The 72,089-nt window shown below is 33.3% G+C and overlaps 1 long non-coding RNA gene and 1 pseudogene across 1 annotated transcript; both read right to left on the bottom strand.

Moving 5' to 3' along the window:
* Positions 1-43,734: 43,734 nt before the first annotated feature.
* On the bottom strand, positions 43,735-47,120 carry LOC132726418 (uncharacterized; annotated as a pseudogene).
* Positions 47,121-58,280: 11,160 nt separating this feature from the next.
* On the bottom strand, positions 58,281-62,616 carry LOC132726410 (uncharacterized). Its single transcript, XR_009625191.1, has 2 exons — positions 62,479-62,616; positions 58,281-58,854 (listed from the first exon to the last, which is right to left on the bottom strand). It is a non-coding gene; the product is annotated as an uncharacterized LOC132726410 (long non-coding RNA).
* Between the last annotated feature and the right edge of the window lie 9,473 nt (positions 62,617-72,089).

The following is a 72,089-nucleotide window of genomic DNA, read 5'->3' as shown; positions in this document are numbered from 1 at the left end:
TACTGAACTTTTACACATGTTTAACGCCATTAATCGGCGAGTATTAGCACTTTTCAAATATATTTTTGTGGGGAAACTTTAATTCATTTTATACAGATTTTTTTTTTTAAATTTGATTGTGTAGAAAAAAGACACAGTCTCGAATCAGTCCCTAAAACCAAAGAGATATAAGCATCCTTATATAAGTCTTTGTTTAAGTTAGTACGAAGCAATGCGTGAAAATTTTCTTCCTCGAGGAAACAACGGGGTAGCACCAGGGTAACAATTTCTAAATACCTATTGAGATGGTAGTTATGAAAATAGGCTTTGTTAAATTATAGAACTTTTTATTGTCATCACTCTTTATTATTTATTAGACATGAAGAAGTCCACTTTTAGACCTTCATGTCATGGATAGATGAAATCTTCCACATTCACATCTCTAGTAGCTCTCCATATACATGTACATTGAGTAAGTAACCAAAATATATTTAACCTATCTTTAGTCTATGTCACCCTTTACCTTGTAGTTATGAAATGGTTTTGCTCAGATGTGAACTTGGAACAGTTCATTTAAGGTCTGAGAGATTGCTATTAGATATTTAATGTATTTGTACAAATGAGCTACCGGAGTGAGCAAATGGTCAGTCTATATAGATGTGACCTGGCTCTGTACTGGTTGCATCTTTTTGGGTCATTAGTCCTGTTAGTTTTGTAAACGTCTATAGTTATGCCTAGCATAAACTCTTACGGTAGATTCATATGTTTTTCCCATACATGTTAACATATAATAAGAAACCCTAAGAGTAGGGTAAATATTTACCCCAAGGGTTATAATTTATTTACCTTTAGCAGAGGACAATAAGATAATGCATTTACAAGTTTTGGGCATTATAGTTTCTAAGTAAAATATCTTTTGAATACAAGTTACTTCCTTATATTAGAGAAAAAAAAACTAAATAAATAATCCATTTTCACAGAAGTTCACCAGGCAAATTAAGACAGCCAAATATTTCTTTTGGTTAGGTTTTACATCACGCCAACACAATAAAGGACATATGGAGACTTTCAAGCTTTACTGGTGCATTATTTCATGCATAAAATACACAGACACTTCTTCTCTTGATTATTTTCTATTATTTTTATATTCAATTTATTTGCATACTAAGTTTATTGTTCTTATTTTCTAACAAGATCAGACGTGGGCAGCATGTTGACAAATAATAATTTTATTATAGGAAACAATTGTCAAATTGTACTAAGTTAGAATATGCAATCAAAATGTTGAGGTTTGTCAAGATCTCATTATCATATATTTCTTAAAACATTACGAAGAAAATACATTGACTATAGGTCGAACATAACTTGATTATATTCGCCGATAAAAGGCGTTAAACCTGTGTAATAATTCTGTACCATATAAGAAAAAAATCACATTTTCCGGCGAGACCGCGAAGCACAATTCACGTACATCGGCGTTACATCATAAAAACGGCTTGAATCTCATTTTATCAGTTTTTTTTCTTCAATTTTCTGTATCACAAGAAGTAAGGTTTATGTCACTTGCCTACCGAAAATCGAAATTGTACGGAATAATATGCATTGTTGTACTTAAAAGAGTCGACAAAAAAGCCAAAATCTCGCTCAAAACGGTGGTCAAGCCATCATTTTCACAAATGATCTTGAAAATTAAACAATTTCGTGGAAATAATCTTGATGAGGGATAAAGAATTATCTCTTGGCAGCCGTATGCAGCTTTTCCTTTTTTTTCATTTCGATAAAGTAAAAAATATATTCGCCAGTTTTCTTACCGCGTTGGAAATCCTGTTAGGATTTCCGCCATTTATTGCACAATTCTGCGTTACTTATTGCACAAATCGTGCGTTATTTTAACATTCCGGCGTTACTGGATATACACGGTGTAAATGATGCACAGCAGTATGCACTGATGACAAATATTTGTCCAGGAGATGAACTTGATCCCCCCTTCCTGAGTTAAATATACTAGGAGATAAGATATATCCTCCCAGGTATCCGATCATTACAGGATATACGTCTGCCCAACTGTCGCGAAAACTGTCTGCTCCAAGAGCTACGAAAATGTAGAAAATATAATAGGTATGTAAATCATACAGGGTGACTGTGAAACATGCAATTTTCCAACTCAAGTCTAACCGTGCTATAAGCTGGTTTGGGGACATTCAAGAAAATTGTTAAGTTACAGTGTAATGATATGTGCCAGACTTGTTTGCAGTCGGAAAGAAATTTGTTTGAATATTAACATAAATTTGAAAACTAGATTGTTTCTTATCATTTACTTACCCTTTAACAGTATAACCCCTTAAAATTATCAGTAGTTCATCATCCGCTGCCCGTACCGGAGTAAGCTTCAAAAGTGTAATAGTATGAAACAACATACCACTGAGAAACTTAGAGGGGCGCCGCTTTGGAACGGTCAGCAGCATAATTATATACTGTTTGGGAATTTAAACCAGTTAAAGGTGTACCAAACCTCACTTTTAGCCCTCCATGATCCTAAAAACGACAGTGTAAATAAAATGAATCCCCGCCATGCGAAATTCTAACATTTGTTATGGTTACAAAAGGTGAAATATGTAAAACACCGTGATGATCATGTAGAAACATATAGAAAAACCCAATGACCGTAACGAAGGTACTCAATGTATAAAAGGAAGACAAAAAGAAAATACCTACTGAGGCCCGATGAAGCAATGCAGAAGACGAACATTAAATACAATTCAGTCCCAAAGGGCTTTATAACTTACCATCATAGAGTCTCCCACTTACCACAGTCCGTCAGATATAATAAAAAGAGGAAATCGTAGCGTCCAACTTTAAAAGGGTTGAACACTAAGCATGCCGATGTTTTAAAATAGTAGTGTTATAACCTCTTTTAATAACACGTGAAATAATTATAGTTTAAACATTTTTTATTTCAAACAAGCATACACAATTACAAGTTACAAATACAACTTTACAACGCATGAAATGAATGAAAAAGGATCAAAATCGAAAGCTGATGCTTATATACATGTAGGTCTTATTCTGGTTTTTATTTCCTTAAAGTGAGTATATGTATACAGTATGTACACGGATATGCTTGAAAGTACGATGAGGAATTATTTAATACGAAACAAAATTATGAGTTCGTAGTTGGTAAGAAGAAGGTTTGAAAAATATATTATGTCAAAATGTCAACTTTCAGAAAAAGAGAGGAAAAGAAGAAGTAAAACAGCAGAGAAAAGAAAATATTTCCAGACGGCACTTACAGTATGGCATTGATAAAAGAAGAATATTGTTCTTACGGAAATCTCTTGCTTTTGCTGATGTAATCTTGAACAGCAAGAAAAATATTACAGTTAGTTTTTTCACTCATGTTACAGTCGCCTTATAGTAGTATGTGCAGCGTACTGTACTATAGTACAGTAGTTTGATAAGATGTTTATGCATTTTTCTCTTATTCCATTATAAAGTTGGCAAATGAAAAAGAAATGGTGTGTAGTTTCAGTAGTCTCTTATTCCATTATAAAGTGGGCAAATGAAAAAGAAATGGTTTGTAGTTTCAGTAAGACCACAGCTACAAAGTTCTGACTGAAAAAAAAAAAAATTTTCTGGCGAGATGGTGATTAAGTTAACTACATCCGGTGCGAAGCCGTGTGTGTAGAACTTGCAGTTTTTTTATTCCCGATGTAAAAATAATTTGGACATTTTAGCTTATGTTTCAATGTGCATTAAAAAGTTGATAGTGATGAAAAATTTCAAATTTCGGAGGAATGTTCATTCACTCCCGTATTACGGACGTCAAGAAGGCATTTTCATAAAGCGTTGTTCTTGTGCGTACAGTTTGGATGTCCTCAGCATTACGTAAGTTATATCTAGAAGTATTGCCTACGGATGGTGGTACTATACCGGAAAGATAATTTGATGTAAGATCGTGAGTCATCTTGTAAAAAGGTATAAGCTTGTGATTTTTTGTTCGAGTATGGAGAGTTTCCCAGGGTACTTCCTTTTGAAGTTCTTGGAGAGAAACAAGTTTTGTAGCCCCAGAAACGATTCGAGCTTCTTCGTTTTGGATTTTGTCTAGTTCTACTTTTTATATTGAAATATGAAAAACAAGATCAACAAGGAAAGGCGGCGTTCAATGAACGCAACCCCCATATGACCCAGCAACCAGAGCCAATGGCAAGGAGCCCAGGTGGACCCCAAACATAAAAAAGGACAGGGCAACGACACGTTAATCATTAAATGATAAATAATTTGTAACTGATTAGGAATTCAAAGAAAATAATAATAGGCCCACAAAGGGGAAGGGGACAGGAGACCGGGGGATGGGGGGGGGGGTTAATCAAAGAAATAAAAACTAGAGGCAATGGGGAAGATACTTACCGTAGACGAGAAAACAACAAGGGACACAAGCAAAAGTGTCACCAAAACAGTATGAGTCATATAATACGTCTGCACACTCTAATAAAGGTCTGATGAGTGTAAGGTATAGGGTTTCAATGGATTTTCTATCTAACTGAAATTTAAATGACTTATTATGTGAATTTTCTTCCAAGCTCGTTCTTATATAATATTGATATGTATCTGCCACGATCCGTCGTTTAAAAAGGTAACATCAAGATGTTTATGATAGGCGACTGACGATATCGAAGTGCTATTCATAGTTGTGGATGGAACGGTATTTGAGACTTTCGAGAAATGACCAAAGTTTCAGATTTTTTATGGAATGAAGGTTTCTAGCCAACGAGAAGCCCAAATATTTGATTGCAAAATTTTATCAGCTGATTATGGATAGTCTACGATGATATGATGACTTGTGCGGATGTTTTAAAATTCAAAGTTTTACCAGTTCACGTTAAATGTTGAATTTTGCTTAAGCCGATGCAAGGGGCGTGGACGGCAACTTGTACTTACCAGTACCGTCCATGAACAGGCTCAATCAAACCGAGTCTGCAACATTTTCAATTTTGCCGTGTTGGACTTTCATTGGGGGTTCTTCTTTCTCTCTATTGTATCGTCGCTGAACATAGATTGTTGACAATGTCGTTGATATATACCAAAAACAACGAGGGAACCAAGATGGAGTCTTGAGGAACCTCAGCATTGACAGTTGACCAATTTGACTTTGTACCAGGACGAAATACATATTGAGGATGATCTGAGAGGAAGTCAGAAATCCCTGTAAAAAGGCGGCCGTCCAACCCAGCAATTTGATACCTTTGTGCCAAACCTTATCTAAAACTTTTCTGATATCAAAGAAAATTGTCCTGATTTCTAACCCGTCATCTAGAGCTTTACAAAATGCATTATAAAGGGACGTAAGCTGATTGAAGGATGAGTCGCCTTGTGTAAACCCGGACTGTAAAAGTGGAAAGAAGGTTGTTATCCCAAAAGAAATTATATAAATGTTTAAAGATCTTGTAACACAATTTGTATGGTTTGATATCATAAATATAATGCTCAATTTAAGATTTATCAATTTTGTAAGTTCCAAAAAGCATTATTTATAAAGATATTACCGAATTTAACATTTCATGTAAATAAAGGGAGGTAATCAAAAATTATTTTCTATTACGTCTGTGTCAAATTTTTCAGTAAGAAATGAATGCATATATTTTAATGATTACATAATTATAATATGTACAAATATTTGCACTACATTCTTTACATATTCTTCGATGTTTGAAAATTGTTTTAAAGGCATAATTATATAAATATATATAATTTCACATAAGTGTGGTATGCAATCTCTTCTCACTTCCCCTCGGAGCGTGCACATCGCTGAGAAGGCACAGGGCATCGGCAGAAGATTTGAAGACTGGGGACGGCGAAAAAAGATCGGAACTTGTGCTGCGGACCAGCTGCCGGTGTCCTGACTAATGCCAAGGGGAGTGGCCCTACAAAGTAAGCCGAGACGACGAGGATGGTGTGCTAGGGTGCGTGAGCCCCTAGTACAGATAGACGGCTTGTAAGGCAGGCGTTTTGCTGGCACCAGCAGCCCTTTTAAGGCTACCCTTTCATATTGTCACAGGTTACTGTACATTTAGTTTCTCATTGACCGCCGTACAGAGACCTACTTTTGGCTCAAAATTCATATCTTTGGCTAATACTCCGTGGAAATTGCATGAAGGTAATTTGTCACCACTTTGTGCTTCAAAATTAACTCTTTAAGGGCATGACTGGTGACATGCCCGGGGTCCGTACTCGACAGCGAAAGCTGCATTTTGTGCCTCATTAAGCATTAACTACATACATACATGGTATGCAATCTCAATTACAACATACAGGATCTTTAAATACAACTTGTTCAAAAACCAAACCGACTCCGTGGTCGAGGGGTTAGAGTCGATGACTTCTAATCCAGTTACCTCTCTGGCGTGGGTTCGATCCCCGGGAGATGCTTTGGTAGTTTAGCGCGGAGGAAGGTAGTTTAGTACTGGTGTAACTCTCCAGGAACGATGGTTAGGAAACTACCCGCCTATATGACTGAAATACTGTTGGGTAAAGGCGTAAAATGAAACAAAACAAACGAAAAAAGTCTGGTAGATCTCTATCAAGATTGTTCAAATTATAGCCCTGGGGTCAAAATTGGCCCCTTCCCGGAGGTCATTGATTTTCACTATGTACATATAGTAAAAACTTAAAATATCTTCCAAGGTACAAGGCTAAGAGCTTTGATATTTGGTACATGATATCATCTATAGGGACTCTACCAAAGTTGTTCAAATTTTGCCTCTTGTGTCAAAATGAGCCCTTTCTCGGGGTCATAGGTTTTCCTTGTATGTTTATAGTAAAAACATAAAATATCATCTTCTCTTAATTGACAAATGCTATAAGTTAGATATTTTGCATGAAACATTGTGTAGTGAACCTCTACCACGATTGTTCAAATTATAGCCCTGTGGTCAAAATTGGCCCCGCCCCGAGGATCATTGATTTTCACTATATCCCGAAATAGTAAAAAAATCAGAAACTTTTCTTGTCTGAAGGTGTAAGTCTTAGAGCTATGATATTTGGTATATGAAATAATCTATAGTCTATACCAAAAGTGGTTAAACTTTGCCCTTGTGTCAAAATTGCCCTGCCCAAGGGGCGATAGTTTTCTTTATATGTTTATTATAAAAACTTGAAAAATCCTCTTCTTTGAATTGTCAAAGGCTAGCGGTTAGATATTTGGCATGAGACATTTTGAACCTCTAAGGAGATTGTTCAAATTATAGTAATGGGGTCAGAATTTGTCCCGCCGGGGGGGGGGGGAGGTCATTAATTTTCACAATGTTCATATAGTAAAAACAGAAACTAAAACAAAGTTGTCTGAATATGAGAAAGCTACAGCTTAGATATTTGACATTAAACATTGTTTGGTGGATTTGTATCAAGATTGTTTAAATTAAACCCTTGGGTCAAAATGTTGCACTGCCCAAGGGAACAGTGACCTACTTCTTGTCATTTGATGTATAATCATGAAATTATGACTATGTGTACAGTTTAAGTTGTTAAATTGAACTTTGACATCAGGTGACCTAGATTTTGGTGATGTGAACTTCGTTCTTGTCCTTTGTTGTACAGCTATGAAATTTAAACCATGTACACAGATTAAAATGTAAATTGAACTTTGATATAAGCAGACCAAGATTTTGACAAAATGTTTTACTGTGTTGTCCTTTGATGTACACTCTTGAAATTTAGGCAATTTGAAATATGACCTTCACCACCAAATTCACTAGACTCAACTGCATTGATAGATCCCTGCTCTGACCGTTTTTTGCATAACAATAGATTTCACCACACATATTGACATGTGCTCTTTTGTTAACAAATAGGTTGTAGTGAAATTGTTATTGTATCAACTTATCTGGATAGGTCAGAGATCTATGCATTATGGCAATGTTCAGTTGTATAGAAACAAAAAATACTGTTCCTACACTACTTTTTAGTGTTGTATTAATGCGGTGGCATAGCATTTTCACAATTTTTTTCATGCAGTCTTGTTTATTTCTGGTGAGTTCCTTGTTCTTTATACTCCCACCTGGCATACTTGCTTCACTGGAGCTAGCTAGGTGAACAAAATTATGATGCACTATCATCTTTAGACTTACCACTTTGGGTTAAAAAGGCAAATTTGGGCTAAAAATATTTTTTTCTGTTCTAATTTTGAGAGGGGGAGGAGGTTGGGATGTGAGATACCTTGAGATATTCCAGTCAATTTAGCCCCCATATGGTATTGTGATGGTCTAGGGTTTGTATCGGCCAGAATGCACATTTTTTCATCCTACGAAATTTTGTGCAAAATGAAGGGTCATGGTGGTATATAGCTGAAAAGTGTTCTCTAAACTCATGGAAAATTGTGGAGTTCAATATAGCAAGGATGTCACAGCCTTAACTGTTCAATAATTGGGGAAGTAGATATGTATAAAAGGTACTAGCCTCCCCGGCTTGAGCCCCATACAGGCTTCAAAGTTAATTTTGGGAACCAATATTGGGCCATGACTGAATGTTACTTCAAGACATTTCGATTTATCAGTCTGTCAATAATTTAAGGAGATATTTCAATAAAGTGGGAGACTATGTAATGTATAGAGCAGATCACATATTAGGAAAAAAAATTAAATTGTAAAGTTGGATTCCAACTACAACAGGTTATGTAATCATTACATAATATTGGATAATATTTCTTAAGATGTATACCATATATAATTTTCATGAATGCTTTTTTAAGAAATATTAAGGGTTTAGACTTTATCTTAGATTTAAGTTTATTTTAAAAGTCAATTATATTAAACTTGTATTGTTTTATAGACATTTCACCCTTATCATTCACTAGTTTGATGTTGATTACATGTATATTTGTATTTAACAACTTGTAGAACTTATTGATACATTATTTAACAGTACTTTAGCATGGGCTAAGACTCTTTATATACAATATATAGAGAATGGTTCTCATTTTACTCACACTGACCTTTAAACATACAAGTTTTAGATTTAACATTCATATAAATATGTTTATAAGTTTAGTTTCTAAGTAGTATTTTGATTCTTTTAGTTATTTTGTAAAACTTAGTCGTTATAATAATCTTTTGAAGAAAATGTTAATATTGTTTCATGTTTAAACTTTTTCATGAATCATTACATGTATCTATCTTTAGAATAGTTATGTAAAAAACTGATAAGCCTTAAGCATTTGTTAAGAAAATTCTGGTTGAAAGTATGTAGACCAATCAGATAAGTTGTTACATGCAGTGCTACCTATATGTAGATGCTAGCTCCTTCTGGGATTCAGATGTCCATATAATCAGGCATCAGCCATCTTGAATTATTAGATTTTCATTTTTGTTAGTTTAACTTTAAAACAAGGCTTGCTGCTATTAAATTTTTTTAGTTTAACATAATAGAATCATAAAAGTTTTTTTCATATTTTCGGTTATTAATTTATAACAACTTTCAACTGGTTTAAATCTTTTATTCAAATATATTTTTCTGATGATCATATTATTGGTTAAATTAGAACAGTTTCTATTAAAGTATATATTGTAAACTTGTTTAGTTTTAAGTAGCTTTTAGATAAGTGTAAATAAAAACTTAGTTCATGAAAAATTTGGTTTTATTTTCCTTTGCATTCAAAGGGTGGTGTCAGCCTGACATTTAGATTTACACTATTAAAGAATACTCCTGAACAAACTAAGAACAGAAAAAAGTAAATATTAGGTAATAGATAACTACATACATATGTATAGAAAACAGAAGGTTTTTTATTTTTTTCAGCACCACAACAATGGTGTCAGAAGTGGGATAGAGGCCTACTTCTGTTTTTAGAAACTTATTAATATATTGTTCATTACCACAACAGCGGTATGGCATTCAAACGGTTCTTGGTTCATACGATAGTGCTGATGAGGCATGGTATTCTGAGGGTCTTTGTTTTGAGTCTCAGTCACTCTGTGATATTTATAAATATTTCAAGCTTATTATTTGCTTGACATCATTTATTAATAATTGTGTCTTAAGTCAAAATTGTGAAATATTTAATTATTTAATTATTGTCTAATAATGTGATTTATATTTTATAAGACATTGTAACAGTACTAAAGTTGACCTCTTTTGGATGAGGGGGAGAAGTTTGCATAGACTTGTGGGCACAAAGGCTGGCGCCCTTAATCAATTGTCACAGCTCAGAACTGCTTAATATTGAGGAGAGAAGATGTGTAAGCGGACAGATAGCCAAGTCGGTAATCTGCTGCGGAACAATATTCCGGAGGTCCCTGGTTCAAGTCTCAGTTAGGCTGCACTTTTTTTCATTCTTTATCATTTCAAACCCAACAGATAGTAGAAATAAAACGACGTAGATCGACATTGGAGTTTCATACCAGCACCTATTCAGCAGGGGACTGTGATGGTTTAAAGGTCCATGTCCTATTTCCGATGTTCACTGTACCTGTTAGAAATTCAAGGTCGAATTTCAATAAAGCAAATGTTCACTATTTAGGGGTAATGATGTTTAAGTGGCCTGATAGCTCAGTTGGTTGAGCAGCGGAATGGTATTCCTATGGTTCCTGTTTCAAGTCCCGGTAAAGCATCAGGATTTTTTTTAAACTTGTGACATTAACATTTAAACATTTAAAGAAGGTATAAATATTACGTGCATTATGTTATTACATTTCAACTAAGTGCTTTGAACAAATTTTCTGATGCGCTCTTTTGGTAAATTCATATACTTAACAGATTACACATGATTCACAGATTTTTGGAGTCCCGTGCCACACTCCTCCCCACTTGGCACCAACGGAGGTGCTTGAGGTTGATAGATCTCCTTATTTTCCGTTTCTTTTCTCACAGTTTCGGACCCAAAATAAAAGTATATTCTTAATATTAGACTCTTATTCATTAAATTTCATAAGGCTTGTATGGAGTCCACTGTGGACACATCATAGATTTAATTGTCACCTAGTAACATATAGATCTAGCCCTAGTCCAGCTAATTAGACTTGTCAAAGAGACATCGAGATAATTTTGGACGGGCGATTTATGTTTTGACAATATCAAAAAGTTTGTTAAATCGGTCAAACTGTTCCCGCCGATTTAATTAGGCTAATCTAGCAATTGACTGCAATGTGTGTTCTTCTTTTGTGTAAAAATGTCATATTAATTTCGTTTGCTGCATTGTAAATGACTTGATGATTTGATCGTTGTTTTGCTAAAGTTTCTACTATTCATTTTATTTATGTTTACACCGGAAGCGGTGTTGACGAAATAAACGTCTATCTAAGAGATTCATGTGATAAAGCAAAGTTGTTTTTTTAGAAGTAATTAATTTCTTTAAATATTAGCGCGTGATATATTTAAAAAAATCATTTGTTCCAGGTCAAATGCATCTCTAACCCGTTTAAAATACATGCATGTCTAGCAATAATTTAATCAAACCGCTAAAATATCTAGCTAAAGTTGTTAAAAACTTTCATGATTATGACATTTTATTTAACATTTTGAAACCTTTTTATTTTGCGTGCATTCTAGCGTTTGAAGAAAGCGTTAATCGTTTAGCGGCGTTGATGCAAGCGTATTTGTTTTGCCTGCGTCTACGTATTTCGTTTGGTAAAGCGAGCGTGTAACTTTCGTTTGTATAGCGTGTAACGTGCGTGCGATTTTTCAAGCGCGTGCGTTTTGCGTGTAAACAAAAACGTTCACCCTACTGTATAATGGATAAACCTAGCTAGACTAGTTTATACCGTTTACTTGAAAGTTTATTTCATTATTTAATCAAAGGGGTCATACGATGCGCGCGCATCCTCAAAATTCTGATACCGTGAACATCTTTTTTTATTTTTGAACAAAAAAAAAACGAGTCATTTCAAACAAACAGAATAGATTGGAATTTAATTCGTTTACTTCTAGTTTCAATATTCTAAATGCCTTTACACAACTTTTCCCTTTCTCGACAGTATTTCGCGTTAAATGCGATTTGGATTCTGGATGCTGCATAAGCCCGGCTTTGAAATGTTACAGACATTGAGTAATTGTCGATTAAACTGAAGTCTCACACGACTGGAAGTTAGTTCATTGTAGAATCTACTTTTTATGCTCCCCGAAGGATTAGCATATAATCGCCGCTTTGACCGTCCGTCCGTCCGACTGTCTTTCCGTCCGCTATTCTTGCCTGGGACATAACTTTAAAGCAACATGAGATATCAACACGAAATTTAGTAGGTAGATAGAACTCCTTAAATGGAAGTGCAATGCAAATGAACCAATAGATATGTCTTGCCTAATTTTGGAGTTATTGCCCTTTGTTAATTTTTACAATTTGAACTTTGTCCGGAACATAACTCTAAAACTATAAGAGATATCAACATGAAACTTTGTAGGTAGATAGATCTCATGAAGAAAAACTGAGTGCAAAAGAACCATAACTCTGTCTTGCCTAATTTTGGAGTTTTTGCCCCTTGTTCATTTTTACACTTTGAATTTTGTCCAGGACATAACTCTAAAACTATAAAGAGATAACAATATGAATCTTTGTAAGATAGATCTCATTGAGTAGAAGTGCAGTGCAACAACATAATAGCTTTGCACTGCCTAATTTTTTATTTATTTCCCTTTGTTAATTATTTACACTTTGAACTTTGTCCGGGACATCAATCTGAAACCATTTGAGGTATCAATATAAAACTTTGTAGGTAGATTTATCTCAATAAATATAAGTGCAGTGCAAAAGAACTTTAACTCTACCTTGCTTAATCTTGGATTTATTGCCCTTTGTTCATGTTTACACTTTGAACTTTGTCTGTGACATAACTCTGACACTACAATAGGTATACTTTCCTGTGTCCAAACCTATTAAATCTTTGTGTTTTCTTTTGTACGAAAAAATCTTAAAATACACTATTTACAGAAAATAGAAATTTAGATACTGCGTACACTCTCATAAAATCAAACAAGAGCCGGTTGAACCGGGTGATGCTCCCCGACTAGGTTTTGGACACAGAAAAGTATATCTTTTGTAGTTTCAGAGTTATGTCCCAGACAAAGTTCAAAGTGCAATAATTCCAAAAATAGGCAAGGCAGAGTTACTGTTCTTCTACTCAATGAGATCTATCTACCGACTTGCGCGCGACACGTCGTCTCAATATGGTGATCATTTTTGTGAAATAGTTGTAAAATCTGACTTCAAATAACAAAGTTATTGGCCGGACACAATTTTGCTGCAAGGTCATGCTGTGACCTTGACCTTCAAAGTAGCGACCAAAATGTTGCGCGCGACACGTTGTCTCAATATGGTGATCATTTCTGTGAAAAAGTTGTAAAATCCGACTTCAAATAATGAAGTTATGGGTCGGACACGATTTTGCTGTAAGGTCATGCTGTGACCTTGACCTTCAAGGTAGCTACCAAATTGTTGCCCGCGACACTTTGTCTGAATATGGTGACCATTTCTGTGAAATAGTTGCAAAATCCAACTTCAAATAATAAAGTTATGGGCCGGACACGATTTTGCTGTAAGGTCATGCTGTGACCTTGACCTTCAAGGTAGCAACCCAGTTGTTGCCCGCGACACGTCGTCTCAATATGGTTATTATTTCTGTGAAATAGTTGTAAAATCCGACTTCAAATAACAAAGTTATGGGCCGGACACGAATTCGGGACGTACGGACGGACTGAAGGACAGACGGACGGACATCGCGACGACTATGTGCTCCCCCGAATTTTTTTCGGGAGCACAAAAACTGCGTACACTTTCTCTAAAGCAGTCTGTGCATTATGATTGGACAAAGTAGGTAGCATGGGCGAATAAAATCAAAGCACAGAAGGCGCTGGATTTGTTTGGGTCTCAGAATAGCAGAAACGCCAAGTTAAAGAGAGTATAATCTTTCATTTATGGTGATTATGGTTAGAAATAGATGTTGATCTTATATAGTGCCAGTATTTGCCAGTTTTAGTAAATTGGCTTTAAGGTTAATTGTAACACTGTTAATACGTCGCTGGTTGACCTAGCTTACACCAATCACATGGTTTTGATTGTGAACTTGTTTATGAACAAATGTGCTTAACAGCTAAATGTTTTGCTACAATAAAGAAGAAAGGTCCATATGAAGGAAGGATGGTGCAAATTGATATGCACGTGCTTACTTGTGGTTGTTAAGACAGCATTTTCTCATATCTATTGAATTTATCATTGAAGCATTACGGAATGAATGACATCAAATAGAAAGAATAGTTACCTATTGTCTCTCTAGCCACATAATTACTATCCCGTGAGAGCGGACGGACAGACGGATACGCGGACGGACGGTTAAATTACTATATGTCTGGAGGCATAAATATATTTTAATGAACTGAATGTATAATATTTTAAACATATACAAATATCTAATCATGCAGAAAGATATCCCAACATTGTTATTGTTAATTGCAACATATTTTACAACAAGCATTACAGAATATCAATCCAATATTGTCAGCAATGCTTTTACACAAGTTCAAGTTGCATGGCAATATATATACGTCTTAAGCATATACATATTAAAAGAGCATCTGAACAAGGGTATCAATGGTTAATTTACCCACTTAAAACATGTGTGTTAAGCGTCTTGCTATAATTCCTACAACATATTCTGTTTGCCATATAGGCTGTTTTTTAATAATATAGTATTTAAGCATATACATGTTAAAAAGCACATGAACAAGGTAATCAATGGTTACTTAATCCATTTAATTACATGTGTGTTAAACTCCTTGCTATAATTCCTATAACATATTCTGTTTGTCACATAGGCTTTATTTTTTTTAAATAATATAATATTCCTGTTTGCAGAAATAAACAAAATAGTGTTCAGACTAGTGTATTGTAATTTCAATTAGTCAAACACCATCTATTATAAGTTGAACAGTTTCTAGCATAAAGATGGCAAACTGGATATGAACATTATTTTCTGAAATATATGGATGATTAGGTTTAGCGAAACCATTTATTTATGGCAAATCGTATAGAAAACTACTGGTATGAGATCATTTAGTGTTATCATTATATAATAACATACAAAATAACACAGATGTGAAACTTATGTACAAATGTAAATGATATGTACTCATACCAACAACAGCTATAAGCTGAATTGTATCTTGTAAACTTTAGGTACATTTGACAAACTTAGTGATAGTCTGATAGATTATGTAAAATCAATATTCGTGCCCAACAGAAACAAATTTGTCATATTATACAAGAAAGTTTTACAAAAAAATCTTTGCAATGATAGAATGATTATTTATCAATAACATGAGCTCATGAATTATACTGGATTTTCAAATACAGTAACTGTTATCTAAATATATATATCAAATGCATCTAAACAATATCATTAATAATATGAAAATCTACAGGACAAGATATTCTATAACATATACTATACTAGCATGGTGACTTTATATGGGTACAAATTAAAATTTATAGTTTTTCAAAGATTTAATTTGGTTACTGTTGTTTTTTTTTTCTTCAAGCAATTGTAATTTATACATTTGTAATTTGCCCCATAATCAATATTTTCTTCATTAAACTTTTGTATACATTCTAGTCTGTATATAAATGTTATGATAGCATATATAATTATGGAACAGTCTTATGGAAATGGTGATCAAGGACATTCTCAGTTTTCATAAAGACATTTGGACAAAATTAAATCTCTTCAAATACAAGACATGCCCACGGAGAGAATGTTGAGCCTGCTTGTCTTAATTCAAATTTGAACATATAAGCTCAGATCAAGGAAACAGATGTATACATAGGTTGGATGTGCGCAACACATCCACTTTATACACAAGGCAAAATATCGACATTGAATCATTTTGGTGACCTTTACCTCTTCATGTTATTTGAAAATTCCTCCATGCAAGAAGAAGTTATCGCTTGGACATGTTCAGATGCATACACGCACACACAAATAGCCATTTGTCAAGCTCAGCGCAAGAGGGCTAAACGAATATCCTCTGACCACTGAGCATAATACTTCAAAGCAGTGCCAACAAACAAATTTTAATATTTTTATTTGACCATAGACCTCTATTTTGCGCAAGACAATTCAACTCATGGAGAACTTTGTGCTAAGTGTTTTTTTTAATCCATGTATGTAGAGAGAAGTTATACTCGTATACTCGAATGTTTAAATTTGTTATTTGACCTTTGCCACGGACTGTCACCTGAAATTTTCGTGCGGCACTCAACTTCACTATAAAGAATATTTGTCAAGTGTTATATCGAAATTCCTCAATTTATGTTGAGGTAACAATCCGGAAACAAGTTTAGCACTTAACCTAAAGTGTGACCTTGACCTTTGAGTGTGGACCTGGGCTTTGATTGCGATACACCGTCCCACAATGGGGAACAGTTGTATTAAATAATTGTGTAATCCTTCAAAGAATGAGCAATATATAGAACGGACAAATCTATACCGACAAACATGTTTAGATTGTTTTTTACCTTTGACATTTTTTGACCTTGAACTTTATTTTGGATGAGACAACTCAACTCAACATGGAGAACATTTGTGCTATGTTATATTAAAACCCATGCATATATTATAAATAGAAGTTATACTGGCAAATGAATGTTTTAATTTGTTATCTGACCATTGACCCTCTTGACTTTAACCACAGACTGTCACCTGAAATTTTTGTGCGGCACTCCATTTCACTGTAAAGAATATCCCGAGTCACATCAAAATTCTTCATTCATTTAAAGGCAACAATCCGGACACGAGTTAAGCACTGACCCTAAAATGTGACCTTGACCGTTGAGTGATGGATACACCACCCATCACGGGAAATATTTATATCAAATAATTTTGTAATCCTCCATACATATTTAAAAAGTTATACTTGCAAATAAAGTTTCAATTTGTTATTTGATCTTTGACCCCTAACTTTGACCTTGACATTAGTCACAGACACCTGAGCGCTTTTGCGTGACACTCTGCCTCACCATGGAGAACGTTTCCCCTTGTTTTATCAAAATCCCTTCATGCATATAGAAGTTACACTCTGGACACGAGTTTTGCGCTGACCTCCCAAGTAGGGCCTTGACCTTCGGGTAACGGACCTGGGTTTTGCGTGTGATACACCACTTCATCAAGTTGAACATTTGTATCAAATTAATCTGTAATCCTTCAAAGAATGTGCAAGATATAGACCGGACAAATCCGGACACAAGGACTAACGCATGGAAGCAGACACTGAAATATATGCTAAAGTGACGACTAAGTCGAGATCACCACAAGCGGGTACGACAAAAAGTTCTCTAAGTTTTGGTATGTTTTTTTAAACAAGTTAATATTAACACTGTTACTGGATAAATTTAGAGGTCACTGGTCTAACTTTTAAGTTATATGTCTTTATATATGAATTTTTTTATAATTTATTTGGCACATTTTATGAACATGTAACTCAAACATATGTCCATAAAATCTTATTTTAATCTGTGGATAAATATAGCAGTTTATTATTAGTCACAATGAAAGAAAAAACCCATGCAATTCCCTAAATATATGTATCTATTACACTTTTTCAGTTGACATATAGGTTGTTTAAATTCTTTAAAAACTAGGTCATAGAAATAAAACGAACAACGTTCTTTCCTCATTCTTAAGATTATTAAGATATCGCTGGATGTGAATTTTATGCCCTTCACATTAGCAAATGTCTAATTCAGGGGCAAATACATCAAAAACAAGAATGTTGACCCACAATGCTTTTCGATTATAAAAAGTTTCTTTAGTCACATTCTATCAATAGATATGATATCATAAAATCTAGTCCTTTAGTCCACAAGGTTAATATCCAGTGTGTCTTCAACACTTTTTCTACATTTTGTACCTCTAGTTTAAATGGTCCAAATGCAGTGCACGATTCTACTTCTTTATTTTCCAGTTTGTAGAAAAGATAAAGGAACATTTTATTATTTCTGCTGTCTTCAAATACGTCTCTGCTGTATTATCGTCCACTCCTACAGCTTCAATGTCACTAATTTTGGAAGCATTATATTTCTGAAAAAATATAGTAATTAGCATAAAAATCACAGTAGACAAAGCATGTTTATTAAGTCTTTAAAAAGCGGCTGAATTGTATATTCATCAAGAAATCATCAACTTTATAAGCATCAATTTATAATTATACAATTATACAGGTTTTAATTAGTACTTACTGTTGCAAATCATTTAAGAGGGTTTCCCAGAGTTGAAACATTTATGGACGAAAACTAGATTAAAGAGGATTGAACCACAATGGACTATTTTCTATGAATTTCTCAAATATATATATATAACAATAGAGGCTTGAGAGTTTAGTATTTACAATGTTTTGTTTGTTTGGATTTTTTACGGCAATTCAACAATAACGGCCTATCGTGCCGAATACATAATAGGCATAAAATGTTTGTAATGTTTGTAATAAATAAAATGAGTCTTAAATCCTTAAGTACAAGTTTATCTCTTTAATAATGCAATGATGTTTTTTGAATGGAATTGTATTAAAGAGGTCCTGGGAGTTTACAACGAATTAAATCTATTACGGGCCTGTGAAAAAATCATGAATATTAAAGAAGAAATGCTTGACAGTTAAAAATTTTCATTAAAAGTACACAGAAAGGGGCATGTCACGTGAGGGATAAGGTGGGTAATTTTTTATGTGTCCAATCGGCACCGAAGAAGAACTTTTGATCATGGGGTTTGACAGAAGATAGAGATGGTGACACTTAGAAAGGGTTTATATGTTAAGTATACTTTAAAAAGGCAATTGTCCCCAATTTGCTTTCCATCGATGATTGATTTGTTTAACCCGGGTCTAAATAACAACAGGAACAAAAAGTGGTTTCGAAATTTTTTAAATGAGTGTCTATTTTTTCTTTCCCTCGTATCCCCTAATGATTGGAAAAAATTTAAAATTTTAAGATTTTTTTAAGAAAATAAAAATGTAAAAGAATTTTTTTAATCATATATTGTAGTTTTTTTTCAATGGTTTTAATAAAGAAACGAGTCAAAAAAATATACAATTTATCAGGTATGTTTTCATTTTGAAATGCTAATCTATAGCTTTTGTTCTGCGGTAAATTTGATCTTATCTTTAACGTATGCAGATTTCTAAAAACTACTCTTTGAAAGTTAGGTGAATTTGAATTTTTTTTTTAATTTTTAAAGGGTTTAATTTTAAATTTGGGGGAAATAAAGCCCGAGGGGGAACTCCCCCCTCGTATTTAAAGGATATGTCTGTTTTAATTTTAAAAGTTTAAATTTAAAATTTTTAAAAGGGTTTAATTTCCTTTGGTTTAAAAAAATTTTTTCAGTATAATTGGGATTGAAAAAAATTTTAGCTGGTTTTTTGCTTAGTGAAATTTAGTTAATATTAAAGTATAGTTTTTTTTTGAGTAGATGAAGTGGGTTCCCCACGGGCTTCCGATTATAATTTTCTCGTGAGGTGAAAAAGGCCCCCCCCTAGCTAAAAAAAAACCCTGGGATGTATGGTATTAGCATTTGAAAATATTTTTTCTTGCAGACCAAAAAACAAGACCTGGTCTTTTTTTTGACGGATAATATTCTGTTTCTGGAAAATTTGTCCCCAATTTTCTTGATAAATTAAGTAATTTAAAGTTTTAGACATTTATTTTTTAATGTTTAAAATTTTGGGGTTATAAAAGAATTTTTTTTATCAATAAAATTTCCCAAAAATTAGCTTATAAAACTACGGGAATTTTTAAAACCAGATATGTAAAGTTAGGTCATTTGATGTTTCCCTAATCGAAAAAATAACACATTCTTTTTTGATTTTTTTGTTAAGTTGTTTTTAAATTGTTTCATCTTTTTGACGTGCAGTGGGAAAATGTCTTCATTAGAGAATGATCTATCCCGGTGAAAAGGCGCTAGCAATTTTTTATTTTTGGGCCAAAAATTTAACGAAGTTGTTTCCCTTTGGGGAACCCCTTGTTCTTTTTGGTGGTTCAGAAAAAGTTAACAAGCTATTTAAAGTGTCTATTTTTTAGAAACCCAAAAATGAAAAAGGGGAAAGTCTGTTTTTTAAGTTAAACATTTTTAAGATCTTTGGGATCCCATTTTTCCCCAGTAGTATGTAAGCCTTCTCAAGATCAAATCAAAGAAAACACCAGGTGTTGTTTATTTACAAAGGCTCCTCTAATAAAAGATTCAAGTCGTACAAGATGTTCGTTTGTACTTCGTTGTTTACGAAAACCTGACTGTAAAGTGATAATTCCATTAGATTTTAGATATCAAACTAAACGGTTATTTATCATTCTCTTGAATGTTTTGCAGAGGCAACTTGTTAGAGAAACTGGACGATAATTTATAGGGTCGGTAGTATCTTTTCCAGGTTTAGGGATAGGAATAACCAAGGTATTTTTCAAAGTGTTGGGAACTTTTCCAGATACCCAAATTTTGTTAAAAATTTCAAGAAGCAAGTCAAGAAATTGAGGTGGTAAATGTTTAAGGAACTAGAAGTTAATTTCGTCCGGGCCTGCAGCACTGTCTTTTGCAGTTTTGATCGAATACATTAAGTCATCAATGGAGAAAAGGGAATTATAGTCTTCATCGTTTGTTGAAGTAAAATTAATATGCTTTTTTCTCAGTTTTACATTATGTTGTTGAAATTCATTTGAATAATTGTTTAAAGAAGAGTTCTTTTTCAAAAGTTTTAGCCAAGTTTCTGCAATATCCGTTTTTGTTTTGGCATATTGGCCATCACCAGTTTTTTAAGTTAACAGTTGGACTATTTTTATACTTAACACCTAATTTTCGTACTGCATCCCAGACTTTCTTAATAGAAGTATTTGAATTAATATTTGAAACATATGATTGCCATTATTGGCGTTTAGATTGACGAACTGATCTTCTAGCTTTGGCTCTAAATATTCTGTAATTTTCAAGGTTTTCTGTTGTAGGGCGATGTTCATATTTTTTAAGTAAAGCTTTACGTATACGAACGGCTTTTTTTACATTTATCGTTAAACCATGTTTTTTTTAATTTTGTTACATTTATTTTTTTTTCTTTGTAAATGGAATAACTTTGCAAGCAATCGTATGTATTGTTGAACAGAACGTTTCAGCTATATCAGCAGAAGTGAAATTAAATTCAGTTTTGTTAGATAAATAGAACAGAGCCTAGTAAATGTTTCCCAATCTGCTTTCTTAAATAAAAAAGGTTGACGTCTTTCATCTGGTATAGAGTCATTTGATGTTAGTAACTAGAACTGCCACTATTATGGCGTGAATACCCCCGCATATCACTTTGTCAGAATCAACAGTTGCCATTTTGAGCTCAAGGACAACCTCCCTGCCAAATCTGAGGTAACTAAGCCAGTGCATTGCTAAGTTATGTTCTACATGCTTCAAATGTTGAAAATGTCAAAATCAATACATTGTGTACAGGACATTCTTTATAGCAATTGAGGAAGAAAGGTTTTTTTGTCAAGGTCCTCCCTTTGGACCTTGACCTTTGACCTGGTGACCTCAATAATAGGGCACACCTTATAGTCGCATGATTCAACATCTATGCCAAATATGAAGACAGTACAAAAGGAATGGTAAGTTAATGGTGGAACAAACTTTTTGAAGTCAAAGTCCCCTATGACCTTGACCTTTGATCAAGTGACCTCAAAATCAAAAGGGGTCATCTACTAATCATGATCAACATCCATGCCAAATATGAAGACTGTGGGTCAAAGGAATCTTAAGTTATTGGGCGGACAAGCTTTTTTAAGTCATGGCCCCTGTGACCTTGACCTTTGACCTCAAAAATCAATAGGGGTCATCTACTAATAATGACTAACCTCCATGCCAAATATGAAGACTTGTGGTCAAAGGAATCTTAAGTTATAGGGCGGACAATCTTATATAAGTCAAGCCCCTGTGACCTTGACCTTTGACCTGGTGACCTCAAAGTGAATAGGGGTCATCTACTAATCATGACTAACCTCATGCCAAATATGAAGACTGTGGGTCAAAGGAATCTTAAGTTATTGGCGGACAAGCTTTTTGAAGTCAAGGCCCCTGTGACCTTGACCTTTGACCCTGGTGACCTCAAAGTCAATAGGGGTCATCTACTAATCATGACTAAACTCAATGCCAAATATGAAGACTATGGGTCAAAGGAATCTTAAGTTATTGTGCGGACAAGCTTTTTGAAGTCAAGGCCCCTGTGACCTTGACCTTTTGACCTGGTGACCTCAAAATCAATAGGGGTCATCTCCTACTAATCATGACTAACCTCCATGCCAAATATGAAGACTATGGGTCAAAGGAATCTTAAGTTATTGGGCGGACAAGCTTTTTGAAGTCAAGGCCCATGTGACTTTGACCTTTGACCTGGTGACCTTAAAATTAATAGGGGTCAAATCTACTAATCAATGACTAACCGCCATGCCAAATATGAAGACTGTGGTTCAAAGGAATCTTAAGTTATTTGGTGGACAAGCTTTTTGAAGTCAAGGCCCTATGACCTTTGACCTGGTGACCTCAAAATCAATAGGGTCATCTACTAATCATGAAGTAACCTCCATGCCAAATATGACAACTGTAGGTAAAAGGAATCTTAAGTTATTGGGCGGACAAGCTTTTTGAAGTCAAGGCCCCTGCGACCTTGACCTTCGACCTAGTGACCTCAAAATCAAATAGGGGTCATCTACTAATCATTGAAACTAACCTGCATGCCAAATATGAAGACTAAGGGTCAAAGGAATCTTAAGTTATTGGGCGGACAAGAAAAAAACCGACGGACAGCCGGACGGAACGGACGGACAATGCTTGATTCCAGTATACCCTTCACCCTTTACAACTTTGTTGTGCGGGGTATAAACAATGGATAATGATCACTGCCGTACCTGTCATCCTAAAACTTTCCAATCCAAGACCAAGTATATAAAAGAGTGGCCTATCGAGAGGACTATCGAGAAGTCGATGCAAGAGAATTTACCTGTAGCTGGATGTAAATATGTAGGTGACCGGTTATTTAATAAACAAAACTGAAAGTTATCTATCAATTTTTCAGTAATATTACCTATGTTATTTGTAGATATACTGCACCACATAGGATTATGTGCATTAAAATCGCCTAAGAGAAGGAAAGGTGATGGTGATTGTCGAACAATACTCTCAAGTCATCACTTGTTACCGTTATATTTGGAGGAAGGTATAGAGAACAAATTGTTAGAGGTCGATGTTAGTTCACCTGCACAGCTATAGTTTGTAATCTTGTGTTAAGTTTTAGTTCTTTTTTGAGGAACGCAATTTGCGATAGCAATGCTTGTACCACCTGATGTTCTGGCGTTACTAGTGCATATATAGTTATTAAGTGTATAACCTTTTATAGAGATAGTATTATAAGACTATTCGTTGGCACTCGTTTACAATCTCTTGTAGAATAAATGCGCTTGACAATTGACACCTGCTGTGATTTTAACTCTTTAGCAATATCTGTCTCTATCATTCCTGCAAGGTCAGAACATTTGATAACGCCCTTTGGAGTTAAGAGACAGTTGCATCAATTTAAAAAAAGCTGGTACATTTCAGAATAATGTCTGCTTGTTGTTTCCGCTCTACCTCTATCAAGAGTCCATCATTGCGGTGTTTCTTGACACACTTAGGCGTACCGATTAAAGCTGAAAGTTGTTTTCCTATTATGAAGGGGCTAAGTTCAGTAAGTAATTTGGAGCTGTTTCATTTGATTATAAGAAAACGGGGTAAACTTCCATCAACAGAAATATTACAACTTGAATTATCCGGCGATATTTGTTTTTTGTTTGAGTATCCATAATTTAAATATGAAAATTCGTCTCCCGGGTTCCCCAGCCACCTCGGACTCCAATTTTGGGATGTGCAATGGAGACGGATATCAAGTATCAAGTCTCCGCACAACAAGGATACCAGAGAGATATACTCGTAAAGATTGCAAGTATTTACAATTTACACAATAAGCCTATTAGCCACCGACTGTATTTAAAATGCATATATGAAAGATTGTTTTAACATAACGGCACCCATCATTACAGTTTTAGTATAAATTAAATGTATTCTAAAATCACAACTAGGAATAAAAATTCAAAATCAGATCTTTTTAACAAGTTATGTACATTGAATTGTATTCATTTCGGGACCGTGTAAGATCAATGAAATCTTCAAGTATTTGAGAAATAAATATCCAAGGGCAAGGCTTGACCAGTCGATTGACCAAAAAGCCGGGCTCACTTGGTCACCCGTCTACCCTAAATCAGAGGCCAAAGCAGTGTGTTAGGAGTACTGGAGATTCCTGGGTATCCTTCAACTACCAGGATCCTCTTTCCTAGGTTACGGGACGCTGCCCACGGCAAACAGGCAGTCAGGGTGTTGGCCATATGTCCGTCATATAGGCGCACAAAATTGCACCCCCATAACGGACAAGTGCTACTCCTCCTCACCACGTAGAGGTACCCAAAAGAGGAGGTATCTACAATGAGTAATAATATTTGTTCTAGAGCACTTAATTATTATTTGTTATATACTATTCTATATGGTTACGGTTTAAGAGAAAACATGGTAAACACACTTTCAATATATAAAATATTGCATATTATGACATTTTTAAACAATACTTTTAATACAATTTGACAACTATTTGAATAATAAACAAGAGCTGTTACTGAAAAGTGATTTATGCCCACGAAAGGAAGCTTTGACATAAATCCAAAATGTATGCCAAAATACCGGTAACATACCCCCGGTCGCCTTTGATGAATACCGTTCCAAAAAGTTAACTAAAATTCGATTAGAAGTGTGGGAGATATAGTCTTAACAAATTTTACTAAAGGTAATCACCGCCAAGGGCCAATAACTGTTATGAATAATCATGCACAAAAACATGGCAAAATGCAAACAATTTTATAAATAGCCACTGAAATTTCCAAAGTGGATTTGGAGATGAAGGATGGACAAATTTAATTTACTGAAAAATTAAGATACTATGCAAAACTTCAAATGCAGGTATGGTGACAAACAAACCTGTGAAGTTTCACTAAAATCCCCCGGTGATTTTGGAGTATTTAAAATAATTAAAGGGCCATAATTCCAACAAAATCCATTGAAATAGAGAAAAATAGAATCCCTAAAGAAAGCCTAACACACAAAATTGTAAAATGTTGCAGATTGAGCCTGTTCATGAACGGTACTGGAAAGTGCAAGTTACCGTTCACGCCCCCTAGCACCGGCTTAAGCAGAATTCAACATTTAAACACAACAATGGTCGAATTTTGAATTTAGAAACACGCAGATGTGTTCATACGGTGGTTATCATGGAGTCTTCAATGTGACACAGTAGTGTCATTCCATGAAAAGCGGCGTATGGTCCCCAAGTAAAAGAATGCGTGTGCCCTAAACGAGAAAACAATGGGCGGAACTAAATAAAATGGAATTTTAAAAGGGGATCTGATGTTATGAAACCTGCATATCACAGACAAGACGTCAAAAGACAAATTAAAAAAGCAGGCAACATATCCTAAGGGTGATTATACAGTATTTAAGTAGGAATACTGGAGCCACCCAAGTTGAAAAAGGCCAAATACAAGAAACTAAAAATACCATCTAAAATGTATACACAACAATAATGTCGTGCTGAACGATCTTTACGGATCGAAAATATAACATCATTGATTAAATGTACGAATTTTTACAGCCGCCACACGGCACAAATAACACGGATGTGATAATGAAATAGAGAAAAATAGAATCCTAAAGAAAGCCCAACACGGCAAAACCACAAAGAGAACCACAAAAAGACTTGGTACTAATCATTCCTGTAAAATTTGGATGAAATTGCACCAATAGGTTTTAAAAAGTAGTCCAGAAAAGCTTTCGTTTATCTTAAGCCAGTCAATTTAGCCAACATATATGCTTAACATAGAACTAATTGCAACAGTTTTTTATTTTATATTCATATGAAGGCACAATAAGTGTACTTTTTCTCATAAAAAGTCCCAGCATGTTGCACTTTTTGGTTAAAAACAAGTTTTGATCAAGTGTAGTGTTAGAATAAACTTGCGAAGTCCTGGACTGTATGTTCCATTAAAAATACATATTATTCTTGAGAAATTAAACATATGTTTTACTTTAAACATAAAACTATGTTAAAGTGACAATTCTTAGTATTTGTATTCTCTAAATAGCTTTATAAAGTATCTTATTTTTAAACTTTTATAAAAAAAAACAAAATATAAAACATAACCCCACTTACTTTGTTTTAACAACGATCTATTTTTAAAAAAAGTTATTAGATAACAAACAGTTTTAGTTAATCTAGAAATGTTTCAAACTCATATTTACTACAGTAGATGGGTGAAAAGACAAGATTAATAAGAAATACACCCCTCATGAGTCTTAAATAATTCACTGAAAGTGAGTTTGTCCTCATGTACATGTTATCTCTAATTCTGTTATATTTTATCTATCAATGTATGTAAATCTGCCAACGTTTGGGAGTTGGAACATTCTAGTCCATGTTTTCGACAAGTACATTTTTTTCAAGTTTGCAGTAACAACGGATAATTTTAAGTAGTTGTTCAGGTGCACGGGGGCGTTTTAACTGGTACCATTCTTTCATGACAAATGCACCATCCATAATCCAGATGATCCAGCGATGTATCGCCGATCCTTACTTTATTCTGATAATACACTCTAAGGGAATGAAAATGTGCAGCTGATGTGGTTACTACAGTGGAAGTGTGTGTACCTGAACAAATGTAGAACTTGAAGCGACCTTATTTGCATATTTCTGGTATTTTAAAACATTAATATTTCCGACAAATTTTTCATCATACAAAGCGATCATCAAATGTTCACCAACACGCGTTATGTCAACCAGATTACCTGTTCTAAGGAAATCATTCCAATGCTTTCTAAACACTGGACTTTTGTTGAAAAGTTTCAGAATTCTTAACTTTCCTATTCAAAAAATACGAGACGTAGTGAAGCAGCCTGTGAAGTATGTAGCAGAGGAAGAAAAACACAGATGTCAGATCAAAACACTAACTTTGCCTTCCGAATGCCCATACTTTCCCTTTCTCGTTTTCTTTGAAACGGATCGGAATACTACATCATTTAAATCATTTCTGAAGTAGTGGCAATGTAACCTCAACAGATTAGTTTATTTTATGCTTTTCAGTGGATTACTGATTTATCCGTGAAAATCATATTTGATAATTTCACAGTGAAAATTATCAAAATATAATTTCACACTTTTCAATGACGTAACTACTTTTTTAAGATTTTCCCCATGTGGTACCTCAATTTTATTTTTGCTGAAAATTCTGACAATGTCAGGTCATTTAAAGAAAAAGCAAAGCTGAAATTGATAAATATTTTAAATGTCAGAAGTAATAAAAAGAAGAAAAGATACTTCTATTCATTCAAATTCCAATCACCAAATTTCGTCTCTAAAATTTTTGTTTCATTTTTACAGTCTGAAAAATACATTCCTTCCACATGCAAAACTGCTCTTGATGACATTTGGGCTTATTAAAGTATCCTACGAGCAATAACTGCCGTACGCTTTATGAAAAAATGAAAAGAAATGACAGCCATCAGCTCGAAGAATACGTAAACAACCCAGCGTTCCTAAACCAGGTTCCAATTTTTCCATTTTCCTAGCTGCTTTTTGAGTGTTTTCACATCTGTCAACTTATTTTTGTCTGTTACAATCCTCAAATAAGTTTTCTTTCTTTTAAAAAGGTGTATGACTAACAAATCCAAATGATATCCCTCTGAATCAAACACAATTATTTTCCTCCCGTGAAATACACAACTTTAAAAAATGGCTGCCGCTTACATCTAACAAAGCCAGGTCTAATATAAATTCGCAGTAAGTAGCAGAAATATGGATGGATGGTTGGACTTTTTCTCCTACAAAAATTGTTTGTTTTTATTATTAAAACAAGCGATCATTCATATTTTTTTAATAAAATGAATGATATTACCGTCATTTAACGTTGATTGTCGGACTTATTTTTCAGCTCAAGACTTCTTGTATTTTAATGAGAAATTCCGACTAAATGAGGCTCTCAATGGGGAAAACAAACTTCAATATTAACGAGCATAAAACAAAAAGAAAACTTGTTTGTTGTGTAAGATGTAATTTTATTTCATCTACGCCACTTGTGAGAATACTGTTTTTAAAGCCCACTCGATGAAATAAAATTTCATCTTACACGCAAACAAACAAATATCCTCTATAGCTTCTCCAGGCACATAGAAGTTATGTGTTTCTGCTAGACTGATGGCTGTTTGGACGATTAAAACATAAGCATCATCAATAGCATGGCAAACAGAAAAGACGCTCGAATAGTAATTATGTGTCAATTTGAACAGCCTCACACTGTACCTTTGTCTTTTTTCTCACTCAGTGTTACAACTTGCATTGATCTCTTGAAACTAAATCTTGCTGCAGTTTGCCCATTCATATCTCTCACTCTCGATTTGCCAAGTTCTTCAGCATTTTCAACATTAACGGATGGATCTGCTTTTACACCTGTTTTAATATTAATATATAATTGAATAGTATTCTTTCTGTCAGCAAGGTCAACAATGTTTTCATTTCTTTAAAATCTCGAACCAATCTTGAAATGCCTGTTTCTTCGTGCTGATCACTTGTTTGAAAAAGATGTGCCAGTAAATTCCTACATGGCATTGTTCATTTGTACACAAATCGGCAAAATAAAAATTTGACCTTTGATGTTCTGTCATTCCCCGTCCTCTGGTTAGTCCACCTGTTGATTTAAGTGACCTCATTAATACTTGTTCGATCACCAAATCTGTCGATAACCCTGACCAATAGCGATCGGATCTTAGAATGGTATGCAATCCTGCTATTAATGTTTCATATACATCCGGACTGGTATCCCTCAAACGAAGTATTGATTGTCAATAAATGTATGCACTCTTCTAATATATATATTATGACCGGATGCTGAAAAAAGGAAGCATCGTACGAAGAGTCATAAAATGCATATCGAATTTGCCTGTTGGTTCGGCTCTAATGAATTGATACCATAGTCATGTACACATACCACAGCCTAGCAGTACGACTTTCGCATAATTCTTGTTTTTCTGTTTCCATTACAGTTTGAAGATGATTCAAGCTTTCACATTCATTCAACGTTTCACACAATGCTTTATCTTTGTTAAACGTCTCATATACTCTAGCGTGGTCTTGCATTTCTTTATAGCTCAACATCTCTTTATAACACGGTGACATTTTTTCATTTTCAAAGTTATTTGAATGTTCAAATGTTTCAGCTCTTCTTGGACTGGTTTCAGAAGTGTCTGATTTCAAGTTAGATTCAATACCCTTTTCCAGCAGCAAAACTGTATATGCATTTATTTATCTACTAGCATGTGACCTCTGAAGGCACAGTGACAGCTTTACCAGACAGTATGTGCGTAACAGCATTTGGTGCATATATTGACTCGAGCACGTCCTGTAGGCCTGATCCGGTCATAATATAATCCTATACAGCCCAAAAATCTCTGTTATGGAACGCCCCTAAGCGCAAAACTATTTTCTTTAATGGGTTTGAAGGTCCTTGACAGTAGATGATATCAAGTGCTTTGTGATAAAGTGTCTGATCAAAGGTTAACACTTGTGTTTTTCTGTATTTTTGGGATTGTTCACAGACGAAATTAAGAGTTGATTAGATACACGTAGCAACGCTTGGACTTAGATCTATCATAGGCATATAAATTATTGTTGACTTCTTCGGAAATGATACACCAGGCTTTTCAAATGTCTGCATAAACCCTGACCAGTTTGGTCTTGTTTCTTTCAACGGCCAAACAAGCTTGCAAAGCATGTCCTATGACTCACTTTATTATTTTTCATTTGAATATCAGGTAGTTCCCAAAACCAGTAGGCCTCATCATGTGACTCTGATTTCACGAAATACTTAATGTCAACTCTTCCAAGTGTTGATATATTATTTATTGACACGTCTTTTCTAGGGACATCCACAGTCATTGCAGGTCGCGGAATGGAAGTGGCTATGATTTCTATTCCATGGAACGTATTATGTCCATCCAGAGTTGTTCTTAAATTGTGGTCTACATTGTCAGCAATAAACTGCAAAAAAGGCGAGCCTGTATCTTGGCATGGTATTTTTGTTAATAATTCAGCGGCATAATTTGCTTCGTAGTTCTGGACTTTATAGCATGAGCAACAAAACCCAAGGCTATTCAATGTATCTACCAAGAACCTAAATCTAAAATGGTGGTACAACTGAACACCAAGTCCAACTTGTAATGGAGCAAATAAATAGTTTGGTCGACAAGATTGTATTATACTTTGTCCAATTGATGCAATTTTTACACATTTTTTTTTTGAGGTAACCATTTTTCAAGGAAATGTTATAAACTGTCTGGTAAGTATTCAAGGTTTTTTTCTTGTTATGAAATTTTACTGAATAAAGGATAACTTTCGTTTTGATTAACTAAGTTATTGATATTAGTTTTGATTAATTTAGCAGAAGCATTAATTCTTTGTTGTTTCTTTTCATCATCAGATAATTCTCTTGATTTCTCATAAAAATTTGAACAATTGAATAAACACTGAGTCAGTATCATTCCTATCTCCAATGTTACTGCCAATAACCGCTTCTCTAAAGTGATCCATTATTTTCTTCTTCATATGTTTGATTGGATAGGACTTCTCTCCACATATACGGTCATTTTGTTCACTAAGTCTGTGACTTTTAAGCTTGCATTTTCACAACTTTCATTGATATCTATAAGTTGAAAGCATCTTACTGCTCATCATTTACTGGCCTTTCAGGAGATTTAATTTCCTTTGCTTACAGAGACTTTTGTACTAGATTAAATGCCCTAGTAGGCCAGTAAATGTAAAGAGACACCTAAAACTAATTGCAAAATATTTTTTATCAACACCTCACGAAAGATCTAAATCTTAAGTGCTTACCATAAAAAGTCCCGGAATTTTGGGTTTGCAATTAAAAAGATAAAAGCGGTTTTATGAAGCGATTTTTTCCGTTTTAAAACTTGCTTCGACTACGCTACCATACAAGTAGATTTCACGCGCATTGTTTGTGACGTCACGGAAAATTAGTATGGCGGCGCCCAAATTGAATTTAAAACGGCGGCCAACAACTTGCGTTTTGGAATTTTTGAGCCGTTTGAGGTTAAGTACAAGGTTTTACCTCAAAGTTTAGGTAGATTTAAATTAGCCCAATATTATTTCAGATGTTTAAATCACAAATCTTTCGGCGATAACGTTTAGACAATAAAGAAATCAGCGAATAGTTCATGCTTACGTCATTGTAATAAAATAATATTAATTATCAAAATACTTTGAAATTACATGCAAAAGTATTCACCCACACGAATACTTTTTACTTTTCTTTCATTTGCATTTTGTCATTTCTTTATTTATTTATATGAAACAAAAATATTACTTTGATTGTTGATGATTTTTTTGTTCTACGGATGCAAATACGGAACATAAATCTAACATTTGGTTTATTATTTTTGCTACTCTATTTCGATTTATTTTTCGCTTTCAATAAAGTTTTACCATTTTGGGAACACAAGAAAATTCAAATTGACTGTTTAGGAATTGCTATGTGTCATTGCCAAATATAATAATAATATAATAATAAAAAACTTGTTGTAAATTGCGAGATAATATAATTAACAAACTCATAGTCATGGAAAACATTGTCTTATTTTGAATCATGGCCGTTTTTTTTTCATCGCTTTTCTGAAGTCTATAAAAGCACAAAATAATTTTCTTCGGCTATTTATGACATGATTAATAAGACCATGAAGTACAAAAACATTGTCTGTTGTACCCATTCCTGTCCGAAACCCCGCTTGGGCCTCAATGTAAACTCCATAATTTTCAGCCCATGTACACAGACGATTATTGGTTTCCCTAGTAAATAGTTTACCTAAAGTGCTTAAAAGCGTAATCCTTCTATAGTTATTAACGTCATTTAATGAACCTTTCTTGTGTAATGGCACCACAAAACCCTCAGACCAACTATCTGGAAAATAACCCAACTCATAAATTCTATTGAACAGAGACAATATAAAAGGCATTAATGTATCTTTACCATGTATGAAAAATTCGTTCAAATATAAATCAGGACCTCCACTTTTATTTGAGTTTAATTGTTTAACTGATTTAATTAGCTCCTCTAAATTAAAAGGTACGTTCAACTCATCGAACATCAAATAAAACTCGTTATTTTCATAACGTTCCAAAAAATGTATAATATCTTCATCTGGCATAAAAATCTATCTTCAGTGTTATTAACAGATTTAAAATAGCGTTCAAAAACATTCATAGGTACATTTGAATTACTAACTCCAGATTTTTCCTTCAACATGTTCCAGTATAACTTAGCATTTTTCAACCTAGCATTGACTAACAAGTCTGTTTTTTGTTTATCATAATTAAATCAAGCTTTACGTATACAACATTTGTAATCAGAACGTTTTGAAACAAGATTTTGCCTGTTTATATCAGTTTTATCTAATCTATACATATTTAAGGCATCGTAAATTTTTTTTCTTTTATCATCACATTCAATGGTGTACCATTTGTTATTGAAATTTGGAAAAGTATTGTCCCTTGCATTATTTCCAATACTACATTTAAATAAAGGCGACGTAACTCCGTCAATAATACATCCCAACTGGTCGATACATTTATCGATATCTGAATTACAATTTGCAATATCAACATTCAATTGAAAATTATTCAACTGTTCTAATGTACTACTTTCAGTTAATCTAGATTTATACAATAACGTGTTTTCCTTTTTCCACACATATTTGGTGCTAACATTTTCATAGATTTTGTCATTTCCATCAGTATATGGAGTATAAGTAGGGACATTGAAAACAAAATTAAAATTGATAAGTGCATGATCAGACAATAAGTTAGGATCACTGATATTAAAATATTCAATATATTCAAATAAGTTCGTTGTACTACACACATAATCAACAAGTGAATTTCAATTTGAAGTAAATTTTCCAACATTTTTGTCATTACCAAAACAACCATTTAAAATTCTAATACCCGTTTGTTTGCATAAGTCTAAAAGCATAGTGCCATAATCATTTAAATGTCCCTTATCTTGTGATACTCGTGGTAAATAATTATCAATACAATATTCATCAGGTAATATATCAATATTAGAAAAATTATCATCTACAACAAAGCACTGTCAGATGTGCGTGAGTTCATATCACCACATAACACAATGTTTAAATTTCCCTCATACATTAAATCTAATTCAACAAGCTTATCTAAAAGTCTATCATATGTGTGTGTATCCATTAATGGAGCACTAGTACTATTTTTTGGGATAAAATATAAAAGACAAATCAATAAATCATCTTCAAGACCCAACTTATCTTTACTTATCTTTATACAGACTATATCGTCATTACTAGTAAACACCATCATGTCACTTGTGACTGTGTATTACGTACGTAAACCATTACACCACCAGACGACCTATGCGCATTTGGATGAATATCAGTTCTATTTACAGAAAAAAGTTCAAAATTCTCAACGTTATAGTTAAACATGCTATTTCCCCATGTTTCTGTAAGAAGCACCAAATCATTGGAACTGAACACTTGTTGTAACTCCGGAGAGTCTAATTTATTTGTTCGTTTTGAGATAAGAACCTGAATGTTCAACAGAGCACAACGTAGCTTCACCTTCTGGTTGTCGCATGCCTAGTGGTCTGTTTGCGCTTCCGTAGTTGAAACTCCGTTGTCGTTTACCTGCCTATTATCAAGGTCACTTGACTGTAACACAGGTGTAGTGTGTCTATTTTTAGACTTGGATTTTCCCACACGCGATGCACTAACACTTTGTTCTCGCCGGTTGTAAGGTTTTGATGATTTTGTGCGCTTATCAGCCCGTGGAGTTGATCGAACTGTCTTAGAAACTGACCGCCCACGCACTGGTGATTTAGCTGTGTTGACATGATTTTGTAATGTGTAAATTTCAGTGGATTTTACATGTGTTTCCTCTAAAAGAGATAAAGAGTCATTTTGATTATGCACATTATTACGTGTAGTAACACTATCGTTCAACGGTTTTAATAACAAAGTTTCACCACCATTTTGTATACTATTGTCGACATTATTTTGAGCAGCAGAATTCGAGACCAAAATATGGGACTGTGTACCATGATTGTCACATGCATTTTCAACATGCTCTTTTGTGACGATGCTAGGCTGAACAAAATGTGAAATATGATGCTCAGAGACAGGAGGGTTATAATCAACATTGGCTTGCGGGATAATAGTAGGGTGCATCTGTTGCGCAACACTAGGAAAAGCAGCCAACTGCTGCCTTATTATTTCACTGTTCGTAGTGGAATTTATAGCACTAGCATACGCAAATGGACTATGCACAAATGTAGGAATATGCTCAGATTGTGGAGTCGTACGATGAGTCATAGTTTGTGTGTTTATGGATGGATGGACACTCGACACTAAAGGGTGAACACTTGACATGAGGAGTGGAACACTTGACACGGTCTGAGGAGGAACACTGGGCACAATGTTCAATGGAGCGCTCGTCTGCTGATGTAAAGGGCCAGTAGATATCTTATTAACTTCCATAGGTATTGGACAAGAATTTGCACCATTTGAATATTGCGGGGGTGAGTGCAAATTACAATCTTTGGAATTGTAATTGGTTCTAGGTGTTGATGCTATACTATACTCCTCAATTTTAGTTAACGTACAAAGCATGTCAATATTTATGTAACGATTCCATTCCGGCAACTCGTCTTGCTCTAAACGACAGTCCATTATCAACTTGGCAGGGTATACTATTTGTACTTTAGACTGGGGGAATTCCCTTCTAAGATCCTTCAACTTTTGGTATAATCTAGCGCGTGCATTTTGGATTTCCTTCGGAAAGTCGACCGATCGACCGAAAAGCGCGTTTCTTTGAGCATATAGGTTTTACTCATTATTTGCTCAGTGTTGCAGAAATCTCTGAAGTTTACAATAATTGGACGGAGCTGAATGTTCTTACTATGATCTGGTTTACCGATCCTATGGGCACGTGCTATATAAATTTTCCTGGAGTCGATATCTAGATGGTTAGCTAAAAAGTCAGGTATAATCATGAAACAGTTCTCTTCCCTGGTCTCTGCGAATCCCCGGAAAATCAGATTGTTCCTACGAGATCTGGCATTTCCATCAATAGACCTATAGACTACCGATTTCAAGCATTCAGTTTGGGCATTTGTGATTTCGGTTACTTGTGCAATTTTTCTATTAGTGTCAGTAATGCATCTCTCGAAAACATTCTCGAAATTATCAAATCTATAACCAAGTTCCTTTTGATCATGTTATAGAACGAATATCGTCAAACATACAACCAAGTTTTTCATGTAAAGAAGTCTGCATAAACTCTTCTCGAGTCATTTCTTCATTTTGGCGCACTAATGGACCGAACCGGTTCTTTGTTCTTACCGAATAATCGTTATCTGTCATCATTGTTTATCAAATAATATACAGTTTGATAATCTGTATCCATTCACTAACTATATATCTATCAATATTTCAATATTTTAAGTCCACAAATTTTCTTTTAAACACAAAAATCATTTTTTTTCTAGAAGTAAACAGAGATTGAAAATTTTCATGTCCGCCATATTTAATACCCGGAAACCATTCAGTAAAATTCAAAATGACTGTTTAGGAATTTCTATGTGTCATTGCCAAATATAATAATAATATAATAATAATAAAACTTGTTGTAAATTGCGAGATAATTTAATTAACAAACTCATAGTCATGGAAAACATTGTCTTATTTTGAATCATGGCCGTTTTTTCATCTAGTTTAACTCAACAATCATTAAAACTTTAATAAAATAGCAATGAAATAATATCATTTTATATTTTTACTGGTATCTTATTGGTTTGATGTTTAATTCATAGGTCTACTTATTAATATATGACGCACGACGCGAAAAACCCGGTCTTCCCGTACTTCACTTTAGTGTTGTTATATTTTTCTGGTCCTTCGGGATCATTGATGCCAGCACTATTAAGTGTTGAGAATTGAGTACCGCTCAAGCCGATGCTAGGGGGCGTGACGGATGTTGCACGTATTCATTATCCCTCATGTACAGAATCAATCAAACCGAGTCTGCAATTATCTTGTAATTTTGTTGTGATTAATGCTTCTGATGGATCACTTTGTTTCCAGATTTTTTAATGACATTTCTTTTCGAAATTTGGTTTTTATCTCATTTTTGTAGAGATTTTCTTTCTGAAAATAAGATACGTAGTGATTGTCTTGACTAACACACGCTCGCAAGCCTCGCAAGCTTCACACCAAATATCTATTGCGCTCTTTTGACACCCCCAGGCGTAATAACTCATGGACGGACACCTGAACTGAACCAGAATCCTGGTTACTTCGAGACTTGAATCAACTGTTTCTCGCTTTCGGGTGTTATTCTGGCCATCACCGTACCCAGTGTGTCTGACTGGAACCGAATGTGCTGGGATTTTCTATCAAAAGAAAACGATAAATAACCGTATTGAGAACTGTTACAAACTTAATTCCTAACATTCCTCTATAAATTTATAAATTATTCTGTACAGTTTTAAAAATATTTTAGTTAGATGAATGGAACAGATGATTGGACAGCTCTGTCAACATGGTCACGTGACTGAATTTCACATACTGTTACTATCAGTTTGTAAAATAATAAAATTTAAGACCATCCTTACCTATAAATTTAATTTAATTATAGAAGGAATGATATAGAATTTATCTAATGTTAAAATCTTTTACTAGATTTGGCTTAAATATACTCTTTAAGGAACATGAATACGTTCTAATTATACGGTATGGACATTTTTGACTTCATGTTATTATAAAAATGTAAGTAAAGTAAATTAGAGTTACTGGTAAACGATTTATAGAAACAATACACCCTTACACTTTCATGTATCAGATATTTTCTCTTTCTATGGTACAGCAACTCCGACTTGAAAGTAAGGTACTATTACAAACCGTTTGACCATTATATCATTGTAAAAAGATTGCTATAAGCATACTGAGTATATCGACAAGGCAGGAGTCTAATTAACTTGATTCTGCAATGTCCAGATTACCATCGACAGCACAGCGGCAAGTCCACTTGTCCCTTTACCATCTGGACCTATCTTTTGACCTTCGTCATTCAGGAAGTTGAGTTTTTGTAGGATGTCATCCAGTCTGGATTTTACGCAGGGTTAAAAAGTATATTGGGCCGATCTGGTGAGAAAAAAAGAGGCAAACTGACATTCTAACTGAAGGGACAAACTTTTCTTCCGTGTCACGTGTGGCAACACTACGCCGTAAACATTCATTACCTATGAAATACCAAAAAAGAGATCCATAGTTAAACATAAATTAAAGTGACATTATGCCTATCCAAGTATAAATGGTGGGTTAAAGTTCAAAGTCAAAACAACTTGAGATTTTTCCATAATAGGTTTCAATTTTAAATTATAGATAATAGTCCCGGTGAATAATCAATAACACACATGAATCACAATAACTTCTATAGATATCCTTCGGAATATATCGTTAATGCTCCGTTGATAAAAAAAGTGGGGCAGGCCTTTTATATTTCAGGCAAATTATCATACTTTATCCTTGGCAATTTTCATAATCTACTATTGTTCAATGGCCATTATGATAGTCAATCTTTTTAAATATATAGTCAAATGAACTCAACCAGACAGATTGAGCGTAATGTACCTTGAAGATAGAGGTAAAAACAGCGCATTTGAGCCTTATTAAAGCAACGATCTTTATAATTACGGTAAAAAAATCACGATATTACCTGAATATGTAACATATGGTACTAGTTAATGCAATTCGATCAATATATGAAAATATAATTACGCTTCAAACCAAAAATATATAGTATTTATACAGAAATTCATGCTAGGACTTTAGAAAATGACATTTTAGCATGATTTGAGTAAATAACATCAATTTACTATTTTTGTCATTCGTTTGTCTAAGTATCCCTTTTATTAATTCTATAAAATATACTTTATAGATACACTTACTTCAAACTCCTCCTCCATCATATAAACTTTCCTTAAAATTCCGACGATAAAAAGCATTTCCGTGTTAACACGTGTTTACGCAAACAGACGTCATTAATATTCAAATCGCTGTAGTGCACTTTTATTGGCGTGTCATTAAGACCGTTTTTCTCGCGTCGTGCGTCATATGTTGATCAATATTTAAAAAATGTAATATCTCTAAACTATTTGATCTCAATCAAAATTAGTGATCTTTTCTTCCAGGTGGACACCAAGTTCCTGAGTCAATCAATGACAACGAAAGGGATACTAAGGGATAGGTTCTGCTTGGAAAAACATTCGCTTGAAGTAGAAATAAATCCAAACATTCGTGTTCATGTTTTACGTCTCAAATTTGTTTTTGACAAAACATTTATAGCAGATACATTTTCTTGAAAGAAAGATCTGTAACTCCCAAATTTCAAGTCTGGATGGTTATTTTGTGGAACTTTTGCTTGATAAAGTATATTGAATAGAAAAAGATCTTGTTTTCTAGAGCACTATCATGAAAAAAATATGGTTATCAGTGGGCAGATAACGTCGTCTGCCTTGTATTTTGACTTACCTTCGTTAATACAATGTACCATTGCCATCAGTGATGTAATGTTAATTCAAGGACGGACAGGAAAAGGCATTCTGAGGACATATAAAAAAGAAATATATGAACCACTTACATTCAGAAGTCCTGGTTGATCAGGAAAGAAAGGGAACAGAGAGATGCTTCTTAAAAGGTCTTTTTATTTACTAACATTTAGTGACTTAGTGTCCGAAATGACAAATACATGTTGCAACGAGGCCAAACATATGAAGACTACTTTGGTTATAATGTGGTAACAAGCATTAATGATGGTCATTGGTGTCTGGTTTATGTAACCATTTGACTAAAAATTATGTTAAATCAAGAAAGGATAAGTAAAAAGAAAATTACACGTTGTTGGTTGGTACTACGGACCACAACAGTAAGCAACATTGAATTTACCAGAGCACACTGTAGCCACCGCATCATTCCTGGGGAGACTGTCAAGTATTTTACCAGTACTATTACCTTCATTTACTCAATGAACTGTTACTTCTGTACCAGAACAGACATACAGTGGGAATAACCGTAGAAAGGATTTCATGATCAATCACAACGAAAGTGACATACACTGTCCTGGAAACCAACCGTGGCGCGGTGGCTGAACTGTGCTCTTGTGAATTCAATTTGCCTTGCATGTAATAAATTAATTTGGTAAATAAGTTAGTATACTCTGTGTATGCCATTGTTACTCAGTCAACCAAATAGAAATGAATATTGACATGTGTAAACATAAAACTGGTACTGTTTATATGAAATCAAATGTACATTATATCTTTATTTGCATTTTTGAAATTTTGTAATCTTTATTTGTATTTTTGATATTTTGTAAAAGGAGAAAATTAAGTTACCCCAATTTTGATAGACAGTGTATATACTTGTTATACTAGTAGTGTAAGTTTATTTGAGATTGTTGAGCGAGAGTATTAATATATATATTTTAAGTCTAAGCTTAGCAAGTTTGCTAGTAAAGCAAGGATGATGTAATCGTAGATTTATATAAACTATATATAAACACAATTAATGAACAAAGTTTTTTCTTTTTTTTTCTCAAGGAAACGTGCTGCATTTTAGATTAATAATATAAGGCTGACTTGGGCTATATATGCAAACAACGGCTTATAAACGGTAAAACCTGTCAAACATCTTTAATTATAACATTGAAATGTTCTATTAACTGATATAGGGCGGGGAGTGGATAAGGTCGTTGGCGTTAAACCAAAAACCTCTCACCAATGTATCTTTTAACTTTGAGCCATATAAGGGCCATATTCTTTCATGTGAGGCGACTATTCAGCTTGCTTGTTCTACTCAGGCGCTTATTTGTGCCTGATGTTATGCACGACGAGGTTCCTGTGGTCATCACCACATGGTTATATTAAAAATCGCCATATTACTTTTATAGTGCTGGTGAGACCTTAACCACAAGCAAAATATAATTCTCGATTCAATTAATTAATCCGTCAATTACTTATAACACTATCCTGCAAGAAATGCAGCCACTGTTTATCTCTTCGAGATTGTAAGAGACGACTAAATTAGTTCGAATTGCTGGAGTCTATGCACATCTCTAAACTCAAGTAGGTGAGGTGGCCTGGTGTTGCTTTAAGTTTTAACACCCTAGGTGAGCCAAATCATCTTTCCTATTTCGGCGCAAAATGGCCAAATTCGTGTGCCATAAAACAAAACAACCAAACAAAATATATTCTGCAACAATACCTGTAACCATGAGTAAATGAATGTCAGACGTTGCTTTGATAGCGCCAGCACGGCAGCAATCGCTCATCATCAGAGGCTCTTATGTTATAATTACATTTTTGAGAGTTATAAACATTCCTTTGAACCTTAAAATGGATTTAATTTGTCTTGTTTGATGAACCGACTGTCAAAATCTTATTTACTTTAATGATGCTATCAGGAATTATTCCTGGAATATATTTGTATTACTTTTGTAGTTTAATTAAAAAGTTAGTTATCATATGATACTCGCATTATCATATAAATAAAACATGGGTTTGAGGGTAATTGTAAAAATATCATCCCGAGGAAAATACTGTTACCCGAGGCGTAGCCGAGGGTAACAGTATTTTTACGAGGGATGACATTTTTTTTACTGTTTCTCACAAACCCATGTGTTATTTATTTATTACCCCGAACAAAAATACTGTGATGATCTGAAATTGTCAACTAAATCTAGCTGTAACAAAAAGAAACCAAGAGTAACAATAACTAACTTGTCCTTACCTTTTAAGTTTCAAGTGTACTTTAGGCTTACTTGAGAAGTTTTCTTTTTCTTTTATTCTTTAAGCAAGAGATGATACCAACAAATCATAAACATACAATAAGCTAGGTTTTATTTAGAAAACAAAACACTAACACATTTACACGGTTATGATCTGTGAAATCTGATCCTTCTGGTTCCAGAATATTCTTAGCATGTTTTTTGACAAAATAACGATGATATCCTATGTCTGTCCACCATATCTGTAACGTTTCAATTAAAATTAAAATTGTTAAATAATCCTTTGTTGCATGCTTAAATCGTCTGCATGTTCCAGTTTGACACATAATTATTTACATTGCAATTACTTCCGTTGAAAACGGATGTTTACTTTTTGACTATTCAACAAAAATATATTTTATACGCGAAAAGTACACCAGGGTGCAAACAACTAAATTTTATGAGTGTCACAGTTACTCCAGAGAAGAAAATTGATGTCCTATCAGGGTTTAACGTCGAAAATAAGAATGAATCGAGAAACAAATGATGGCCATTTTATTTCATTTAATTTAGAAAATAGACCACGTTACCAGATTTTATACTGGTAAAAAATACTGTTACCTATGTAACAGTACAAAATTCTTAGACACGTGGTACACTTGCATTAACAGTAAAAATAACTCCTAGAGGCCTATGGGAAATTAGCATTACGAAAAAAGTGAGGGGTAATTATATTGATTGACACTATAACTTTGTTATTTATTATTTGATAATGTAATGATATACTTAAAACAATTTTAAAATTTACAATAAATGTTGATATGTAAACCGACTTCCTGATTCCGTATATTTTTCATAAAATCGAAGGTGCTTTGTTTTATTGTGAGCTATATTGGTTGTGAAAATGCGGCAAAATGAATCCTGAAGTTTTTTACTTCTTGTCCCTCAAAGATTCAGAGAGATATAGAGGTTAAACTGCAATACCTGAAATTACAATAAAATCTTAATTTTATCATGAGGTATGTGATTTTACATGTATAAATTAATCTACTTAATGAAAATCAGACCTCGTAAAATAATTCATTTCATGAAATAAAGGCAGACGCTTTGATGCACAAAAGAATAAGACAAAAGTAAAGCAATATTAACTTACATTCCATTACTTGGAAGACATCTCCACTATTTTTTCTATTTCAGTCTGTATGCACACACCTGATGCAAATTGTCATCTTTAATATAAAACAAATATATAAAATTATTCCTTTTCAGAATTATTTTATCCTATATTTATACAAAAATGGATTGAAATAATAGTACAAATAATGCGCTTCTGTACCGAGTACGTAAATCAGATTCTTTTAAGATGAGAACTTTACACTAAACTAAACACTGAAGTTGAAACGTAGTATGCAGAAAATTTGACTTGTGAAATAAATTGCTATTAAGGTGTTTCATAAAAATTTTCATGGAACAACATTTGTTTGTTTCATTTTACGCCTTTTCCCAACAGTATTTCAGTCATATAGGCGGGTAGTTTCCTAACCATCGTTCCTGGAGAGTTACAACAGTACTAGACTACATTCCTCCGTGCTTAACTACCAAAGCATCTGCCGGGGATCGAACCCACGCCAGAGAGGAAACTGGATTAGAAGTCGTCGACTCTAACCCCTCGACCACGAAGGCGGTTCATAGAACAACGTGGAACTTAAGTTACTTGAAAACAAATAAAGTACTTTACTTGGGTAAAATGACTTTTTCCAGTTAAATTCAGTAATATCTTCTAAAGTTTTTCATTTTAATATTTATTCACATACAATGCAAATTCTTCACCTGAAATAAACAAAAGATTAAATATAGTCAATATTTTACATTTTGTTGATATTGCACGAGCTGATTTATATCCTATTTGCGCTTTAACAGAAAAAAAGTAGAAAAAAATGGAACAGGCCCTATGTTACTATTTAATTGCCTGAAATGTTTTACGATATAAATAAAGAATCCACACACCATTATTCGTTATAAATACTTTAAGTATTCTATTTTATCTAAAATGCCGTCTTACTTCGCATTTTAAAGACATATCCTGGAGTAAGATTCTACGCGGAGAATTTTTTCCTTTTTTGTACATATGTTCTATGGGTTACATAGAACAAAATCAGATTTAAAAAATAAGGGTCACCATGCTCGTTTTTTCACAATGTCGCTTTTTCAAGGGCCATTACTGTGTATGTCTTTAAAAAATGATATTCAGACAATTATAATCAATAATTGTAATAAAAGACAAGAAATATACATAAAAGTCATGATTTCTTCTTCAAATTATATCTATTGAGCATTTTAAAATACAACAAATATAAAAATCAGTACATTTTGGGTAAAATATGATGGAATTTATGTCTAAAAACTTTAACCGAAGGGTTGATAAACAGACAAAATTTTGACATTTGTGTCTGTAAAATAAATTCTTACGCAGAGAATTTGTCCATATTTCTAATTTAGTTAGCTAATTATGTATGATTACAGAAAATATAAAGAAATATATGCCTTACCATGCTCGTTTCTTAGTAAAATGGCAAGTTATTACCTCCCCTTAATAGTAAAATGTGGCTAAATGATCATATTTTATGATTTGTAGCAGTTATAAAGGGTACAGAAATGTAAAGTTTTAAAATAAGTAATACATTCTTAAGACTGCATAAAAATAGAAGTGGCTGTTATTTCATACTTGTCTTGGAAGAAAACAAAACAGTTTTATAACCTCCCTTTATATGTAAAAAATAGCCATTTTATAATGTATCTATTTTTCATAATTTTTCAACACCACGAGGACTAGATTTCCTTGTCTTACATGTTTTGTAAAAAAAAATTATTATTCTTCATATAAAATAAATAATTAAACATGATTTTTGTTTGTTTCAGTTATTATTACATCTTTCAATGAGATGTTCACAACTTGTATTCATGAGAGAAAAAACAATATGAAATATGATATAAAGCAATTTTTTCTATTCATTACATGCTTTTATACTTTTTTAAATAGTCAAATGCCATATAATATCAACAAATCATGATGTCACAAATGTTTTGGTAGAAAATAGTGAGTCAAAATTTTTAATTATAATTTACACTTCAACTTATGTTTGAAAATTCTGCTGAAATTCCTTTCAGCAATATACTTTTTTGTATATTTTCGTTTGGATGTACACAATTTTATGTACATAATTGAAAACACTTTTAATAATACGTCTAAGAGATGTGACTCTTGGTTTTCCATCTGATGACTTCTCTTTGAAAAGATGTGTTAGGCCCTCTAAACCATTGCGTTTTATTGCTAACTGTAAATGCTGTAAACAAAGACCACTACTAGCTATTCTATCCATTATTCCTTTTGAAACAACCTTGTCATTAATCAAACAGTCCATAGTTGACTTATTAGAGTCACAAGTCTGTTTTTATTTGTAAATATTAAATGAAGAAATAATTGTCTCACTATTTTCTACACAAACATTATCTCCAATGTTTGTTTGTAAAACTAATTGTTGCAGACTTTCAACATCAGCTAGTGCGATATGTGCTGAATATTGGACACTCATGAATTTGTTAACAAGATATTCTTGTTTGTAACAGTCAAGATCTGGATAAACTGATTTGAAAACAAACAATGTATCAACAGTCCCTATCACAATATCTTTGAAAGCATTGAGTAATTTGCAATTTTCAAATGCTCTGAGTAATCTAGCCTGAAATTATGACCTAAGAGAACACACTTGCCCCTGTGGTTTAACCATGAAAGAAACAATGTTAAAACATTATGTAGACTTTCACATTTAACAGATTTTCCTTGAAGACACATTATATTATTATGGACAGTCAAACCAGTAACTTCTGATGCTCCCTGAGAAATTGTCTGAGATGGCATAATATATTAATTATATTTTTCATTCCCACAAACAGATGCAATTTGTATAATATCACAAGTTTTGTGAAGAGATGTTGTTTCAATGTCACAGTATACTTTAACACAAATGTCTTCTTGAAGAATTTTACATGAGGAAGGCGGTTTAACGGCAGGAGGAATTTCAGTCACATCACAAATATTTGACATAGCAACACCTGACTGATAAGACGTTTCTTCTCTCACATCATTTGTGCACGTTTATTTTTGTTCTTTAACTTTTTGTCCAACTTCCTTTTTTTAAAGATTTTTGTATTTTCAAAAAATAATCTTTTTGCACGAGATTTGTCTCTTTTTGCTGCTAATTTGGCATAAAATCTACCAGGCGATACACCTGTTTTCAAATTCATTTTATTTATGTAAGAGTTTCCAGCATTTTTTTTTGAGCTACCGCACAACTTAAACGATTTTTCAAACTTCCAGATGCTGAATAATGGCAGCGTTTAGGTGCCTTTGATGAAAGCATGTTGTTGAAAGATTCAACTTCTTTAGTTGAAGCTCCAGGAGCAATTTTTTCTGCATTGAAAACAAAACTTTCAAAGACGTTATTCAGGTCTTTTCTTAATTCATCACCTGTTAGATCTTTTCCATAAGGAGTAGAACTGTGTCTGTATGTTTCTGGATTGTTATGGTAATTACACCAAGACTCACAGTTTGCATGATCTCCAAAGGCATGTGGTACAATCTGCTTTATGGCTGTTTGTAGACCAGATGGGTTTCCCTTGTTTTGACAAACTGCATAGGAGAAACATTTCTGAAACCATTGAATTAATTTGCTTGACAGGCACTTGTGTTTTTTTTAAGGCTGTATAAATTATTTCCAAGATGTATTTTGGTATGATTTATGTCCGACCATTTGGTGATGGGATGAGACACTGTTGTTTTAATTTAGCCATAGCTGTTGCATCGTCATCCATAATCATAACACCAACATGAACATTTTTTGATTCAACTTCCTGCACAAGGCTACACCCAACATCGGGTTCCATTGCTTTGGAGTTCCCATACCAGTTCTTAAAACAACTATGACTCGGAGGTACTTGTCCTTTACTTTCATAAAATATACATTTTCGGCAGCCCTTTGACCTTACATCATAGGCTACTATTTTACCAGTCTTGTTCCCGAATAAAGTACCTACACCAGACTTACTATCATAGCAACGGCTAGATCCACGTTTCTGCCAGTCCATGTCATATTTTAATACTTCAGATGGTATCTGATTGAAGTTTTCATCCCTGAAATTATTAAACATTTACAATATAAATATAATATGCAGTCTCATCAGGATCCATGTTGTTTGGTTACACAACATTCAACAGACATCCACACATACTAATATGGACCCATTTTGGTCGCAATCGCCTAAAGGTCCCTTATCTCATGACGCGCCTCATATTTTATATAAATATATTTTATGTTTTTGTTGAGTTCTACATCGCACCAACACTGTGAAATATATTTGGTCACTTTCCAGCTTTACTGGCGGAGGAAGACCACGGGCACAAGGGACCACCTGGATAGAACCATCGATACCTGGATAGCTTTGTCACATGAAAAATTCAAAGGCCCTGGCGGGATTCCAACCCACAGCGGTTTGGGGCAAATGGTTCTAAGTCAACAACTCTAAACACTTGGCCACGGAAGCCCATAATATTTTACGTAATAATGATTAAAATAGTCGGGGAATTATCATATGTGATGAAATAATCAAATTACAGACATCTAATTTGTCAAATTGAATGATGAGCTAAAACTAAAATGAAATCTGAATAAATCCACAATTTCTACATTATGTGAGATACAAAATGTAATATGTACCTGTCACAATCTTATTTTTTCTTTTTGTGTTTGAATTCAGAACTTCATTTCAGATTGTTATTTTAATTTTTTAAGTCTAATATTTATTCCAAATACTGAATAACATGATATATTCTAGGTAAGATGACATTATTATAAAACTGGCTAGACAAGTAATATAAGTATGTAGATATATATATATCAAAGTTTTTAAATATGTGTATACCTTTTATCATTTATCAGTTGAACTTCTTCCATTAATGCTTCCTCACATGTTTCCTTTGCTACATCATTGATATGACTTGCTAATTCATCTTCTCTTTCCTTCATAGAAGAAGAATGTAAACAAGGGATTTCCATTACTGACATGAAATTCTCAATCTGCCGAGCGCCAGTCCCACAGTGCATCATTCCTATAATGATAATCAGAACTGAGACATAGTGCTACAACAAAATTATAAATATTATTTTCATGGACAGGCAACATTATCATTGAAATACACGAAATTCAGTTACTGTAACTCTAAAATAATCGTTTATTCAATTTTACTTAGTTTCTAAACATATCTTTTATAGCCAATGCTGACAATAGACAAAAATTAAACATCATCTACAAAGCCATTACAAAGAATACTACATAATAAATAATACCAAAAATATAGATTCCAACACCAAGAGATGCTACATGTATGTATGTTAGATTTCTCAAACAAAAAGTTAGTCTACAAAAGCGTGATAAATGAAAAGGCATCTTGTTGCTTTTACAATGTAGTTAGTTAAAATATTTATTCATTAACTTGATAATACATTGAAAGGGTGGAGCACTGGAGCTTATTTGTACAAGATGTCAACTACCATATCTGCACCCTGGTTAAATAATAAAAACTTTAAGGAAATATTTAGAACATTTATATTAAGCATCACTTGACTCATAGATTAAAATAAACAACAAGATGCCATTTTTACTTAGGACAGAGTAATGTATAGTCTATATATATTAGTATAGATATACAGTATAGTACAGTGACAGAGGAAAATACATTCTAGTGCACGCATTCTAGTCTACAGTACCTGACATAAAATACTTACACAATTATCTTGAAAAATCAGAAAAAACACATTTTAAAATTGATTACAAGCTTTTTTACAAATTGAATAAAAAACCTAAATAATATTTATTTACACTAAAAACAATTAAGTCATACTCTAAACAGTTATGGTAGAGCCTGATAGCTCAGTCGGTAGAGCAATTACCTTATAAATGATAGATTTTGGGTTCGGTCCCTGATCTGGATTTAACTCAACGACACAACTTTGAGTGTTTTTTTCTTAATAATTTTTATCAATAGCCATAGGGCCTACTTTAATCATAAACATTTCTAGATTACAAATGGAAAATATTTTACCTAATGCTGCCTTTGTATTAATGTCGAAGATTTTTGGTCCTTTTTTGTTTACACGGCGACGTTTACTCGTCTCGACAGAATAAGAAACACCGCATATACAGTCTATATATAGCAGAGACCCATATCAATATCTCACTTCCCTTGAAATGTTACTTAGAATAAGGTTTTGACTGCACTCAGTGCACTTTAACTTGTCCGCTAAATATCCTAGTTCAACTATTCTACGACCTTCTCTCAAAGATGGCACATCGACACCAATTTCATCCACATTGTTGTCAACAGAACACTGAAATGATTCGTCCGAATCAGCGTTGACTTCTGTTACGCAGTCATTTTCACTCTCCGGTACATGCGACAAAACTTGATATTTCCGATACTTTCTGATCGTTTCTTTGAAATAAAGGAACCTGACTTACTCCACTTTCGCAAAGACATCTCAAACGGCGATTTATATTTGATTTTGACACTTTAGCTGTAATTGTGTTTTTTTATCCGAAGACTACTCAACTTTAATTAAACCCAACGCAAAAAACGAAATAAATAACAAGTAACGGAAAGTGACATGCCCGGTTTATGTGCGCAGTGACTACTCCCGGAAACGTCTTTAAGATGCTTTTGACTGAATAAATCTTTCTTTATATGCTAAAAATATACTAGTATAGGTTTTAAAAAGAGCAATGTTTAAAAATCCTTCTTCTCCCGAACCAAAAAGCAGTTGCTGTGTAGCATTCTAAAGAAAGCATTTTGCAAGGAAAAATCAAATCATGACCAAGCCCTTCATTGAAAGACTTCGCATTTTTTTTACAGTTTTACGTTAATAAGAAAGCGGATTTGACCAATGTAAAAAAAGCTTCAAATCCGCGGTTAACGGCTAAATATTTGGACTTATCATGACCCTAGTGTCATTTCGAATGCTTCTTGGTTGAAGTAGGGATTATTGTGCCATTATTAAATTAAAAGTCTATTTTTATTTCAGACATCCTTATGGAAGTTTTCATATATCTGAAAAGGAAAAGAATATTGAAATATATCGAGTATAAATTAAGGTCAGACAATTACAATATAGTTTCCGTATAACCTGATAGAGGTGCATAATAGTGGCCGAGTCAGAATAAGGTCGCCGACTTCATAACTGCTGTGGGTGAATTCCCGTCATGACGTTGGATTATTTGTATGTGAGGAATCTATCAAGCTAGTTTACGGAAGATCGTTGGTTCTAGTCAGGTGCCCGCTCTTTTCTGAAATGTTTCACGAGGGATTATCTGTGGTATGATCAGATCCCCACTCAAAATTCCATTTTATTTAGTTTCGTCTATTGTATTATCGTTGAGGGGAACACGCAATTTTTAACCTGGGGACACTGTATTTTTAACTTTAGTCTGGAATTTTATAAGAAGCCATCATCTGATTTTTATTAAATTACAGGATTACTTTTACAAGTTAACAATCTTCACTAAATTATTATGTGATTGTTGTATCTTATAATACTGCAAGTTTTTCATGGAATGGCACTAACGTGTCACAAATAAGGTTCCATGATAACCGCCATATGAACACATCTACAGATGTTGAAAAAACCCTAAAGTTTACCAGTTCATGCATGTTAAATATTGAATGGTGCTTAAGCTGGTACTAGGAGGCGTGGACGGTAGCTTGCAGTTGCCTCAACCGTCCATGAACAGGCTCAAGACATTCAAATTGAGCCTGTAACATTTTCATTTTGTCCGTGTTTGACTTTCTTTAAGGATTCTGTTTATCTATATCTTTTAACTAATAGGCATTATAAAGTGTAATGGAATCAAGCAATAATCTATTTTCCCTCCGTACAATTTGATAACAGTTACTGTTCTTGCTGTGGAAACAGTACAAGTACTAGTCCTTACATAGGACATTACTTCTGCAAAAAGTCTCAACATAGGTACTTAAAGAAAGGAAAATAGCACTGTAACTTTTCTGCTAAAGGAGAAATGTAATACAACCCTTCAAGAATATATTAAATAGAAAGGTGCTATTTCATGAAAATAATGGATTCACAAACTTTATTTGAAATTTGGAAAATATCTAAACTGTAACCGAAATCTGGGATAAACTGTAAAAAACCGGATCAAAGTCACGTGGTCTATATTGTAACACTGCAATGTAACAGCAACAGTAACGGTAACAGCATAGACCTAGCGATTTTTATCTTATTTTGTTACAGTTTATACCCAGATTTCGGTTACAGCTTAGACCTTCTATATACTAGGTAAAATATATGGATGATACATAGACTTTTAAATCTCAACTCAACTGGTGGGCTTATTTACGGAATGCCGTTAGGGCCATCGCCTATGAATGTGTTGATCTTAAACGTGATAATCGATAGTACGATGGTGAAAACGCGAAATCACGAAACTACGATGGTGAAAACGCGAAAACACGATGATGAAAACGCGAAAGTACGATGATGAAAACGCGACAGTACGATAATACGATGATGAAAACGCGATAAACTATCGTGTTTTCACCATCGTACTGTCGCGTTTTCACCATCGTAGTTTCGTGATTTCGCGTTTTCATCATCGTACTGTCGAGTATCGCGTTTCAGATCAAACCATTCATACGCGATGGCATTCCGGAATGCCGTTAGGGCCATCGCCTATGAATGTGTTAATCTAAAACGCGATAGCCGATAGTACGATGGTGAAAACACGAAATCACGAAACCACGATGGTGAAAACGCTATAGTACGATGATTAAAACGCGATAGTTTGATGATGAAAACGCGATAGTACGATGATGAAAACACGACAGTACGATGGTGAAAACGCGATAGTACGATGATGAAAACACGACAGTATGATGATGAAAACGCGATAGTACGATGGTGAAAACGCGATAGTACGATGATGAAAACACGACAGTACGATGATGAAAACGCGAAATCACGAAACTACGATGGTGAAAACGCGACAGTACGATGGTGAAAACACGATAGTTTATCGCGTTTTCATCATCGTAGTATCGTACTGTCGCGTTTTCATCATCGTACTTTTGCGTTTTCATCATCGTGCTTTCGCGTTTTCACCATCGTAGTTTCGTGATTTCGCGTTTTCACCATCGTACTATCGATTATCGCGTTTCAGATAAACCATCATAGACATTCATAACGACGAATTTGCCCTAACGGCCAGTCCGTCCTTAATTGCCTAGTTGTATCGGGCTCAATCTGTTCCTGGATACAAGTTTTTTCCAATCTCCTCAGTGCTCTACATTTTCCCTCAGTAACTACTACACCAAATTTGATAAAATTTACATGAATTTCTACCAAAGTTGTTCAAATGGTTTCGTTTGCAATCCGGGATACGAAAACCAAAAATATACTAGTATAGGTTTTAAAAAGAGCAATGTTTAAAAATCCTTCTTCTCCCGAACCAAAAAGCAGTTGCTGTGTAGCATTCTAAAGAAAGCATTTTGCAAGGAAAAATCAAATCATGACCAAGCCCTTCATTGAAAGACTTCGCATTTTTTTTACAGTTTTACGTTAATAAGAAAGCGGATTTGACCAATGTAAAAAAAGCTTCAAATCCGCAGTTAACGGCTAAATATTTGGACTTATCATGACCCTAGTGTCATTTTGAATGCTTCTTGGTTGAAGTAGGGATTATTGTGCCATTATTAAATTAAAAGTCTATTTTTATTTCAGACATCCTTATGGAAGTTTTCATATATCTGAAAAGGAAAAGAATATTGAAATATATCGAGTATAAATTAAGGGTAGACAATTACAATATAGTTTCCGTATAACCTGATAGAGGTGCATAATAGTGGCCGAGTCAGAATAAGGTCGCCGACTTCATAACTGCTGTGGGTGAATTCCCGTCATGACGTTGGATTATTTGTATGTGAGGAATCTATCAAGCTAGTTTACGGAAGATCGTTGGTTCTAGTCAGGTGCCCGCTCTTTTCTGAAATGTTTCACGAGGGATTATCTGTGGTATGATCAGATCCCCACTCAAAATTCCATTTTATTTAGTTTCGTCTATTGTATTATCGTTGAGGGGAACACGCAATTTTTAACCTGGGGACACTGTATTTTTAACTTTAGTCTGAATTTTATAAGAAGCCATCATCTGATTTTATTAAATTACAGGATTACTTTTACAAGTTAACAATCTTCACTAAATTATTATGTGATTGTTGTATCTTATAATACTGCAAGTTTTTCATGGAATGGCACTAACGTGTCACAAATAAGGTTCCATGATAACCGCCATATGAACACATCTACAGATGTTGAAAAAACCCTAAAGTTTACCAGTTCATGCATGTTAAATATTGAATGGTGCTTAAGCTGGTACTAGGAGGCGTGGACGGTAGCTTGCAGTTGCCTCAACCGTCCCATGAACAGGCCTCAAGACATTCAAATGAGCCTGTAACATTTTTCATTTTGTCCGTTGTTTGAACTTTCTTTAAGGCATTGTTTATCTATATCTTTAACTAATAAGGCATTATAAAAGTGTAAAATGGAATCAAGCAATAAATCTATTTTCCCTCCGAACATATTTGATAACAGTACTGTTTTTTGCTTGGAAACAGTACAAGTACTAGTCCTTACATATAGGCCATTACTTCTTGCAAAAAAGTCTCAACATAGGTACTTTAAAAAGAAAGAAAATAGCACTGTAACTTTTCTGCAAAGGAGAAATGTAAATACAACCCTTCAAGAATATATTAAATAGAAAAGGTCTATTTCAGAAAATTTACATGGATCTCACAAACTTAATTTTGAAATTTGGAAAATATCTATAACTGTAACCGAAATCTGGAAAACTGTAAAAAAACCGGATCAAAGTCACGTGGTCTATATTGTAACACTGCAAAATTCACCTCGCTCTATACTGTAACATTGTTTAATTTTTTAAACGCATTTGACAAACATGAAAAATGGGTCCAACTGTTCATTTACTTTTATAAACGTTTCTAAACACAAAGGACTTACGTTTTGTAGGTTTACCTTTTGTAGGTATGCTTAAATTATGTCGGAAGTGGAGAAAATGCGTTGATCTCTCGATTCAAATTTTCAAACTGTCAAATCTGCATGTTTATGAGCCAATAAAGAGATAAATTTGCGATGCAGGGTCGAAGGAAATGTATGACTATACACCGGATCCTGCTCCTTACGAGCGAAGCACAAAAACATCTATTAGAAACTAAACTACTTGTAGTATGGACCGGAATAAAAAATACCTACCTCTCTTCCCCACAAATAATCCTCCATCTTGAAAATTCTATACTGTAACCTAAAAGCGCGATACTGTAACACGTTCCCTACGGGGGTTATATTGTAAACAACCGTTTGCATATAACCCGTCAGGAATATTAATAATGAATTTATAATACATGTACTGGAAACTTAATTTTTACTAGAAAAAGTAAGATTTCTTCATAAATTGACATCAACCGTGCACGTTTATAAAACTATTTATTTAATTTTGCCCATGAAATATGGTGCCATGTCAATCAAATACATAGCAAAATTGGTAAAAAACAAATATGAAAAGTAATCATGAAAGTGGGCGAAGTCAAAAATTATATTAATTTTTGGGACTTCTTTCTCAGATGATTTTCTGTGGCAGTCTGTAGCTTCAGCTGCTCATTTCATTATCAGAAATTAGCTGGCTATGTTTTCTTAAGACAGTTCAAGTCAAGATGGCCTTGATAAATTATGTATTGAACTGAATTCCGCACATTTAAATAGTCAATGTTTTACGGAGTGCTGTACAATTGCAACTCCGTAACAAATGGAAGTTTTTATTTTTAATTGTTTTCTTCTTGAAGATAACATTAAAGAAAATTGTTATATTTACATTTTTCGTGCTATATGGTATATATTTTCACTTAAGATGATAAGATTTAATAAAATATATGGAATTTTATCATGTTTCGTGAAAATATTTTCAACATTTCACTCAAACGAAAAAAATATCCTCTTAATAAATGTCACGTTTATCCAATGAAAAGCGACGTTACAAACGTGCAGTATTACATACGTAAATGACGTCACGTCAAAATATATGCATGATAGTACAATACCATTTATTAAAATAAACGGAGTCGCAAAAGCGGCACGGGTATGTGATAAAGAATAATAATGTACGTGTTTTCGTTCAAATGCTTTGTAATTAATCACTCATGCCTTTTGGCCTTCGTGATTATATTCCTACGCATTTGACATCAAACCGTGCATTATTCTACAACAATGCAGTCAGAGTTGATATTTATTTTCTAATTAGATACAATAGCAGACATTATTTCCTCCCTACGTATATTTGCAAACCGACACATTAACGGTTCCATTTTGGAAACTCTGATAGTCTTTTTTGTTGAATTTTGCTCTGAAAAGTATCTAGAATGATAGAAAATGGTCTAACTAAGAAAATGAATACGGATACCAATGTCTTTAATTCAGTCATTAACGCTGTACAGTATTTAAGTGCCCCTAACGTCGCGTGCAAAAGCCGTCAAAAAAGCGCTATTTCAACGTTGCTTTTATTTCTCTATAAATAGTCTGTATTTCGCTTGGAAGTTAAAAGAAAATAACACAAACAACTTTATGGACGTTTTCAATATATTTTTTTTCTCAAAATGTTTGTATCAACGGTAGATTTAACGACCTTCTTATTTGAAATCCATATCATGCCATAAGATAGCACAAACCACTCAAAATCAAGATCTATTTCCTCATTTTACCACCCTGAAATTTATTTTCTTACCTTACTTTATACAAAATTCTAATCAATCGAGTTTTAACAACTTTTGTTGTATTACGTGTATGCGCATTCTATGTAGGGCAAAACACAACAAAGAAAGGTATATTTTATCGTTATTTAACAACTTCATAAATATTTTTATGTAATGTAAAAGATTTATCATAAGTTTAAGATAGTTTACTTTGATAAATAACCATTACAGGTGGACGAAGGTCTGTTAGTGAATTTTTAAAGCACTGAATTCGTAAAGTAGAGGTCGTAAATACGAAATTTATGGGCAAATGTTCTATTTTCCACTCAGAAGTATATATCAAATAAAAATACTCAGAACATAAACCACATGCTTACAAAGGTCACATTTGTTGAGGACCACCTTGCCGGTTTCTTCCATCATGATGTCTGCAGGAGAATTCGCCACATAATCGGCACACATTTATTTTCTAAATTAATATATAAATTTTACTATTTAAAGTTAGTGATTTTTAAATGCAGTGTAAAACAATCTTTTATCAAGATAGAGTGTTAGATAAATAAAGTAACAAATTTATAAAAATATTTAACTCGAGCCTTTTTGAGGATGCACAATGGATAACACATAACTGTGTACGCAGTATCTTGATTTTTATTTAGAGTGTACGCAATATCATTATGTCTATTTCTGTAAAAAGTGCGTTTTAAGACATTTCTTATATAAAAGAAAAAGAAAAAAGATTGAAATTATATTTTTGAAATAGATTCCACAATAAACTAACATCCAGTCGTCTGAAACGTTCAGTTTTACCGACAACTTCTCCATTTCTGTAACATTTAAACGCCGGATGTACGCACTATCCAGAATCAAAATCGCATTAAACGAGAAAGTCAAGGCATTTAGAATACTAAAACTTGAAGTAAGGGGATCTTCTTTGCTAACGGAATTAAATTCCAATCTATTCTGATTGTTTTACAGGACTCGTTTTTGTTTTAAAATGACCGGTTGACAAAGTGTTCGCTGTATCAGAATTTCTGAGGATGCGCACGCATCGTATGACCCCCTAAAAAGAGCCAGAAAATGGTTAGCAGGCTCCTTTAGATGTTGAGTATGAATCGATAACATTGATTTACTCGAACAAGATTGAGATATAAAAGATAAATACTTACCGTCCGTCAATTATGTTTTTATACCGACATGTATATACTAGTACGGCTGTCGACGCATTGAACTTTTTTCTAGCCATTTGATTGTACGGTTTGTAGATAGAACTTAAGATATATTCAACTTGCCTGTTAAGGTTAACCATATTCATTTTCAAAGTGCTGAAAAATACAATAACTTGGTAAAATGGAAGCCATAGTTATGTTACTTACCCAGATCATGTATTTTGTATTGATTAGTAAGCAGGTAGAACTTAAGAAAAATCCAACTTGCCGTTTTAGGTTAACATTGAACGGACAGACGGACGGTTCAATAACTATATGCTCGCGGGCATAAAAATTCCACAGATAATTGAATTGAGTAATTTAATTTACACTAGCCCTTTATGTAGAAAAAGAACACCCTTCTGACATAAAATGCCATAATTTGAAGTATGACATTATGAAAGATCATTTGGTTCGTCACATAGTGTATGTAAATGAATGGTTAACACGTTAAGAATGAGAAAATTGTAACGCATGCACATTTATGCTCAAATTATCAAGTTCGTTAATTAGGTCATTTTCCCATTCATATATACATTTTTATCAAGTTTCAGTAACACCGTTTCTAAGTTTAAGATCCGGACAGGAGGATAGGCGGACTGACAGATGGACAACACGATTTCAATGTACGGATACCATTTAATCTTTATTTTTAAATATGCTCTAAGATAGTCAAAATGTCGTAAAACTAAAGGGAATTAACTGTGTACATGAAAACGCTTATTCTCAGTTATTCTATTTAAATTGTACTTCGTTAAAAGAAGTAGCTATTGTTTAAAATTATATCAAAAGAAAACAAAAATCAATATCTACGGAGCCCCTAAGGTGACATTTTCGACATTTTTTTCTTGGGATTTAATTCGTTTTTACGAAATATTTTTTTCGTAATTACGAAATATAAATTCGTTTTTACGAAATAACAATTCGTTTTTACAAAACATTAATTCGTAATTACGAAATATTGATTCGTATTAACGAAATATTTATTCGTAATTACGAAATATTGATTCGTAATTACAAAATGTTAATTCGTTTTTACAAAATAATAATTCGTTTTTACGAACATTAATTCGTTATTACGAAATATTAATTCGTTTTTACGAAATCTTATTTAAGGTCATCGTGAGCTTGACAAAGAACCTACTAACGGATTATCTTTTCGTAATTACGAATTATAATTTCGTAAAAACTAAATAATATTTCGTAAAAACTAATTAATATTTCGTAATAACGAATTATTATTTTGTAAAAACGAAAATAAGTTACGGAGGAAAAAGTCTGGAAAATGTCACATTAGGGGCTCTGTACAATATCATACCTCGTCCGTGTCCATTGTTATCCTGTCTTACAATTGAGCGGTTTTCAATACATTTTATGCACGTACTTTGCGCAAAATCGATAGGTGGTAATCGAATATAAAATAAATGTTAACGATCATAATTTTACAATATACCAATATCCATTACACTCTCCCTTAAAAATCGGCGTGCAATATTATGCACGTGACTGTGTTTTAATGCCCTCTTTAATTTCCTAAAAATGATATATATTAAAATTTTAACTAAAACTTATATGCAGACATGTTTCCCTCAACTTAAGCCGTTGCAAAGATGTCTTCTATCAATAGCTTAGTTATTTGTTTTTCTCCAACAATATTTACCTGACACTCTTGCATTTGACCTTATAGTAGGTAAATTCCGAAATCGTTACAATGCACTTGTAAATTGATATGAATGTAAAACATGTTAAAAAGCCTAGGTTAAGAATCGCTCTTAGCGCAGTCGGTAAAGGTCTTTCATTTCAAAAAATATATATAACCTGGTATCTAGCAAGCATACGAATAGGTCTAGCTTGGTATTGTTGTTGAACCCTGTTGAACCCCCTAGGTTCAATGTCAATATTACTTAAAATATGAAAAAATGTTTCTGGAAGATAGGCAATTAAATGTAATAATCAATGTTACACGGAGGAAACATTCTGAGGTATAGGTCGAGTTTAAATCTTGCTTCATACCACCTGTTTATCAAAATGTAAGGTGGCTGTTTGGGATTTTAATCACCTTTAGTGTTTGCTATCGTTGAAATTGTATGAGACAAATACTTGATAAAACGTGTACTCGTTATTATTTAGAGCATACATAATATATACGCAGCATTTAATACAATGCTATTATTCCGCCTTGTGAATGGCCGTTGTGATCATTTTTGCACCTAAGACAAAACACTAAGATAATGTATATTCTAAATTGTATTTAATTTAAAATATTTTTTGAATTATTTATAAATGATGAATAATCATTATGAAGAAAACGAATATCAGTTTAACACAAGCTTTGTAGTTTTAAGATGTTAAACATCATTAGAAAATGATATATTCACTTAAAAAAAGATAATAGTCAATTTATTATCAATGCCACCCCAATTGTTTTATACCAACTGCTGACAATAGAAAAGGAATAACAGCTTTAGCGAATGCTTTCAAAACGGTAAAATCCGCGTTGATAACACTTTGGCATACTTTTCTGCAAAACCATTGTTTTTCCCAAACTATAGTGCATTCACCATCATCATTCATTGCTATTCGGATGTACTGTTCATCGCCTTCTCCCCTACCAAAACAACAATGTTCTCTGTCTTGAAACTCAATGCAGACCGTAGCATTTATGATATTTAACTTGCTGGCTTCATTGCTTATTTCCTTCTTTGCATAATTAAACAGTTTTCTGTCGCGGTGTGTCAAATCTTGTATAAAGGGCTGAACTTCGTTGTTAATATCGGCGGTAGTTAGTGTGCCTTTTTTCTCAGCGGACTGAAAATGGAGAGTTACAAATGTTGTAGTTTGTGTTATATACATATGCGTATTTATTGCATACAACGGCTGCTGTAAACTATTTATGTTGCTTCCAATATTATTGTTGCTAATATTGCGAATGGCGAAAAGTTATACTTTAGTTGCATTTTGTATATTATTTATGTTATGTTAATTTGCCCACTTTGCTTGTAATATACTGGAAATGAAAGTTTTCAATATACATTATGTTTAAGAGTAGGACTGGATTATTTTTTTTGTTTGTTATTTTACTCCTTCAAATTCAGTTTCATGTTTAGTGTTTTACGGTTTATTTGTTTTTTTTTAGCTCGACATAAAAATAAATAAAATAAAATAAAAAATAGAGGTATTGTTACAGTCTTGTCGGCGTTGTCTTGGGGTAGTCGTTGATGTTGCCGTACGCAAACTTGTATCTTTATCATAACTTTTAAGTTCTTTGTGTATTGTCTTTATAATTGGCCACAAAAAAACCCTTGGGACAAGACCTTTAGGTAGACTACACGAACATTGACATTTATTCATAATTACCTTGACCGTCAAGGTCAAATGCCTAAATTTTGCTTGGTTTTATTGATTTATTGCTATAAGTGGCTATATTTTTGTATAATCTTTTGGGATATACTTTCAAGTTGAACAGACAAACCTTGACATTCATTCATTATTGACTTGACTTTGAAGGTCAAATTAATGAAATTTTTATCTTTTAGCTATAACTGGCTATAGCTTTGCAACTCATATGTGGATTGATTTCATATTTTAACAGAACGTGTTTTAGCATAAGACTGTTCATGTACATTAAACTCAAATTGACGTTGGCTCTTTTATGACCTTTGACTTGAAGGTTAAATTATTGAATTTTCACTTATTTTTGCTATAATTGACTGTAACTTTGTAATTAATAAATAAATTATCTTTATACTTTGACAAAACAACATTTTAGACAAGACCTTCTAAAAGTTGAGTTCACTTGACCTTGAGCTTAGAATAACCATGACTGTCAAGGTCAAATTATTAATTGTTGGTTTGTCATAATTTTGTAATTTATGTACGGATTTGATTTAAACTTGGACAAAACAAACTTGCTATCAAACAAACATAATGATGAAATTAACCTTAATTTAACATTGACTGTCAAGGTCAAATAAATGAAATTCTCTTGTTTTTTTTCTGTAGCTAGCTGTAACTTTCTTTTATTAATGGATTAACTTCATATTAAGACATAGCATCTTTAAGGTCTGGACCTACATGTATATTAAACTCAAATTGACCTCGACCGTCAAGGTCAAAGTATTGAATTTGGTAAAGTTATCATAATTTTGTTATTTATGTACGGATTTGATTCAAATTTTGACAATATAACACATGTGACCAAACAGACATGTGAGATTATAAAGATATGAGATTGACCTAAAATGACATTGACAGTCAATTGATTGAATTTTGATTATATTTTCTTAACTTGTCATTCATCTATGGAAAGCATTCATACATGGACAAAACAGCAAGTGTGACTAGACAAGCCTATTAAATTTAAACAAGGGCAACATTGTCGCACTATAAGACCGTCACAGAAGCTTTTGACAGAGATGTTGGCATTATAGATATGCATATAGGAGATACGCTCTGGGCAATATCTTGATATACTCTATCATCTCTAGTAATTTTTTTTATCTGAATATTGAACCCTATGTGTGACATTGACCTAAGCAGCAGGGACCTAAATTTTGCGCGCAACACTCCGCCTTACAATTAATATAATGAACATTATATTGAAATCCCACTATGCATGTAGAAGTTTTGCTCCGGACAAGCAATTTTCTATGACCACAAAGTGTGTGCTTGAGGCCTGGCTCATGCGCGCGACATGGCTTCTTATATTGGTGAACATTTGTATGAAGTTTCATTAGAATCCCTCCATATGTGTGTAGGAGATATGCTCTGGACAAAATCACTATATTCTATCACCTTTAGTGACCTTTGCAATCATCTTTAGTGACCTCGATCTTGCATATATTACCGTATAAGTGGGGTTTTCTGCGGTGACTTTATTTTTGCGTTTTCAGCGGTCAGTTTCAGCACCGCAGAAATAAAAATCTCAGAATATTTCTCTAACCTGCAACGATATGTGTCCTACACTATGACCTGTTTCGTCTAAGTTATAACGACTAATAGATTATAACGGTTAGCTGGTTTAGTATGTAATCTGTGTTTGTAAGAATGTACTTATTGTTAATTATGCTAATTTAAGAACAAAGATATTTCAAACAATTTCAACCCTTAAACTGCTAAATAATCGTCGTATACTTTGTCATCTGATTTACGGTGAACTTCTATCAATTTTATTAGATTAAAGATAGTACCGGGGTATATTTTTCACACGTCATTTCACGCTAATAAAAAGATGCATATCTTTCTATTGTTGCGCATTATGTTTGTTTGCAAACTAACAGTATAATGGTTTGTAATTACTATACAGTTTTGCGGTGACGACGATAAACAAATGCAAATGTGTATATGCAAATAAAATAGGTAGAGTAATGTGATTTAAACATTGATAAGACGAGTCGCACAATATAAATCACGTTTTGTCCAAAGAACGTGCCACAGAAATAGTCCGCAGAAATAAAAACATGCCAAAATTTGGAAAAAAACGCAGACTTTCGAGCCTGCAGAAAAAACCCACTAATACGGTAATATAAATTACATTTTTCACACCAGTAGTCATGATTATGTCCATTTGTGTTTCAATCCCTCAATAAATGATGACTAAATGGTCCTAATACACATTTTCATATTTTTATCTGAATTTGATCCCTATATTTGACCTTGACTTTGGCCGCAGGATCCCAAATTTTGCATGGGACACTTTGCCTTACAATAGTGAACATGTGTGCCAAGTTATATTGAAATCCTTCTATGTATGTAAGTTTTGCTCCGGACAAGCCTTTTTCGAATGACCTCTAATTGTGACCTTGGCCTTTGACCTGGATGCCTGGTTTATGCGCGCGACACACCTTCTTATAGTGGTGCACATTTGCATGAAGTTTCATTAGAATCTCTCCATATGTGTATGAGATATGTTCCGGACAACAATTGAACACCGCCCACTCAGCCGCCCACCCGCCAGGGGGTGGGGGAACTATAATACGACCCGTTTTTCAAACGGGCGTATAAAAAGGAAAAACTTATTTTTTTTCAACTTCCCTTTTTAAAAATTTGTTTAAACCGTCTTTTTGTTTGCTTTTAGAAAAAATAAAAAGGTCGAGCAAAGCCCCCGCTCTTGTTATTTAACGATATAATACGACGGCCTTTCTTTTATTTAAAATCCCGAGCCCTAAAGTATATGTATATTGTAGAGCTGACAAGGGTAAGCCGCGTGCATTTTCACTATCTAGACCAAAGTTTTATTTGAAATCAGTTATCTGTTTGATTTTTACATCGATATACTCTTTAATTTATTGAAAATGAAATTGTATATTTTTTGACATTCTTTCAGAAAAAAACCATACCTATCAAAAAAAATTGTTACATGTTTGTTCTATCCTCAAGGTGCGTAAGTGATAAAAGGTTAACAAATTATAAATTTTGTAAAAAATTACTTACGAAAAGAGATTGCACTCCTCCCATTTTCCTTCTGTGAGAAACATATACTGATAAAATCGTTCTGTTCATAAAATAAAATTGTTAGAATGTAGGTTACTGTTTATTATGATATATATATGCGTATATTATTGATTATCGATTTATTACACTTCTTGTACCAGTATATGGTTTGTACTAGAAGTAAGAATAACATAATTGTAGTCTAAATCGAACGATTATTGCCCAACGATATGCACATCTAATGCAGCATATTTGACAGATGTATTTAATTTATAATTTGCAATATCTAAAGGCTTGAGGTTCAACTAAATCACTTAGTTATAACGAATAAATATTTCTTCTCACACCATGTACCTTGTGGTTTTCTTATTGTTACGATCAAAGAATCAGTTGTGAAACGAGAGTTAAGTTAAATAAGTATTAAAATATGCAATGTTTAGCTTTGTCAAAGCTTTCTTCACTTTCTTCTAATTGTCACATATGTTTCTACATTTTGCATTAGCGCATTTTTATTTTAACCATGAACTCATAACATAAGTTTTAATACTTAACAAAGGCATATCAGTTTGACATGTGTCTTTAAAATAAACATTGTATTTCAAGCGGTTAAAAAGGGTTTCAAGCACATAGTTACATGATTTGATATTCATTGCAGTGTTTGGCTTAAAATACATTACAGTCATGTTAAAAGTTGACATTGTAATTTTTCAATACAGAATATCAATATCATAGTAGTGGATTGTTAATCATTATGGCATGAAAAAGAAAAGAAAAGAAAAAAAAACCGCTTAACATACTTGCTTTATTTTGCCGAAATAATATCTACGAGGGATGATAAAAAACAACGTTAATACTATTATATAGTTCATTCTATCGTTTACAAAATTACACAATTATGAATTTGAATATGTCAGGTATATTCTAGCAACATCTTAGTCTGGTTCATTGGGTTTAACGTCGAACCAACACAATAAAGGTCATATGGCGACTTTCAAACTGTACTATGGTGGAGGAAGATCTCCGGTGCCCGTCTGTGCATTATTTCAGGCACGAACGGGCACCTAATTTAAACCATCGACGTTCATTAAACTAGCTTGATAGGTTCCTCACATGAAATAAGTTTAAAGTTCCTGTCGTATTACGCACCCACAGAGGTGAGGGGGAAATGGCTTGAAGTCAGCGACCTAAACCCCTCGGCCACATCCCATAAAATCTTAGAACAAAAAACAACACGTCTTGGAAACAAATAACAAGTCATTGAAATACTACTACAAAACAAAATGGTCGCGCACGTGGTTGCTCATTTTAATAATGTCGGTGACGTCGCACCAATATTTAAAGACGACATTTATTAAATAGGCGACATGTGTACCAGACGTCTCTTTGATCATGTGTCGTTTTTGTACCAAATTCATCTCATTTGCTCTCGATGGCAATGATAACACATTGTTGGAAATAACTGCAAACAATTGTTGGTCATACAATGGAACAGTCTTACTACTAGCTACGCGTATGTGCTGAAGGGATCAAGACAGCATTTTCTTTAGCTGTTTCCCCATGGATATATAATGGTGAAATAATACGGAGCCATGCCATAAAACCGATTGATACATGTTGTATACATGAAATTTATTTGATAGATAATATGTAAATTTTGATTATCAGGGTTTGATAATACGAACTTCAAATTTCATTTAAAAAATAATTGATCATTAATGTTCGACACACAGTACACAGTTTATGCAGATATATTATATTAACACAATTTGTGATATTATCGGAAACAGATATCAAATTTGAATACGATATATCAAAATTACTTTTGTCGTTAATTTTCTTTTCAATTTGTCAGTCGGTATCACATATATGATGCCTTAATGCTCAGCCAATTCTCTGATCGTCATTCGTTTGTGCAGCGCATCATTTTTTGTCACATCATACTTTCTAACAAGACCTACATGCACTGACCTTCTGACTGCCGTTGCAGTCAAAAAGAGATATTTCTAGTTCAAAAAAGTTTCCTTTTCAATGGCTATTCCCCTGTGGTAAGATCGTTATTTTGATATCTTAACAAGATAATGGCAGAACTAAATAATTTCATGGATTTTCCGCCGGTTTAACGACGATATTTTTCAATCTAGAAATATTCGTAACACTGCACTTAGAATATTGTTGTTTTAAAGTCATAACGTTCATGTTACATACATTTTTGACATAACAGCATAGCATATCTAACTACCATTTCGTATCGTTTTTCCCGCCTGCATTTTGTCTTGAATTTAAACATTTGCAAGCAACTTAACATGTATCGCAAAATCTGCATGCGTCATGAACGTATTACTATGGTCATTGAATCGGATTGTGCGTTTGCTATTTTACTGTACTAAATATATAATTGTTTTGTCCTTTCTAATTTACTAAAAGTTTCGATTTTTTAGCATATAGCAAGAAATAAAAACATGTGAAAGTTGTGTAGGTGAAAAATTTATATAATCCGTTTTGTTTGTAATGTACATGCACATTAATTTGTTAATAAAATAATTTTTAAATTAATGTACGATTTACTTAATTAAAACCACTTGCGACTAAGCAACATCAATTTTGGATCATCCCTCCTATGACTTTAATAATTAACAGGGTTTCAATTGCATACTTTCTTAACGTTCAACCAAGTTTGCCTATTAGATATAAAATAGTTTTGATCACCGTAACGTAACAAATGGTATCTAACTGAAAATCGATATCAGGGGAAACAACAGCTACACGACTTATGACAAACTCGTTAATTACGCCCAGGGTATTTGTCGCCTTAAATTAATTAGCGTGTTATGTCCTTTTTATGTAATTCTGTTATTGCTTTACTTGCAACGAGTTTAAAACAAAATTAGAATATTGAAAGAATTAATTATTCGCTATTTATATTATTTTAATATACCTTTATCTGATCATAATATTCTTTAGCATATTAAGTGAACCATCAGTCTGTTATTTATAATCAACATGCCATAATAACAAATATATTGACGTTTTTGGGTAATAATAATATTTTAATGCGTTGCACAACACCTTATAAAGTATAACCAATAAACTTTTTTCGTTTGAACCACGTGATAAGCCTCATTTTCATTTCCAAAAAGTTCCATATCAAAAGCATATCGTACCTTTCAAAGTAGTCCAAATTATCTATATCAAATGAATCTCGTAACTAATTTAACCTCGTTTTTCTTTTCTGATTGCATGTTTTACCTCATTTAGCTTCATTCTCATTTGTCATAGGTAATGACATTCTCACATGGTTCAAGTCTTATCTCTGATAGACAGCAGCTGGTGGATGTGACTGGTACTCATTCTACTACTGCTCCGAGTACCTAACATGATCTCCCCAAGGGTTTCATTTTAGGTCCTCTTTTATTTCTAATATACGTCAATGACATGTCTGCAACCCTTAGCAAAAAGCTTTTATTAAATGCTGATAACTCAGGTATCCTTGTATATGGTAAAATAAATCTGAAAAAATATTTGAGGAAAACTATATTTATTTCTCTCCTGATGCCATCAATGAAAGAAGCGAAAATTTAATCATAATTTAGGTATATTACCAGAATGCGTATTATGTATGTTACAGCACAACCCTATAAAATGGTCAGAAATCGTAATTAGTAGGGATACATAGATGTTACAATATTTTTACATAGTTGTTACAGCGTTTATGCTAATGTTACGCGAATGGATTTGTACTTAATAAGTGGGGATCAACATTTTATAGATAACTAGGGGGTCATTATTTTATATATAAGGGGTCACTATTTTATATAAAATAATTGCCGGGGTTCATTATCCTATGGGGTCACTTTACCACGTTAGACCGGCATAGCAAACACTTATAGTTCTGTAAAACGTGTAGGAGGCTGTCAAATACTGTCTCAAGTGAGAAACAATGGTAAAAAACCAAGCATGTCTAAAACATATTCTTACACACGAATACAGAACAAGAGAATGTTTGAAAAACATGGCAGTAAATGCAAGTTTTATTTAAGCAGATTTACACTGCACATAAAAAATCTTAGCTTCAGGTCTTAAAAATATATGTTTAGTTTACGTTCCACAAACAGTTAAGGGAGATAACCAGATGAATCTTATACAAGGATTATGCCAATCAAGATTTGTCAGGAGATAACCAGGTGAAGCTGATACTAGGATTATCCCAATCAAAATTTATCAGCCAATAGACTTCAGATAAAATGTCATTTTTATCAATTGTTGGAATATAAACCTAATTTATCTTAGCTAAACAGTATAATAGACAGGCATTTTGACGTCTCTCCACAATATCTTAGTGTTTGCTAGATTCCGTGATTGTTTGGTACTACATAAAATTTAAGTTTATAAATATTTCTTTAAGTTGTTCTTTTATATCATTGAGCATCAGCAGTTGTGATAAAACATTAACGAATAGACTTGAAAAATTTGTGGAAAGATTCAATAAGCAAATATTTGAACGTCCTCTTATTTCTTTAAGTTGGTATGTTATTGCCAATAATGATTTCCTTTGTGTGCAACAATAAGTTAAAGTAAAATGTCCTCTTGAAGTATTGCTTTTTGACGACAATGAGCTTATAATGCTTAATTGACAATTATTTTCCTTCAAAATTAGACATAAGTTAATCATTTAAAATTCAAAACTTTTTACTTATATTCTTGCTACTTAGAATTTCTTCAAAATAATATGCATAGGTCACAACATGTTTTTCAAAATTAAAAGATGATTTATTATAAAAACGTCTGCCTCTACTTAAAATAAATGAGTAAACTTCCTTATCCTGCGTAAGAAGTTTTACATAAAATAACTGAAACTGGATAAAATGCAACTGTGCAAGCAACTGTGATAGCCAAAGCTGGCTAAAAGATAACTAAGAAGCATTTATAACACCAATTAACACATTTTGCAAAAGCGTACATATAATTATTCATTATACTTTGTTCTCTGCTAGCCTCATTCGTCTGTTTTACATCTGAAAAAGACCAAAACTGTTGCATTTGTCTGTAAAGGGCTTTCATGTACATGAAATGAACAAGTCTGCAAATATACAAATTAAAAGAGATGATTATATATTTAAACTCGTTTAACAGGTATCTTCCCTACAATTTAGATTTACTATCAAGACGTATACCTAACTCTTTACTAGTCCAATGTTCCGTACTAAAAATTGTTTTTTTTATTATTGCCTTGTACGTACTATGTGGGCATGCAAGATTACCCTGACCTTGCCACTGAACAAGATAATTTATTGACTTTGGAATCATCACATATGGAGGTACTAACCAGTTATTTTCAGATGACCAGTCATCTGTGAATACACCTCTTTTCAAAAGTAGGAGTCGAATTAAGGGAGATAAAACTTGGCATCATAAGATAACCTGTCGACAGATTGAGCAAATTAAATCAAAGAACTCGTCGTTAACACAGTAATCATGAGCATCTATCCTTTTATTGTACTGTAGTCATCAGCATGTTTATTCAAATCTCCTTTGACCCAATTAATATTCAAAGAAATTCTACTGTTTGCATGCAGTAAAAAGCTGCTGGCTTTTCCTGAACATTTTTTTACTATATGAACACAGGTGTTCATCCCCTATAACAGAAATCGCAAGTTGGAGCAGTCGTCTAAGTCCAGCATTATATACATCATCTTCGGTTCCTTCATTTCCACATAGAGATATAATCATTTTACCAATCACTCGCTTGTCGATGACGTCTACAATACGTGGTGTAATCGACGTCGCCTCCATTTGTACAAACGTCTGGCGAGAATAAATATATAAATAGATAATAATTAATGATAATTGTTATTGACAGATAAGGGAAATGATATAATAAAAACTTGTTTGTTCAGAGAATTAAATTATTATGCAACGATGGTTTTTGGTAAATAAAAAACAAATGTACAAACCTAGTCCAGCTTGGGAAATGTTACGTCCTATTTTTAATTGGGAAAAGTATTTGCTACCTTTTGAAACAGCCTTTCTTTCAGACTCTTTTTGTTTAGTATTTTGAATCGGGTGGCATTGTTTATTCTAACCAACGTATAAATCACCTGACAAAACAATAAAAGTAACAAATGCCATAAAATATGGCGATATAATTTGAGAAAACACGCGTTTGTTAGATACCGAATGAACCGACGCCAATATTTTAGATTGTATTTCGGCAATTACAGTTCGTTTTAAAAAACATTATTGCCATTGGAAATGGATCTGCTAATCTAATATTGGTGGCAATGGGAAGAGATATATGTGTCATTTCATTACAAACGGGCATATGCTCATCAAGTATGCGCTTAAAGAGAAAACAATGAGCGGATTAAAATAAAATGGAAAATGAAATGAAGATTAGAGAATTTGTAACCTGCATATCACTTCAAGAGTCAAAGACAAAATCAAGCAACCCATTCGCGAGATGATTACATATAATTTGAATCACACTTTAAGACAAATGAGGGACTCCACTGAGGTTTTTTTGACATGAAGGGACAGAAAAAGTTTTTATCAAGATTTTCGTATAACTAGATATACATGTATGTCTTGACCAGTAACTTGTGTACAAAATTTCAGATAATTCACTCACTCCGTTTCTCAGAAAAAAAATCAATTTTTATTGTGCCAATTGGCCCAAAAATGAAAAGAATTGAAACGCTTTTCACTCAGATTGCCCAAAAAAACCGCATAAAAGCCGATTATCAATTTAATACCGTTAATATTCATATATCATCTATTGCATGGTTTTCAAATTTAAGTGTGTCAGTTGATTTAAGAAAATTTCAAAATTTATTATTTTAGGCTATTGGACCTCAGTGTAGATTCTTTAAAGATATACTATGCTCAAATTTCATATTTGAAAATATTTATAATTGCTACACAGTCTCTTTGTAAATATAAAAGAAACATGTTTTAACTTCACACAAAGTAGATATATTATGTTTTAAATTCTACACACTATAGGTGGTTACAATATGAATATAAATTGTCATTACAAAAGTGGCTGCTTTTTAAGAAAGGCCAATTTTATTTGACCTGTAATCGGACACACAGCTTCCAATTGATAATTTATTCATTCTTTTGTTCAAATTCGACAAATTCAGTAAAATTACATAGATTTAAAATACTTTCTGTGATAAAAATATTTTGTGCAAGGATGAGCATAGTTTATCTTTTAACGTAGAAAAGGACACTTTTTTGACATCATATAATGACATAATATTGAAGTATGCCATTATGTAAAATATTTGGTCAATCATGAAGCGTATGTTACTGAAAGCAGTAAAACACGTGCATTTATGCTCAAATTATCAAGTTCGTGGAATAAAATTAAGCCAGGACTAAATCTTAGAATAGTCAGAATGCCGTATAACTAAACTATAACTAAACGCATATATCTAAAAAGAATTTTGTGCACATAAGAACGTTTATATATCAACCATACTTCGTAAACAATGACGAATAAAAAGAAATAGCTCTTATTTAAATTTTTATAAAAAGGAAACACAATCATGAAAATATAAATCAAATATTCAAGTTTGAATAATGAATATCATACTTCGTAGGTGTCAACTTTTATCCTATATTACAGCTGAATGGCTGTCAATACTATTTATGCACGTACCTTGCGGAAAATCTATATTAATACAATGTAAGCGGCGATAAACTCCGATGATTTCCATAAATAAACGGCGTGTATTTAACAGAGACTCATTAATTTTCGGATTTTTTTTTCGTTATTTTCCGTAATTTATTATGATTAAAGCATACAATTTGAACGATGGTATTGTTTGGCAATATTGATCTGAGACATTTATATATTCAATGACGGCAATTGTAGGATTCCGAAATAAATCTTACGGATTTTAAAGTATGGCATAACGGTATACATGGTATATGTATGAATTAAAGTTAATGAAACAATACTTGCCTACCTAGCGTTAGTGATTAGGAGTTAAAACTTTTAATTTCTAATTGTAAGTAGTAGATTCGAAACGTAATGAAACATTATTTTTCATATTTTCATTTTATTTTGCGAAACTTGACAATTTTGTGCATGCCAATCACCCATTGTACAACTGTAAAAATTGAAATTATGAACATTTACATATACATTATACATCAAATTTACGATTTTTTTTTGTTAAAGAAACAACACCAGAAATTAAACAAATAATTCATCTGCTAATGATGCAAATAATTTAAAACAAAACGATTAAAGAAATCTTAAAAACGTTTGTTGGGGATTCTTTCTTGCAACTTTGCAAATGCTATGCTTTCATACTATCAAGAAGTTTGCAAGTATCGATCGTAATAAATTACGGAAAATAACGAAAAAGCTTCCGAAAAATAATCAATCTCAGTTTTATTTGCCAAACAATAAAAATTTCAATACCTCAATCAAATTACTTCACGGCACACTTTTTTGGATCGAATAACTCTTTGCTTTATTGCGCCCCCAGTGCGGACGTGGGGACATTAAGTTTTGCCCTTGTCCCGTTCATCAATGTGTCTGTGCGTCCCTTCGTTCTCATGTTGTGTCACATGCAGCTCAAAAGTATTTGACCTAGTCAACATACTTAACAGGACTGTTCATCAGCATTTGAAAGTTTGCTCCTAGGTTTTTGCGTGTGTGTTAATTCAGTTTTGTCAAAGTTATTGCCCCTTATTAAGTGATTATTGGCATTTTTCAATTTGTGTCGCACTTAGATCAAAAGGTATTTGAACTGAAGCCATGAAACTATACATGAATGGTCAGGAGTTGTAGTTTCCCACCTGAGGGTTTCCTTGTGATCTTATTTTGTATTTGTAGAGTTATTGTCCTTAAATCTTTAGACATTTGTAAATTTCAACTTGTGTCGCGCGTAGCCCAAATTTTACCCAGAGTCACGAAACTTTAGGGAAATGCTGTTCAGCATTTAGCGTTATACACCTGGGGATTGCTAGTATTTATAAATCTTTTCTCCTTGCCTAAGTAAAAAATTGCAATTTTAAACTTGTGTCTCCCCCTCAAAACAATTTGACTAAGACTGTACAGAAATGTTCGCCAGGAAGTGTAATTGTGCACTTGTGGGTTAACTTGTAAGCTTATTTAGAATTTGTAAAGTAATTGTCCTTGAATTAGTAAAACCAGTTCCAAAATATTGTGTCATGTGTTGGTTTACTTGTGCCGTTTTTTTAATTTACTTCAATTGTTAGTGTTAAACGGTTAATTTGTTTTTATTAATCAAAGCAATACGACCGTTTTGTTAAAATGACAAGCCCTATTGTTTTAGTATTTGTAGAGCTAACAGATCCAAGCTGCATGTATTTTGTTGCAGGGAAAACTTGGAAATGCATTTTAAGTTGAATGAATTCTAATGTCTTGACATATGACGACAGTACTCACTATTTAGACCAAAGTATTATCTTATATATTTTATAATATAATGAAATTGTACAAACATCGGCATTCTTTCAGAAAATTAACATACCTATGAAAAAAATATGTTGTTATCTTTAATTAAAATTAGTTTGTCCATTTTTCAAGCTGCATAAGTAATAAAAGTAAAACAAATTATTGGTTTTGTAAGATA

Source organism: Ruditapes philippinarum, unplaced genomic scaffold (genome assembly GCF_026571515.1).
Source record: "Ruditapes philippinarum isolate M1 unplaced genomic scaffold, ASM2657151v2 ctg2772_1_1_1_1, whole genome shotgun sequence".
In the NCBI taxonomy this organism is placed as follows: domain Eukaryota; kingdom Metazoa; phylum Mollusca; class Bivalvia; order Venerida; family Veneridae; genus Ruditapes; species Ruditapes philippinarum.
The sequence above is the reverse complement of the archived record's forward strand: the minus strand, read 5'-3'. Positions and strand labels throughout refer to the sequence as shown.